Source organism: Tamandua tetradactyla, chromosome 11 (genome assembly GCF_023851605.1).
Source record: "Tamandua tetradactyla isolate mTamTet1 chromosome 11, mTamTet1.pri, whole genome shotgun sequence".
NCBI lineage: Eukaryota > Metazoa > Chordata > Mammalia > Pilosa > Myrmecophagidae > Tamandua > Tamandua tetradactyla.
The window spans coordinates 26,961,247-27,033,335 of NC_135337.1; the positions used below are offsets into that span (position 1 = coordinate 26,961,247).

At 38.1% G+C, this 72,089-nt stretch overlaps 1 long non-coding RNA gene across 1 annotated transcript; it reads right to left on the minus strand.

The window, feature by feature from the left end:
- Positions 1 to 25,207: 25,207 nt before the first annotated feature.
- On the minus strand, positions 25,208 to 35,953 carry LOC143649436 (uncharacterized). The gene is made up of 3 exons (XR_013158994.1): positions 35,814 to 35,953; positions 34,234 to 34,329; positions 25,208 to 25,387 (listed from the first exon to the last, which is right to left on the minus strand). It is a non-coding gene; the product is annotated as an uncharacterized LOC143649436 (long non-coding RNA).
- Positions 35,954 to 72,089: the final 36,136 nt, after the last annotated feature.

The following is a 72,089-nucleotide window of genomic DNA, read 5'->3' on the forward strand; positions in this document are numbered from 1 at the left end:
ATTTATTTCCCTTTTTTAATTTCTCTCAATAATGCTCTGCAATTTTCTGTCTAGAGAACTTATAACTTTTGTTAGATATAGTTCTATAAATATGGTATGTTTGATTCTGTTATTAATAGTAACATTGAAATTCTCTTTTTCTTTGCTACTGTGTAGAAATACAATTAGTGTTTATATATTGACTCTACTAATTTTACTTAATAATTCAAAGTTTATTTATAAGGGTTATTTTTGAATTTTTATGTTCAAATTATGCAATTTTTGAACAATGACAGCTTTATTACTTTTCAATTATTATCTTTTCTCTTCCTTAACTTATTTCAATGACAATTAGACAATTGTATATTTGTCTCATTCATAATCTGAAGACAAATGGCTTTCAACATTTTGTTAATAGCATTTGTTTTTATCATTTAGTTTACCTTTTGGCAGACTAGGAAAGCTCTTTCCTATATTTCTTGTTTGTTAAGGGTTATTTTTTAAAGCATGAATGGGTGTCAAATTATTCTACATTTGTTGAGATTACCATGTGATTTTTCCCTTTTTCTTTTGCATGGGCAGACATTGGGAATCAAACCCGGGTCTCCAGCATGGCAGGAGAGAACTCTGCCTGCTGAGCCACCATGGGCCACCCTCCTTTTTTGTTTTATTTTAGTAATTTAAATTAATTGACCTTTTTTTTTTATTACATGGACAGGCTCCAGGAATCGAACTCAGGACTTCAACATGGCAGGCAAGAACTCTGCCACTGAGTCACAGTTGCCCACCCTAAATTAATTGACTTTTGAGTGTTAAATCAATCTTGCATTTTTGGTATGAAACCTGCTTGGATAAGATGTGTTATAGTTCTTCTATATAGCTGGATTTGATTCGGTAATTTTCTTTTAGGATTTTCTTCCTTCTCAAACCTTTTTCCTATCATATTATTAAAGCTATGGTATTCTCATAAAACAAGTTGGAAAATTTTCCTCTTTTTCTGTTTTTTTGGAAGAGCTTTATGAGATTGGTTCTGTTTCTTTAAATATTGAGAAATATTTACCAATAAAATTATCTTGGCTTGACGATTTCCTGTGGGACAGTTTTGAAACATGAAATCAATTTCTTTAACAAAATGAGACTATTTGATTTCTGTCTTCTTATATTAGCTTTGGTAAATTGTGTTTTTCAAATAATTTATCTATTTCACATATATATTATCCAAATTGTTGGCATAAAGTTGTTCATAATATCCTCTTTCATCATTTTTATTTTTTAAAAATATTTTTATTGAGAAATCTTCACACACATAAAGTCCATCTGTAGTATACAATCAGTGGCTCACAACATCATCACATAGTTTTGTATTCATCACCATGATCATTGTTCTAGTTTGCAAGTTGCCAGAATGTGATATACCAGAAACAAAACAACTTTTAAAAGGGGGAATTTATTAAGTTACAAGTCCACAGTTTTAAGGCTGTGAGAATGTCCCAACTAAAGCAAGTCTGTAGAAATGTCTACTCTAAGGCATCCAGGGAATGATACCTTGGTTCAAGAAGTTCAGGATTTCTTTCTCAACTGGAAAGGCACATGGTGAACATGGTGCATCTACTAGCTTTCTCTCCAGGCTTCTTGTTTCATGAAGCTCTCCTGGGGAAGTTTTCCTTCTTCATCTCCAAACGTCTCTGGCTGTGAAGGCTCTCATGCTTCTCATGTCTCCAGTATGGCTCTTTCCAAGATGGTTCTCTCTTAAAGGGCTCCAGTAAGCAACCTCACTTTGAATGGGTGGAGACACAATTTCATGGAAGCCATCTAATCAAAAGTTGCCGCCTACAAATGGGTGAGTCACATTCTCCATGGGAACAATAAAAAGGCTACTAGCCAGCAACATTGAATGAGGATTAGAGGACATGGCTTTTCTGGGGTCCACCACAGATTCAAACTGGCACAGTCATTTTTTGAATACTTGCATCACTCCAGAAAAGAAATAAAAAGAAAAAATTAAAAAAAACCCTCATACATCCCATACCCCTTACCCCTCCCTCTCATTGACCACTAGTATTTCAATCTACTCAATTTTTATACCCCTTTTACCCCCTATTATTTATTTTTTATTCTTATTTTTTTTACTCATCTGTCCATACCCTGGATAAATGGAGCATCAAGACACAAGGTTTTCACAATCACATGGTCACATTCTAAAAGTTATATAGTTATACAATTGTCTTCAAGAATCAAGGCTACTGGAATACAGTTCGACAACTCCAGGTACTTTCCTTTAGCCACTCCAATACATCATAAACTAAAAAGGGATATCTATATAATGCATAAAAATAACTTCCAGGATAATCTCTTGACTGTTTGAAATTTCTCAGCCACTGAAACTGTATTTTGTCTTATTTCTCTCTTCCTCCTTTTGGTCAAGGAGGCTTTCTCAATCCCATGGTGCTGGGTCTTGGCTCATCCTGGGAGTCCTATGCCCTGTTTCTAAGGAGACTTACAACTCTGGGAGTCATGTCCCATGTTGGGAGGAGGGCAGTGAGCTCACCTGCTGAGTTGGCTTACAGAGAGAGGCCGCATCTGAGCAACAAAAGAGGTTCTCTGGGGATGTCTCTTAGGCATAATTAAAAGTAGGCTTAGCTTCTCCTTTGTAGGAATGTTTCATGGGGAAAATTCCAAGACTGAGGGCTCAGCCTCTTGAATTGGTTGTCCCCAATGCTTGTGAGAATATCAGGAGTTCCCCAGATGGAGAAGTTGAATATTTCCTCCCTTCTCCCCAATACCCTAAGGGGACTTTGCAAATACTTTTTTTTATTCTCTGCCCAAATTACTCTGGGATATGTTAAGGCACTACACTAACTTTTACAAACCAACAACATCTCACACCCTGTTCAAGATTTCATGTAAGTACAGTGTTCAAAAAAACAGACCATACAGACTAAATTAGATAATGTGCTATCCAAAATAGAAATTTTGCATCAAATAAAGATCTCTCCCTTTGGTCTCACACAGAAATTGATGTTTTAAAATATCATTTACCCTGTATTCTGATTTACCTTAGTCCTATCCAGATCAGCTTCATTCATATCTTCAGTTGAAATCTAATCACTTTTTCAACTGTTTAAACAGTTGATGTATGGTATAATTTTGACTTTCATAGCTCAGTGCTCTAACTCTGTGTCTCAGGTGTCACATAAAAACCCAAAGTTTTAGATAATGACCAGATTATACACAGATAGCTCAAAATCTCAGAATTTGGAAATAGCAGTTACAGCTCTTGAATATATGTGACTACTGTAAGAGTTTACAATCTAGGAACTTTTACAATAGGCCCCTACCTGATAACCCATGCTCTCTACTTCAATTTTCCAAGTTTGTATATTACAGTTAGTCCATATGAGTGAGACATGATCATATTTGTCATTTTGTTTTAACATCTCATTCAACATACTATCCTTAAGGTTCATTCACCTAGTTGTGTGTTTTACAATTTCATTCCTTCTTGCAGCTGCTAGTACCATTGTATGTATACATCACAGTTCAGTTGTCGTACCCTTAGGCCACCTCTATCCATTGGAACGTTGAACACTGCTGCCATAAACACCAGGGTGCAAATGTCCATTCAGGTCCCCACTCTCATTTCCTCCAGGTATATATCAAACAATGGGGTTTCAGGATCATGTGGCAACCCCACTCCTGTGGAACCACCACACTGCCCTCCAGATTGGCTGTGCCCCTAAACTTCCCAACCAACAGCGAATAGGTACATCTCTTTCTCCACATTTTTCCTAGCACTTATTTTTCTCTGTTCATTTTTAAACAGTTTTTTCAGACATCATACAATCCAATTTAAGTAAACAGCCATGGCTTCACCACCATAATCTTTATGAAGACATTTCTTTTCCTTCTGCAAAGAATCCATACCCCTTCCCCATATCCTCCACTTGTTGATATTTAGTTTTGGCACAATGCTTTTGTTACATTCAGTGGAAGCATAATAAATGTTACTTTTGACTATAGACCCTAGCTTGCATTGATTGTATTTTTTTCCTGTGTAACATCCCATTTCAATACCTTGCAATGTTGACATTCATTTGTTCTCCTTCATGCAAAAACGTTTCTATATTTGTATATTTAATCACCCTCATTGTCTACTATAGGCATTCCTAAGTTATACCGTCTCAGTCTTTATCCTCTATCTTTTCTTCTGGTGTCATATGTGTGCCCAGACCATCTCCCTTAAATTATACTCATGTTCAGCTTCATTTAGTGTACTTATATTATTATGCTACCATCAGATAGTATTGTGCTATCCATTTCTGAATTTTTACAGTCAGTTCTGTTGCAAATCTGTATTCCTTTAGCACCCAATGCCCAATCTTTACCCTCTTTTTATCTCCTGATAATATGTGTTCTTAAATTTTACTCTCAAAGTTCACTTATTAATGTTAGTTCATATTAATGACACCAAAGTATTGTCTTTTTATTTCTGGCTAATTTCACTCAGTATAATATCTGCAAGGTTCATACACATTGTTACATGCTTCATAAATTTATTCTGTCTTAGAGCTACATAATAGTCCATTGTATGTATATACCACTGCTTGTTTAGCCACACGTCCATTGATGGACATTTGGGCTGTTTCCATATCTTGGCAATTGTAAATAATGCTGCTATAAATATTGGTGTACAAATGTCTATTTTTGTCCTTGCCTTCAGTTCCTCTCAATATATACCCAGTAATGGGATTGCTGGATCATATGGCAGTTCTATACTTAGCTTCCTGAGGAACCACCAAATTGCCTTCCAGAATGGTTGCACTGTTTTACATTCCCACTAACAGTGGATGTGTGCCTCTTTCTCCACATCCTCTCCAGCACTTGCTGTTTTCTGTTTTTTTTGATAATGGCCATTTTAGTGGGTGTGAGATGATATCTCATTGTGGTTTTGATTTGCCTTCCCCTAATAGCTAGTGAAGTTGAACATCTTTTCATGTGCCTTTTAGCATTTGTATTTCCTCTTCTAAAAAGTATCCGTTCATGTTTTTTTGTCCATTTTTTTTATTGGGTTGTTGTCTTTTTCTTGTTGGGTTGAAGAATCTCTTTATATATACTGGAAATTAAACTCTTATCTGTTATTGGTTTCCAAATATTGTCTCCCATTGTGTAGGTTACCATTTTACTTTCCTGGCAAAGTTCTTTGATACGCAAAAGTGTTTAATTTTGAGGAGATCCCATTTATCTTTTTTCATTGCTAATGCTTTGGGTGTAAAGTCTAGGAAACTACCTTCTATCACAAGATTTATATTTCCCTACATTTTCTTCTAAAAGTTGTATGATCTTAACTCTAATGGTTAGGTCTTTGATCAATTTTGAGTTAATTTTTGTATGGGGTATGAGATATGGATCCTCTTTTATTCTTTTGCATATGAATATCCAGTTCTACAAACACCATTTATTGAAGAGGCTGCTCTGCCCCAGGTGGGTTGCCTTGACTGCCCTATCAAAAATCAGTTATCCACAGATGAGAGGGTCTATTTCTGGACATTTAATTTAAGTACATTAGTCAGTCTATCTATCTTTATACCAGTTCCATACCCTTTTGACCACTGTAGTTTTGTAATATGCTTAAAATCAGGTGTGTGTGACCTCCCACTTCATTTTTTCCTTCTGAAGATATTTTTAGCTATTTGGGACACTCTACTCTTCCAAATAAATTTGGTTATTGGTTTTTCTATTTCTGCAAAGCAGGTTGTTGGAATTTTAATTGGCATTGCATTGAATCTATAGGTCAATTTGGGTAGAATTGGCATTTTAACTATATTTAGTTTTCTAATTCATGAACACAGTATTCCTTTCCATTTATTTAGGTTTTCCATGATTTAAGTTAGCAATTTCTTGTAGTTTTCTGTGTATAGGTATTTTATATCCTTAGTTTAATTTATCCATAAATATTTTATTCTTTTGGATGCTATTGTACAAGGATTTTTTCCCCTTGATTTCCTCCTCAGATTGCTGATTATTAGTACATAGAAACATTACTGACTTTTAGATGTGGATCTTGTATTCTGCCACTTTGCTATACTCATTTATCAGCTCTAGTGGCTTTGCTGTAGACTTTTTGTCATTTTCCACATAGAGTATCATGTCATCTTCAAACAGTGAGAGTTTTACTTCTTCCTTTCCAATTTAGATGTGTTTTATTTCTTCATTTTGTCTAATTGCTTTGGCTTGAACCTCTAGCACAATGTTGAATAACAATGGGGGCAGTGCACACCCTTGTCTTGTTCCTGATCTTAGAGGGAAAGCTTTTCCCATCATCATCCCATTGAGGATGATGTTAGTTATGAGATTTTCATACTTTTCCTTTGTCATGTTGAGGAAGTTTCCTTCTATTTCTACCCTTTGAAGTGTTTTCATCAAGGAAGGATGTTGAATTTTGTCCAATGCCTTTTAGGCACCAATCAAGAAGATTATGTAAGTTTTTCTGTTTTGACTTATTGATATGGTGTATTACATTAACTGATTTTCTTGTGTTGAATCACCTTGCATACCAGGAATAAAACCCACTTAGTTACTGTGATGGTTAGGTTCTGGTATTAGTTTTTCTAAGTGATGATTGCCAGTTGTCTAGTCAGGCAAGCACTGGCCTGACCATTGCTGCAAGGATATTTCATGGCTTGTTGATAAACTAGAAGGCTGGTGTGTTAAATCATCAGTCAGTTGATGGCATCTGTGGCTGATTACATTTGTGATCCAGTAAGGCATGCCTCTCAAAATAAGATAATCCAATCAATTGAGGTCCTTTCAGGGAGAAGAGAGACTTTCACTGCCTTTTCAGCCAATTAGCTACTCCTGTGAAGTTTTTTCAGACCCTTTATCAGGGCAATCAGCTTCACAGTCTGCCATATGGATTTTGGACTCTTCCATTCCCGTGGTTGCATGAAACACCTTTATAAATCTCTTATATTTACAGGTCTCTCTGGATGGTTCTGTTTCTCCCGAGACCCTGTACAGAAGTGATTCTTGAGAAACAAAATCTTAAAAATGGGTTTTTACAATTGGTTTTCTTCTCTGACTAGACTCAGAAGCAGTAATGACTCTGTTTTCAATAATCAAGATGGCACTAGCAGTCCATGGGGTGATTTGGCAAAACAGATATGTGAAATATCACCATTAGGTTCTGCTAATTGTGCGCTTATATGAGGCAAGGCTCTGGGTGAGAATTTTTTGGCAACTTTACAGAGTTTTGTGGAATTAAGCAGTGTGCATGATGTTGCTTGGTTGTTGTTAGATATGTGGGATACAATGATGAGGGAAAGGGATGAGCTGAAGGCACCAATTTTGCAACTTAAGTGCCATATGAATGATATGAAAACTTCCATGTGCACCCTGAAAGAAAATCTTATTTCTTGTGGTTGCAGACTTGAGATCTCTGAAAATCAGACACAAAGCCTCATTGTATGAGTAGTACGTTTACAACATAAACTAAAATCTCAACTTTGTAGGGTGTCTGCTGTTAAAGTAAGGACTTTGATTGGAAAGAATGGGATCCTGAAATGCAGGATGGTGATATATGGCTTGATAATGATGGTGATGTGGAGACAAGATCCCTTGAATCTGCTGAACCTTTGCTACATAGACCTGTAATGGAGTGCTCTGAGAAAGGAGCTTTCCAACCTCTAGACTTCCTTGAAGAAACAGCTTCCCAGCCTCCAGTCTCCCAAGAGGAGTCTGCCATCCAACTTACACCTAACGAGATTAACCCTTCAGTGCCTGCTACCTTTTCTTCTCTGGGGAAAAAGCCCTCACTCCTCTGTCTAGAGCAACTAATCCTGTTTCACCAAATGAAAATGCAATGCAATGTTCTGAAGTAATTGGCTTTAAAGACACATCTATTTCTTTTCATAATGCACCCCACCACCCCTCTTTTCTTTAAGACTTATAACTAGACTAAATCTAGTGAGGTATGAAGTGTGGCCTATGAGGAGGTATGCTTTACTCCACATGAACTGCATGAGTTTTTCAATCTATATAGATAGAAATCAGGGAAATAAGTGTTAGAATGGATATTAAAGGTGTGGGATAATGGTGGAAGGAATATAAAGTTGGATCAAGATGAATTTATTGATATGGGCCCACTAAGCAGAGATTCTGCATTCAGTGATGTAGCTCAGGGAGTTAGAAAGGGCATTAATAGTTTGTCTGGATGGTTGTCTGAAATACGGATCCAAAGTTGGCTAACAGTACCTTAGGTTGAAATGCCAAAAGTGCCCTGGTATAATGTAGCTGAGGGGATCCAGAGGCTGAGAGATTGAAATGCTAGAGTGAATTAATCATGGATGACATGCTCACACAACCCAGAGGTGTCCAGATGATGCATCTGCAGCAGGTAGGTTTAGATGTCAACTTGGCCAAGTGGTGGCACCTAGTTCTGTTGCAGTGGACTTAAATCATTAGCATGTGAAACTCATCTATGGCTGATTACATCTGTAGTTGGCTAAGGGGTGTGAGTGCCTTTCACTATGAGTAACCTTTAATTAGCTGGAGGCTTAAAAGAGAGAGGTCAGAAGAGAGGTCAATGCAGCACAGCCTAAGCAGTTCAGCATACCTCAAATTAGCACTTGCAGCTCAGCCCAGACATTTGGAGATGTAAAAGGGAATCACTCTGGAGAAGGCCGTTGGAACCCAGAGGCCAGGAGAGGCCAGGAGACACTGCCGTGTGTCTTCCCATGTAACAGAGAACCTCAAAGTTAGCTGCCTTTCTTCTGAAGAATTCTAAATTTTTAACTTATTAAATCCCCTTTTATTAAAAGCCAATGCATCTCTGGTGTGTTGCATCCTGGCATCTCAGCAGACTAAAATAGCATCTTTCACCAGAACCTTGAGAAATAAATTTGGGAAATTAGCTCCATGATCCTTGAAGAACTCTGTAGTCATCCTTCTCTGTAAGTCAGTTATTACTGTGGAAATGCTTTCACTGAGCTGGAACCCTTAAACACAGTGGGGATGATTGGATCCCGAGTTGGCAGAAGCCATATGGCAACAGGTAATCACCATAGACAGGGTGGATGTGGCCACCATAATGGACAGCAGACTCAAAGCAGCAGTCAAAATAATCTGACTTGCACGAGACCTGTGGCATTGGCTAGTAAATCATGGGGTACTTAGAAGTAAAAAAGATGGGCAGTGTACTAAATTCTTGTTTGAGTTGTATATGCAGAAGAATTCTAGGTCAAGTGAAGAGAAGTGTAACTTGGATTATAAATCAGAGAGTCATAGCCTTTTAATCAATTCCCAGACTTATGATAGTTTACAAATGCAGAGCCCCTCGAATGAGGGGAAGGCCAGGTACCCTTGGGAAGGACCTTTTTACAATGCCCAACATTTATACTGTTAACTTTCCTCTCAGCCTTCTCCAAGGAGACTTGAAACCTTTTACTAGGGTGACTGTGTACTGGGGAAAGGGAAATGATCAGATATTTCAGGGGTTATTGGACACTGGCTTAGAACTGATACTAATTCTAGGAGACCCAAGACATCACTCCAGTCCACCAGTTGGAGTAGGGGCTTATGGAGTTCACGTGATTGATGAAGTTTTAGCTCAGCTGCATCTCACAATGGGTCTAGTGGGGCCCCAGACCTATTCCAGAATGCACAATTTCCCAAGTTCCAGAATGCATAATTGGAATTGACTCAGCAATTGGCAGAATCCTACATTGGTTCTCTGAGTCATGAAATGAGGGCTATTATGGTAGTAATGGCCAAGTGGAACCCACTAGAGCTGCCTCTACCTAGCAAAACAGTGACTCAGAAGCAATACCGGATTCCTGGAGAGATTGCAGAGATTAGTGCCAAACTTAAGGACTTGAAGGATGTAGGGGTGCTGATTCCCACCACATCACCATTCAACTCTTCTGTTTCTCGTGTGCAGAAAGCATGTGGGACTTGGAGGATGAGAGTGGATTACTGTGAAGTTAACCAGGGGGTGACACCAATTGCAGGTGCTGTTCCAGATTGATATCATTACTTTAGCAAATCAACACATCACATGGTACTTGGTATGCAACTACTGCTCTGGCAAATGAATTTTTCTCAGTAGCTGGCAGTAAGGACTACAAGAAACAGTTTGCATTCAGCTGGCATGGCCAGCAGTGTACCTTCACTGTCTAGCCTCAGGGGTTTATCAAATCTCCAACCCTAACACATAATTTTGTTCTCAGGGAACTTGAATGTTTCTCCCTCCCACAGAACACCATACTGGTCCCTTATATTGATGAAATCATGCTGATTGGACCTAGTGAGCAAGAAGTAGAAACTACTCTAGACTTACTGATAAGGCCTTTACTTATCAGGGAATGGGAGATAAATCCAACAAAAATACAGGGGTCTTCCACCTCAGTGAAATTTCTAGGTGTCTAGGGGTGTGGGGCATGTCAAGATATACCTTCTGAGGTGAAGGATAAACTGCTGCATCTGGCCCCTCTTATGACCAAAAAAGAGACAGAATACCTAGTTGTAATCTTTGGATTTTAGAGATACCATATCCCTCATTTGGATGTGCTACTCCAGCCCATTTACTGAGTGACCAGGAAACCTGCTAGTTTTGAGTGGGGACAGGAACAAGATGAGGCTCTGTGACAGTTCCAGGCTGCTGTTCAAGCTGCTCTGCTATTTGGGCCATCTGATCCAACAGATCCAATGGTGCTGGAAGTATCAGTGCCAAATAAGGATGCTGTCTGGTGCCTTTGGCTGGTCCCTGTAGGAAAATCTTAATGCAGACCCTTAGGATTTTGGAGCCAAAGCCTTACCTTTGGAGAAACACCTTTTAGCCTGTTACTGAGCCTTAGTAGAGACTAAATGCTTTAGTCTCTTAACCATAGGCCACAAAGTTACCATGAGACCTGAGTGCCTATGAGGAAATGGTTTTTTCTGACCCACCAAGCCATAAAGTTGGGTGTGCACAGCAGCACTCCATCATAAAATGGAAATAGTATATTAGCAATAGGGCTTGAGCAGGTCCTTAAGGAACAAATAAGTGACATGAGGAAGTTGCACAAATGCCCTTGACTCCCACTCCTGCCATATTACCTTCTCTTTCCCAGACCAGAGCTATGGCCTCTTGGGGAGTTCCTTACAGTCAGTGGACAGAGAAAGAGAAAACTCAGGTCTGATTTATAGATGGTTCTGCACAATATGCAGGGACTATCCAGAAATGGGCAGCTACAGAACTACAACCCCACTATGGGATGTCCTTAAAGGACAATGATAAGGGGAAGTCCTCCCAGTGGGTGGAACTTTGAGCAGGGCACCTGGTTGTTCATTTTGCTTGGAAAGATAACTGGCCAGATGTGCATTTGTATACTGGCTCAAGGGTTGTTGCTAATGCTTTTGCTGGATGATCAGGGACTTGGAAGGATCATGATTGAAAAATTGGTGACAGGGAGGTCTTGGGAAGAGGTATGTGGATAGGCCTTTCTGAGTCTATCTGTTCAGAAAGGCAAAGAACATGAAGATATTTATGTTCCATGTGAATGCTCTCCAGAGGGTGACTTCAGCAGATGAAGATTTTAACAATCAAGTGGATAAGATGATCCATTCTGTGAATACAAGTCATCCTCATTCCTCAGCCACTTCCACCATTGCCCAATGGGCACATGAGCAAAGGTGGACATAGTGGTAGGAATCGAGGTTATGTTTTGGCTCTACAACATGGACTACCACTCACCATGGCTGGCCTGGCTATGGCCACTGCTGAGTTTCCAATCTGCCAGCAGAAGACACCCACACTAAGTGCCTGATATGGCACCATTCCCCAAGGTGATCAGCCTGGTACCTGGTGGCAGGTTGGTTACACTGGACCACTTCCATCATGCATGGTGCAGGGATTTGTTCTCACTGGAATAGACACATACTCTGGATATTGATTGGCATTCCCTACACAATGATTCTACAAAAACTACCATACGTAGACTTACAGAATGTCTTATCCACTGTCATGGTATTTCACACAACATTGCTTCTGATCGAGGAAATGGGAAGATGCTCATGGAATTCTGTGGTCTTACCACGTTACCCATCATCCAGTGGCAGCTGGGTTGATAGAATGGTGGAATGGCCTTTTGAAAACCCAAATATGGTGCTAACCAGGTGGCAATACCTTGCAGGGCTGGGGCAGTGTTCTCTTGGAGACTGTATATGCTCTGAATCAGTGTCCATTCTATGGTGCTATTTCTTCCATAGCTAGGATTCACAGGTCCACGAATCAAGGGGTTGAAATGGGAATGACACCACTCACTGTCACCTCTAGTGATCCACTTGGAAAATTTTTGCTTTCTGTCCCTGAAATCTTAAGTTCTGCTGGCCTTCAGGTCTTAGTTCCAAAAGGAGAAGTACTCTTACCAGGAGACAGAACAATGATTCCATTGAACTGGAAATTAAGACTGCCACCTGGCCACCTTGGGCTTCTTATACCACTGAGTCAACAGGCATGAAAGAATTACTGTTCTTTCTGTGGTGATTTATCCTATCAAGGGGAAATATGATTGCAACTGCACAATGGAGGTAGAAGAGTTTCCTGGAATACAGGAGATCCCCTAGAGTGTCTCTTGGTACTACCATGCCCTGTGATTAAAGTCAATGGAAGAATGAAATGATCCAATCCAGGCTGGACTACCAATGGTCCAGAAACTTCAAGAATGAAGGTGTGGGTCACCCCAGCTAGCAAAGAACCACTGCCAGTGGAAATGCTTGTTTTGGGTAAAGGGAACATGGAATGGGTAGTAGAAGAAGAAGTTAGTGATAAATATGAACTACGACCACATGACCAGTTACAGAAATGAGGACTGTGATTGTATGACTGTTTCTTCCCTATTTTGTTATGACTATGTTTGCATTTATATATAAGCAAATATCTTTCTTCTTGTCCTATGACATAAGTTGTATTGTTGATGTTATAGAATTGAAGTCATAGGATATGAAGTTTAAGAGTGAAGGTTACCCAAGGACTTGTACCTTGGGTGCAAGTATAATGGAGAGATGTAGTGTGTTTCCAGTTGTACACAGGACAGTTGAATATTGTTAGACAAAACACATGTCTGTTATTGTATTCTATTTGGAAATTAAGTGTGTTTCAAGGTAATGTGTATAGCTGCCAAGTTGACAAAGGGCTGGACTATGATGGTTTGTTTCTGGTGTCACTGTGGCCAAGTGATGATGCCCAGTTGTCTGGTCAGGCAAGCACTGGCCTGACCATTGCTACAAGGATATTTTGTGGTGGTTGATAAACCAGAAGACTGGTGTATTAAATAATCAGTCAGTTGATGGCATCTGTGGCCAATTGCATCTGCAATCAACTAAGGCAATCCTCCTATGAGATAATCTAATCCATTGAAAGCTTTTCAGGAAGACGCTCTCTTCTCTTTTCAGGAAGAATCTATTCTTTCACTGCTTCTTCAGCCAGTGGGCCTCTCCTATAAAGTTCATCCAGACACTTCATTGGAGTCACCAACTTCACAGCCTAGCCTACTGATCTTGTACTGTTCCATTCCCACAGTCACATGAGACAGCTTTCTAAATCTCATATTTACATATCTCTCCTGTTGGTTCTGCTTCTCTATAGAATCCTGACTAAAACAGTCATGGTATGTAACTCTTTTAATGTGCTGCTAAATTTGATTTGTATGTATTTTTTTGAGGATTTTTTGTGTCCATATTCATCAAATAAATATGTCTGTTATTTTCTTTTCTTCTTGTATCTTTGTCTGGCTTTGGTGTTAGGGTGATGTCATAGAATGAGTAAGTGAGCTTTCCCTTCTATTCAATTTTTTTGAAGAGTTTGAGCAGGATTGGTACTAATTTTTTCCTGAATGCTTGGTAGAATTCATATGTGAAGCCATCTGGTCGTGGACTTTCTTTTTGGGGAGTTTCTTGATGACTGATTCAATCTCTTTACTGTGATTGGTTTGTTGAAGTTGTGTATTTCTTCTGGAGTCAATGTTGGTTGTTCGTGCCTTTTTAAGACTGTCCATTTCATCTACATTGTGTAGTTTATTAACAAATGGTTGCTCATAGTATTCTCTGACTACCATCTTCATTTCTGCATGGTCAGTGATTATGTTTCTGCTCCTATTTCTGATTTTATTTATTTGTATTCTTTAATTTTTTTTTGTCAGTCTTGCTAAGGGTCCATCAATTTTTTTTTTTTTAAGTTTTTTTTTTTTAACATGGGCAGGCACTGGGAATCAGACCCGGGTCCTCCGGCATGGCAGGCGAGCATTCTTGCCTGCTGAGCCACCGTGGCCCAGGTCCATCGATTTTATTGATGTTTCTTAAAGAACCAACTTCTGGTTATGTTGGTTTTCTCTATTGTTTTCATATTCTCCATTTATTTAATTTATTTCTGCTTTATTTAATTTATTTCTGCTCTAATCATTGTTTTTTATTTTCTTTTGTTTGCTTTGGGGTTTGTTTGCTGTTCTTTTTCTAGATCCTCCGGGTACACAGTTAATTCCTTGATTTTTCCTATTTCTTTTTTTAACATAGGGATTTAAGGCAATAAATTTCCTTGTTGGCACTGCCTTTTATGCACCCCATAATTTTTTTTCCTTTTTTTTTATTAATTAAAAAAAATTAACTAACACAACATTTAGAAATCATTCCATTCTACATATGCAATCAGTAATTCTTAATATCATCACATTGATGTATGATCATCATTTCTTAGTATATATGCATCAATTTAGAAACAGAAATAGCAAGACAACAGAAAAAGAAATAAAATGATAATATAGAGAAAAAATAAAAATAAAAATAAAAAATACAAAAAATATAAGAAAAAAAACAACTATAGCTCAGATGCAGCTTCATTCAGTGTTTTAACATAATTACATTACAATTAGGTAGTATTGTGCTGTCCATTTTTTTTTTTTTTTTAGAAATCATACCATTCTCATATGCAATCAGTAATTCTTAACATCATCACATAGATGCATGATCATTGTTTCTTAGTACATTTGCATCGGTTTAGAAGAACTAGCAATATAACCAAAAAAGATATAGAATGTTAATATAGAGAAAAAAAATAAAAGTAATAATAGTAAGAACAAAACAAAACAAAAACCTATAGCTCGGATGCAGCTTCATTCAGTGTTTTAACATGATTACTTTACAATTAGGTATTATTGTGCTGTCCATTTTTGAGTTTTTGTATCTAGTCCTATTGCACAGTCTGTATCCCATCAGCTCCAATTACCCATTATCTTACCCTGTTTCTAACTCCTGCTGAACTCTGTTACCAATGACATATTCCAAGTTTATTCACGAGTGTCGATTCACATCATTGGGACCATACAGTATTTGTTTTTTAATTTTTGGCTAGACTCACTCAGCATAATGTTCTCTAGGTCCATCCATGTTATTACATGCTTCATAAGTTTATCCTGCCTTAAAGCTGCATAATATTCCATCGTATGTATATACCACAGTTTGTTTAGCCACTCGTCTGTTGATGGACATTTTGGCTGTTTCCATCTCTTTGCAATTGTAAATAACGCTGCTATAAACATTGGTGTGCAAATGTCCGTTTGAGTTTTTGCCCTTAATTCCTTTGAGTAGATTCCCAGCAATGGTATTGCTGGGTCATATGGCAATTCTATATTCAGCTTTTTGAGGAACCACCAAACTGCCTTCCACAGTGGTTGCACCATTTGACATTCCCACCAACAGTGGATAAGTGTGCCTCTTTCACTGCATCCTCTCCAGCACTTGTCATTTTCTGTTTTGTTGATAATGGCTATTCTGGTGGGTGTGAGATGATATCTCATTGTGGTTTTGATTTGCATTTCTCTAATGGCCAGGGACATTGAGCATCTCTTCATGTGCCTTTTGGCCATTTGTATTTCCTCCTCTGAGAGGTGTCTATTCAAGTCTTTTTCCCATTTTGTAATTGGGTTGGCTGTCTTTTTGTTGTTGAGTTGAGTAATCTCATTATAAATTCTGGATACTAGACCTTTATCTGATATGTCGTTTCCAGATATTGATTCCCATTGTGTAGGCTGTCTTTCTACTTTCTTGATGAAGTTCTTCAATGCACAAAAGTGTTTAATTTTGAGGAGTTCCCATTTATTTATTTCCTTCTTCAGTGCTCTTGCTTTAGGTTTAAGGTCCATAAAACTGCCTCCAATTGTAAGATTCATAAGATATCTCCCTACATTTTCCTCTAACTGTTTTATGGTTTTAGACCTAATGTTTAGATCTTTGATCCATTTTGAGTTAACTTTTGTGTAGGGTGTGAGATATGGGTCTTCTTTCATTCTTTTGCATATGGATATCCAGTTCTCTAGGCACCATTTACTGAAGAGACTGTTCTGTCCCAGGTGAGTTGGCTTGACTGCCTTATCAAAGATCAAATGTCCATAGATGAGAGGGTCTATATCTGAGCACTCTATTCGATTCCATTGGTCGATATATGTATCTTTATGCCAATACCATGCTGTTTTGACCACTGTGGCTTCATAATATGCCTTAAAGTCCAGCAGCGTGAGACCTCCAGCTTCGTTTCTTTTCCTCAAGATACTTTTAGCAATTCGGGGCACCCTGCCCTTCCAGACAATTTGCTTATTGGTTTTTCTATTTCTGAAAAATAAGTTGTTGGGATTTTGATTGGTATTGCATTGAATCTGTAAATCAATTTAGGTAGGATTGACATCTTAACTATATTTAGTCTTCCAATCCATGAACACGGTATGCCCTTCCATCTATTTAGGTCTTCTGTGATTTCTTTTAGCAGTTTTTTGTAGTTTTCTTTATATAGGTTTTTTGTCTCTTTAGTTAAATTTATTCCTATGTATTTTATTCTTTTAGTTGCAATTGTAAATGGGATTCGTTTCTTGATTTCCCCCTCCGCTTGTTCATTGCTAGTGTATAGAAATGCTACAGATTTTTGAATGTTGATCTTGTAACCTGCTACTTTGCTGTACTCATTTATTAGCTCTAGTAGTTTTGTTGTTTATTAGCTCTAGTTGGGTTTTCGACATATAGTATCATATCGTCTGCAAACAGTGATAGTTTTACTTCTTTCTTTCCAATTCTGATGCCTTGTATTTCTTTTTCTTGTCTAATTGCTCTGGCTAGAACCTCCAACACAATGTTGAATAATAGTGGTGATAGTGGACATCCTTGTCTTGTTCCTGATCTTAGGAGGAAAGTTTTCAATTTTTCCCCATTGAGGATGATATTAGCTGTGGGTTTTTCATATATTCCCTCTATCATTTTAAGGAAGTTCCATTGTATTCCTATCCTTTGAAATGTTTTCAACAGGAAAGGATGTTGAATCTTGTCAAATGCCTTCCTTCCTCAATTGAGATGATCATGTGATTTTTCTGCTTTGATTTGTTGATATGGTGTATTACATTAATTGATTTTCTTATGTTGAACCATCCTTGCGTACCTGGGATGAATCCTACTTGGTCATGATGTATAATTCTTTTAATGTGTTGTTGGATACGATTTGCTAGAATTTTATTGAGGATTTTTGCATCTATATTCATTAGAGAGATTGGCCTGTAGTTTTCTTTTTTTGTAATATCTTTGCCTGGTTTTGGTATGAGGGTGGTGTTGGCTTCATAGAATGAATTAGGTAGTTTTCCCTCCGCTTCGATTTTTTTGAAGAGTTTGAGGAGAGTTGGTACTAATTCTTTCTGGAATGTTTGATAGAATTCAGATGTGAAGCCATCTGGTCCTGGACTTTTCTTTTTAGGAAGCTTTTAATGACTGGTTCAATTTCTTTACTTGTGATTGGTTTGTTGAGGTCATCTATATCTTCTTGAGTCAAAGTTGGTTGTTCATGTCTTTCCAGGAACCCGTCCCTTTCCTCTAAATTGTTGTATTTATTAGCATAAAGTTGTTTATAGTATCCTGTTATTACTTCCTTTATTTCTGTGAGGTCAGTAGTTATGTCTCCTCTTCCAGTTCTGATCTTATTTATTTGCATCCTCTCTCTTCTTCTTTTTGTCAATCTTGCTAAGGGCCCATCAATCTTATTGATTTTCTCATAGAACCAACTTCTGACCTTATTGATTTTCTGTATTGTTTTCATGTTTTCAATTTCATTTATTTCTGCTCTAATCTTTGTTATTTCTTTCCTTTTGCTTGCTTTGGGATTAGTTTGCTGTTCTTTCTCCAATTCTTCCAAATGGATAGTTAATTCCTGAATTTTTGCCTTTTCTTCTTTTCTGATATAGGCATTTAGGGCAATAAATTTCCCTCTTAGCGCTGCCTTTGCTGCGTCCCATAAGTTTTGATATGTTGTGTTTTCATTTTCATTCGCCTCGAGGTATTTGCTAATTTCTCTAGCAATTTCTTCTTTGACCCAGTCGTTGTTTAGGAGTGTGTTGTTGAGCCTCCACGTATTTGTGAATTTTCTGGCACTCCGCCTATTATTGATTTCCAACTTCATTCCTTTATGATCCGAGAAAGTGTTGTGTATGATTTCAATCTTTTTAAATTTGTTAAGACTTGCTTTGTGACCCAGCATATGGTCTATCTTTGAGAATGATCCATGAGCACTTGAGAAAAAGGTGTATCCTGCTGTTGTAGGATGTAATGTCCTATAAATGTCTGTTAAGTCTAGCTCATTTATAGTAATATTCAGATTCTCTATTTCTTTATTGATCCTCTGTCTAGATGTTCTGTCCATTGATGAGAGTGGTGAATTGAAGTCTCCAACTATTATGGTATATGAGTCTATTTCCCTTTTCAGTGTTTGCAGTGTATTCCTCACGTATTTTGGGGCATTCTGGTTCGGTGCGTAAATATTTATGATTGTTATGTCTTCTTGTTTAATTGTTCCTTTTATTAGTATATAGTGTCCTTCTTTGTCTCTTTTAACTGCTTTACATTTGAAGTCTAATTTGTTGGATATTAGTGTAGCCACTCCTGCTCTTTTCTGGTTGTTATTTGCATGAAATATCTTTTCCCAACCTTTCACTTTCAACCTATGTTTATCTTTGGGTCTAAGATGTGTTTCCTGTAGACAGCATATAGAAGGATCCTGTTTTTTAATCCATTCTGCCAATCTATGTCTTTTGATTGGGGAATTCAGTCCATTGACATTTAGTGTTATTACTGTTTGGATAATATTTTCCTCTAACATTTTGCCTTTTGTATTATATATATCATACCTGATTTTCCTTCTTTCTACACTCTTATCCATACCTCTCTCTTCTGTCTTTTTGTATCTGACTCTAGTGCTCCCTTTAGTATTTCTTGCAGAGCTGGTATCTTGGTCACAAATTCTCTCAGTGACTTTTTGTCTGAGAATGTTTTAATTTCTCCCTCATTTTTGAAGGATAATTTTGCTGGATATAGGAGTCTTGGTTGGCAGTTTTTCTCTTTTAGTAATTTAAATATATCATCCCACTGTCTTCTAGCTTCCATGGTTTCTGCTGAGAAATCTACACATAGTCTTGTTTGGTTTCCCTTGTATGTGATGGATTGTTTTTCTCTTGCTGCTTTCAAGATCCTCTCTTTCTCTTTGACCTCTGACATTCTAACCAGTAAGTGTCTTGGAGAACGCCTATTTGGGTCTAATCTCTTTGGAGTGTGCTGCACTTCTTGGATCTGTAATTTTAGGTCTTTCATAAGAGTTGTGAAATTTTCAGTGATAATTTCTTCTATTAGTTTTTCTCCTCCTTTTCCCTTCTCTTCTCCTTCTGGGACACCCACAACACGTATATTTGTGCGGTTCATATTGTCCTTGAGTTCCCTGATGCCCTGTTCAAATTTTTCCATTCTTTTCTTGATAGTTTCTGTTTCTTTTTGGAATTCAGATGTTCAATCCTCCAAATCACTTATTCTATCTTCTGTCTCTTTAAATCTATCATTGTAGGTATCCATTGTTTTTTCCATCTTTTCTACTTTATCCTTCACTTCCATAAGTTCTGTGATTTGTTTTTTCAGTTTTTCTATTTCTTCTTTATGTTCAGCCCATGTCCTCTTCATGTCCTCCCTCAATTTATCGATTTCATTTTTGAAGAGGTTTTCCATTTCTGTTCGTATATTCAGCATTAGTTGTCTCAGCTCTTGTATCTCATTTGAACTATTGGTTTGTTCCTTTGACTGGGCCATATTCTCAATCTTCTGAGCATGGACAGTTATCTTCTGCTGCTGGCATCTGGGCATTTAGTCAGATTTCCCTGGGTGTCGGACCCAACAAGGTTGTAAGATTTTTCTGTGAAATCTCTGGGTTCTGTTTTTCTTATCCTGCCCAGTAGGTGGCACTCGTGGCACATGTTTGTCTGCGGGTCCCACCAGTAAAAGGTGCTGTGGGTCCTTTAACTTTGGAAAACTCTTGCCGTCCGGGAGGTTCGCTAGCCGAAGCGGCTTGGAAGAGTGCCAGCCAGCCCGGGGTCCGAACGCGGGGAGGGTCGCTGGCTGCCACAGCCCGGGAAAGCGCCCGTCCGAATTTCCTAGTCGGCCCGGGGCGCCAGGCTTGGCGGGAGGGCACCAGCCTCAGCGGCCCGCCCGGGAGAGTGCACGTTCCCGGGGAGTCACGGGTTTGGAAGGGCCCTCCCCCGTCGCCGTTCTCCGCGGCCTGGGGATTTCCGATCCAATTCTCTCAGTTGGTCTGGGGTGCCGTGCGTGGTGTGGGTGCCAGCTGCCGCGGTTTGAGGGGACTGCCTGTCCAATTCTCCCAGCCGGCCCAGGAAGGGGGAAGGGAGTGACTCCAGCCACTTGCCGCCCCGCCCGGTGAAGCCCGCGCCCCTCGGCGATCTCACCAGAGCGGGTTCTCTCAGCCAGCCAGCCGTTCCAGGATGAGGTACGCTGTCCTTTTTTTTTATCTCTGTCGTGGCTTTGGGAGCTGTTCTGTATCGTTTCTACTCCCCTAGTAGCTGTCCTGGAGGAGAAACTTTCTTCTTAAGGAATGCCCTCCTGGTTGCAAGTGGACTCTGACGGACCCGAGAATTCTGTAGGAACTTCACTGCTGTGGCAATCAGTGGCTCTCCCACCCCATAAATTTTGATATGTTGTATTTTCATTTTCATTTGCTTTGAGATATTTACTGATTTCTCTTGTAATTTCTTCCTTGACCCACTGGTTATTTAAGAATGTGTTGTTTAGCTTCCATATATTTATGAATTTTCTGGCCCTCTGCCATTGAGTTCCAACTTTATTCCATTATGATCTGAGAAACAGTTTTTATAATTTCAATCTTTTAAAAATTTATTGAGACTTGTTTTGTGACCCATCATATGTTCTATCCTTGAGAATGATCCTTGAGCACTTGAGAAGAATATGTATCATGCTGTTGTGGGTATAATGTTCTATAAATGTTAAATCTAGTTCATTTATCATATTATTCAAAATCTCTGTTTCCTTATTGATCCTCTGTTTATCCATTGGTGTTTGTTCTGGTTTGCTAACTGCCGGAATGCAATATACCAGAAATGGAATGGCTTTTAAAAAGAGGAATTTAATGAGTTGCTAGTTTAAAGTTCTAAGACTGAGAAAATGTCCCAGTCAAAACAAGTCTATAGAAATGTGCAATCAAAGGCATCCAGGGAAAGATACCTTGGTTCAAGAAGTCGATGAAGTTCAGGGTTTCTCTCTCATCTGAGAAGGCACATGGTGAACACAGTCACGGTTTCTCCCTCAGCTGGAAGGGCACATGGTGAGCACAGCATCATCTGCTAGCTTTCTCTCCTGGCTTCCTGCTTCATGAAGCTCCCCAGGAGGCATTTTCCTTCTTCATCTCCAAAGCTCTGGCTGATGAACTCTCTGCTTTGTGGGACTGCAGCATTCTCTGCTCTCTCTAAATCTCTTTCATTCTCCAAAATGTTTCCTCTTTTATAGTACTCTGGAAACTTATCAAGATCCACCCAAATGTGTGGAGACATGTCATCACCTAATCCAGTTTAACAACCACTCTTGATTAAATCACATTTCCTGGGATATGATCTGATTACAGCTTCAAACATACAGTATTGAATAGGGATTATTCTGCCTTTAGGAAATAGGATTTTGATTAAACAATGGCTTTTCTAGGGTCCATACATCCTTTCAAACCAGCACAGTGTTCTATCCATTGATGAGAGCAGGAAATTAACATCTCCAGTTATTATGGTAGAGGTGTCTACTTCTCCCTTCAGTGTTGCTGTTTGATGATTTTTGTCTATAAAAATTATAGTTTTGTTCCCATTTCATTACTTATGTTGATAATTTTTATCTGCTCTCATTTTTCATTGGCCAGTCTTCCTAAAAGTTTATCAACTTAATTAGTCTTCTAAAAGAACTTACTTTGACTTCAATTTGGTCTAGGCCTACATGACTATTTAATTAGGTTTCTATTTTTTTTTCCTGGCCCTAATATGCTCCCACTGAAATTACATTTCTTAAAAACAAATTTAATTACATTGCTCTTTCATTACAAATGTCTTACAGGCTCCACATTGCCTATAGAAGGAAGTTCAAATCCATTCAAAGATCACATGAAGCTGTGCTAACAATTGTATAATTTGGTGACTTTTGACCTTTTAGTCATATCCCAATACCTTATCCCTCTTGAACCTTATGCTCCATTAAATATCCAGTATTTAAAAATCTTGTTTTTGTTTTTTGTATAAGAAACTGCTCACCATTCTTGTACATTCCAGATTTCTTATGCTACTCTTCTCTGACACAGCTAATCTCCTGTCTGGAAGTCTCATCCTTTACTCGATGCACCTGATGGAATGCCTCCAGGCTTGCCTTAATTGCTACTGTCTCTGTCAGGCCATTTAAGATTACTCTTACTATTCTAAAAGAAATTACTTTTCCTTTCTTTTATACCCTATACCAGTCTGTCTCCCTCACTGTTCTGTGAGATATCTGAGGGCAGGAACCTAGCCTAATAAATTGCCCCACTCACAGTAGAGGTAAAAAGAATGATGTACCTAATGGAGCTAGTTATCTTTATTTCTATTCAGTTTCTTTTTCCTTGACCTCTCTCTTTAAGAGAATATATGTGAAATATCAAGACAATTTTCACAGTCATACCCTAATATGTTGAATGGTATTACTTAATTACTCATTGAATAAATTTCCAAATTCCTTACAACTAAGAATCTTATCATTCCTGTAGTCTTTGAGGACCTAAGAGGACATGAATGAGTAGAAGTATTTGTTGTTGCACACCCAGGCTATGTCGATCTTGCTAGCCAGGATTCTTGCAAGGAATAAAGGTCACACCCAAACTATGATAATTTATGAATTTGGTTGGGTGTAGCACAGCACACGGGAGGGTGTACTACTTTGAGGAAGTATAATAGTAGTGCTTTTTTTTACCAGCCTTGGATATAGATGATAAAAGGAAAGAGTGCTTATAAGAATTCACAGTCAGAGAAGCCTATTTGGAGAGGGCTGTTTATAGGAGCTAAGACCATTGGTTTAGGGATTGGCTACAGTTTGTCCATGATAACCCTGTAGGAAAGGAGCCAAGAGAATAAATATTGAGATGTCACTCTTCTTCTTTTTATCCTCCTTTCTACCTTTTCTCCTTTTTTTCTTCCAGATCTCTGGCTCCCTATTGACAAAACTCAATGGGAAATCAGAGGATAAGGAAGCTGTTGATGTTGTCCAAACAGATCAGCTTCCCGAGCATATAGATCTCGATGAGAAAAGGCATCATTTCATTTTCCAAGAGCAAAGGAATAGTTTTTCCAACTTGACAGAAAGATGAAAGACTCCAGTGTCTGTAGCTAGACTTCAGATTGGGTCAGAGGTTAGAAACACTGTGTTCATCCTTAGGCAAAATGGAGGGTAGAAGGAAACCCTGTATTCCTGTCTTTAGATTTTGCTTTCCCAGATCTGCCTGTCTTTCAGTTACTCTCATACAAAAATCAAAGCTAGTGTTACTATTAACATTGCTCCAGTTCCACACAGAAAACAGTTCTAACCACAAGGAAATAATTACAAACAAAACCCAGTTAATTATAGAAGACATTTGTGGCTGCCCTAATTAAGGTGCAGTTGGATGCTAGTAACTGGATAGTTTTTTTTTAATTGTCAATGGATTTAGTAGGAACTCATCTGGTAAACAAATAATGAAATCGGTGACTCATAAAGAATTTGACTAAAAATTATTCACCAATCATTTGTTTTCTCCTGCTGTATAGAACTCTTTCCCCCAATGGTACCAATATAGAAGAATGTGAATTTACTCTCCAAAGAGTCTGAAACCCAGAATGCAGGAAACCAGGGGATTTTATTTCATCTGGAAGGAAGGCTATGAGGACAGATGGTGATCCCATTGACCCATTGGATGTGTTATTGTGTATTGGTGCTCTGGTGGCCTCTTTGGTTTCTTCCTTGGAGAAGTTTCTGTGTTTCACAGGCTCAGCTCCCATCTAGCCATGAAAGATATGACAATGTGAGAAGTGATGATTCCAAACCAAAATGTTTCCTTCCTTTCTCCTCTTCTTCCTTTCTTTCTTCCTCCCTACTTTCCTCTCTCCTTTACCCTTCTCTCCCTCTCCCACCCTCTTCTTGTTCTCCCTCATTCTTTCTTCATATACAACACTCACTAGGTACAGAGTAGTCAAATACCTAGTTTTCATACTATTATCTTATTTTACTTTTAAACTATATTTACTATTAGAATATATTACTATTATTTATAATATTTTGCTATTTTATACTATTATATCTGTAACTATTAAATAGCTTGGAAATCTAGGATATAATAGTATAATAGCATACTATTAAATATATTATTATATTATGAAGATAATATTAGTATAAGCCTGATGGTTTGTTTTTTTTTCTTTTGGCATGGGCAGGCACCGGGAATCTAATCCGGATCTCTGGCATGGCAGGAGAGAATTTTGCCACTGAGCCACCGTCGCACTACCTCTGATGGGTTTTGATGTTAGATGAGAGTAGATTTAAAACCTGGCAAACGAACACTTGACTACATGACTTAAGGCAAGTAGCTTAACTTCATTGAGCCTCTAAATCCTTTTCTATAAAATAGGAATTATATGCCATTATGGCACATGGTATTTCATTCATATCTCTGATTGGAGTCTGGTCTTTTTCCAAGTTTCTTGTATGGAGTAACGCTGACTTTCAGAGCTGCACTATAACTCTGAATCTTAGTTGACACACAGATTCCCAGTGTTCCGAGGAACTACCAAATTATACACAAAACACATGGCATATAAATAGGAATTATATGCCATTATGGCACAAATCATAGGGTTTATTTTATTCTATCTTGAAAATTAAATGAGACAACATGTATGTGAAGGAAATCCCCATGGTTGGGCATATAGTATATTCATAGTCATTCTTGTTTTTATTCCTCCTCAGTTATTTCCACTCTATTTGCTCATGTATTTATCTTCCAGATGTGTTCTTTGCTTAAGGTACACTGTGGAAGAGAAATAAAAGAAAGTAGAATGTTACTGTGATGAGATGTATGTAAAAAGAATGGGAATGATAATTAAAATATGTTATAATTAGATTTTTCATCATATTATGTTCTCTTACAAGAAAATTTTGGTAATTTGAATTTCCTATTTTTAAGCTGTTTTATATGTTCTGTAAGTAAACAAATGGCTTAGCTATTATGCAGAGGGTATGGTTTATGATAAATTTAAATAGTCACTAGTTAGTATTTGAGTTCCTAATGTGCAGATCCAATTTAAGGAAGATTGTGAGAAATAAGGGATGTTTTCATTTTACACACTTAATTTACCTACAAAGGCAGATATAGCCAATTTATGTCCTTTGCTATAGGCATTTCTAATAATATGCCTATCAATTATCACTCTCTCTAATCCATTCTAAATCCTATCAGTTGTACTAGTGGATATTTTTCATACCCAACCCCTTTCTTTCTATCCACATTACAGGGGTAAAATATGGCAGAATTTTTATAAGAGATCACTTCTTAATGGAGGGTAGATTTTTGGATGTGAGTTTGATGGTACTGAGTCTCTGCTCATAACAGCTAAAGTCATGGAGTACTTACTGTATACCAGATCATATTAAGATGTCTCTATATTTGATTTCCTTTACTGCTTATAACAACTCCATATAGAAAGTACTATTAGTATTTCTTATTTCATAGATGAAGATACATGAGTTAAGAGTGATTAGTTAACTCCCTCTAGAACATACAGCTAGCAATTAATTGCAGGAGTTGAGAATTGAGCAAAGGTTTGCTTGACTCCAAAGTCTGTGTGATTAACCACTATGTTTGTAATTATCTGGGTGAAAAATGAGGAGCTTAAAATAGGAATATGTTATTTGGGGTATAGAGGACAGAATGGATTCAAAAGCTATTCAGGAGATAAAATTTTCCAGATTTGTTAATGTACTAGAAATGAAAAATGAGGGAAAAAGAGAAGTCTGGTAGGATTTGTGGTACATTTTCCTGAGAGAATAATGGTACCATTTACCAAAAGAGAATGCAGGAGGGGGAGCATTTAGCATAGGGGGAGGATGGAAGAAAAATTCTGATTTCAGTTTTGGACTAATTATATCAGTGGGATGCCTAAGAAGCGATGTTCAGTGATCATTTGGATATGTTGGGCTAAATTTTAGGCAAAAGTTAAATTTGAAATCCAACAAAATCTCTTACTGCCCTGAAGGGATGGTCCGGAGGGAGTGTTTAGAAAAATGTAGGCAGTGAACTTAGGATACAGCACTGAAGAATACCAACTTTAGACATGGGTAGAGAAAAATGATTTAAAGGAAGACTATTCAGAGGGGTAGAAGGAAGATGAAGAACAGAGTGGAATTACTATAACCAGTAGCAAGTATCAAGGAAGTCGTGGTCAACAATTTAAAATTCAGCAGAGAGATTTATTAAGAGTATTCATTAGGGTAAAATAGAGTGCTGTAACAAATAACTAACTTAATAATTTAACAGTAAGTTATTAACACTAATCCTTCACTTTGGGTAACCCTGGTTATCAGACAGCTTTCCTCCATTTGGCAATTCACAGATGCATATCCTATGCATTATATGGCCCAACCATTCCCTAGCCTCTTGGAATCCTTGGCATCCATCTAGCAGATGGGGAAAGAGAGGATGATGCACATTTCCTTTTTTTTTTAAATAAATGTAAATTTTTTGGATATATTAACATGCCATACAATCCATCCAAAGTATATAGAATGAAGGTTACTCATACAGAATGAACTCCAGAATGAACTCTCAACTCTATTTGAAATCTCTTAGCCATTGAAACTTTTTTTCCATTTCTTTTCACCATTTTGATCAAGAAGGCATTCTCAATACCATGATGCCAGGGCCAGGCTCATCCCTGGGAGTCATTTCCCACATAATGGGGAGGGTAATATGTTTATATGAAGAGTTGGTTTTAAAAAGGAGGCCACATGTGCGCAACAAAAAAAGTTTCTTTGGGGTGACTCTTAGGGATAATTACCTGCAGGCCTAGGTTTGCCATTGCAGAAATAAGTTTCATAAGGGCAAGCCTCAAGATTGAGGGCTTGGCTTGTTAAATTGGGAGTCCCTGATGCCTGAGAGAATATCAGGAATTCCCCAGGTGGGGAGGTTTAATTAGTTCCACATTTTTCCCCAGTCTTTGAAGGGGACTTTGCAAATACCTTTTTGTTTTTTGCCCCAAATACTCTGGAATATATCTGGCTATTACATTAACTTGTACAGAATAATTTCTTATTCCCTATTCTAGGTTCCACGTAATTAAACTGTTTAAATAAACTGAACAGACAGGTTAAATTAGATAATGTGCTGCAGAAAATTTAAATTTTGGACCAAATAAACATCTCTTCCTTTGGTCTCACACAGAAGTAAAGTTTTAAAATCAGACAATATCATCCTTTACCCTGTATTCAGGTTTACTTTAGTTCTAATAAGGTCTATTTCATTCATATCTCTGATTGGAGTCTCATCTTTTTCCCAGTTGCATGTATGGAGTAATGCTGACTTTCAGAGCTGCACTCTAACTCTGAATCTTAGTTGACACACAGATTCCCAGTGTTCCAAGGAACTACCAGATTATACACAAAAAACACAACATTTCAGAATTTAGGAATAACAGTTAAAACTCAGGAATAGATGTGTTTACACTCTAGGAATCTTTACAATGAGTCTTATTTGAACATCTGTACTCCTTAATCATTGATTGCTTAATCTCTACCCACTTTCTATCCCATGATAACCTATGCACTCAAATTCAATTCTCAGAGCTTGCTCATTATAGTTAGTTTATATTAGTGAGCCCACATATTATCTGTCCTTTTGTTTCTGGCTTATTTCACTCAACATGACATCCTTAAGGTTGATTCACCTAGTTGCATGCCACATAACTTCATTCATTCCTGCAGCCTCTCAATATTTTGTCATAAGTATACACTATGATTCACCCTTCCACTCATTAGTTGGTGTACCATTAAGCCACCTCCATCCATTTCAAATTGTGAAAAATGCTGTCACAAATACCAGTGTGCAAATACCTATTCAAGGTCCTGCTTTCATTTCTTCCAAGTCTTCATCTAATAATGGGGTTGCAGAATGATGTGGCATTCATATACTTAGCCTTCCAGAGAGAATGCACCATTCTATTTCCCTACCAATAGTGTGTAGACATGCATATCTCTCTCTACATCTTCTCTAGCACTTGTATCCTTCTGTTTATTTTTTAAACAGTTTTATTTAATCCATCCTATGTGTACAATCAAAGGTCACCATTATAATCACATGGTTATGCATTCACCAACACAATCTATATGAGAACATCTCCATTTCTTCTACAAAGAAAGAAGAGAAAAGAGAGAGAAACAAAAAAAGAAAGAAAGAAAGAAAGAAAAACAGAAACAAGAAGAAGAAGAATCCCATACCCCTCTCTTGTATCCCTCCCTTATAGACATTTAGCTTTGGTATATTGCCTTTGTTACAACTAATGAAAGAACACTATAATGATACTGCTAATCATAGACTCTAGTTTGCATTAATTGTATTTTTCCATATACCAACCCATAATTAGCACCTTGCAATGATGACCTTCAATTGTTCTCCCTCAAGTAAACACTTTTTTATAATCGTGTGTCCAATCACCATCACTGTACATTCTAGATTTCACTGTTATACAGCCCCGGTATTTATCTTCTATCTTTCTTTCTGGTATCATACAGGCACCTAGCCTTCTTCTTCCAACCATATTCACATTCAGCCTTGTTCATTATACTTACAGTATTGTGCAACCATCACATAGTATTGTGATATCCATTTTTGGATCTTAACAAACACTCCTGTTGAATGTTCTGTATTCTTAGAATCAAGTGCCCAAACTCTACCCTCTTTCTATCACCTGATAACCTGTGTTCTCAACTTTAATTTTCAGAGTTTGCTCATTATGGTTAACTCATTTTAATGAGCTCATACAGTATTTTTCTGTTTGTTTCTGGCTAATTTCACTCAACCTATGTCGTCAAAGTTCATCCATTTTGTTTCATACATCATGACTTTATTCTGTCTTACAGCTGGATAATATTCCATTATATATATACCACAGTTTGTTTAGCCACTTATCTGGTAATAGACATCTGTGCTGTTTCCATATCTTAGCAATCATGAAAAATGCTGCTATAAACTTTCGTGTGTAAATGTCTGTTCATGTCCCTGCCTTCAGTTCCTCTGAGTGTATTCCTAGTAACGGGATTTCTGGATCTTATGGCAATCTCATATTTAGCTTCCCAAGGAACCACCAAACTGCTTTCCAAAGCAGTTGCACCATTCTACATTCCCCTCCACAGTGAATGAGTGTACCTATTTTGCCACATCCTCTCTAGCACTGGTAGTTTTCTGTTTTTTTGAAAATGGACAATCAAATAGGTGTGAGATATATCTCATTGTGATTTTGATTTGCATTTCCCTAATCACTAGTAAAGTTGAACTTCTTTTCATATGTTTTTGAGCCATTTGTATTTCCTCTTTAGAAAAGTATCTATCCATGTCTTTTGTCCATTTAATTGGATCGTTTGTCTTTTTTGTTGTTTAGTTGTGTCATCTGTTTATATATTCTGGATATTAAACCCTTATCTGATATGTGGTTTCCCAATATTGTCTCCTATTGCATAGGCTGCCTTTTTACTTTACTGGCAAAGTTTTTGATTAGGAATGTATTCAATTTTTGAGGAGATACCATTCATCCAATTCTTCTTTCATTACTCATGCCTTGGGTATAAGGCCTATGAAACCAATTCCTATCACAACATCCCCAATTCTTCTTTTATTACTCATGGTTCAGGTGTAAAGCCTGTAAAACCAATTCCTATCACCACATCCTTAAGATACTTCCCTACATTTTGAGATAGGGGTCCTATTTCATACTTTCGGATATGGATATTCAATTCTCCAAGCATCATTTAAGAGGCTGTTCTGTTTGCATTGAGTCCACTTGACTGCCTTATCAAATACTCAGTTTGATACCATTGGTCAATACATCAATCTTTATGTAAGTACCATGTTGTTTTGACCACTTTAGCTTTGTAATATGCTTTAAGGTCAAGTAGTGCTAGACCTCCCACTTCATGTTTCTTTCTCAAGATATTTTTAACTATTCAGGCCACACTGCCCTTCCAAATAAATTTGATTATTCACTTTTCTATTTCTGCAATGTAAATTGTTGGGATTTTAACTGGTATTGTATTAAATCTATAAATCAATTTGGGTGGAATTGACATGTTAACCATATTAGTCTTCCAATCCATGAACATGGTATGTACTTCCATTTATATAGGTCTTCCTTGATATCTTTTTGCAAAGTTTTGTGGTTTTCTGTGTAGAGGTCTGTAATGATTAGGTTCAGGTGACAATTTGGCCAGGTGATGATGCCCAGTTGTCTAGTCAGGAAAGACTGGCCTAACCAAGGCTGCAAAGATATTTTATGCTTGTTGATAAATCACAAGGCTGGTTTATTAAACCATCAGACAGTTGATTTGCAGCTGCGGCTGATTGCATCTATAATCAAATAAGGATGTGTCTCCCACAAATGAGATAATCCAGTCCATTGGATTTGATCCAGTCAGTTGTAAACTTTTAAGGAAGAATGAAGAATTTTCACTGCTTTTTCAGCCAGCAAGCCTCTCCTTTGGAGATCATTGAGACCCTTCATTGGAGTTTCCAACTTCACAGCCTGCCCTATGGACTTTGATCTCTTCCATTCCCATGTTTGTGTGAGACACTTTTATAAATCTCATATTTGTAGATATCTCCTGATGATTCTGTTTCTCTAGAAAACACTGACTAACACAGCTTGGTATTGGGAGTGGTTCTTGAGAAACAATCTTTAAAGTGGATTTTTACAATTGGTTTTCTACTCTGATTAGACTCAAAGGCACTAATGACTCTGTTTCCAGTTATCAAGATGGCACTGACAGTCCATGGGGGAGTAAAAGAGATACATAAAATAGTATCGCTTGATTCTGCTAATTATATGCTTGTATGAGGCAAGGATCAGGGTTGAGAGTGTTTTTGACACCTTAACAGAGTTTTTTGGAATTAAGACATATAATGAGGTTGGCTGGTTGTTGATATGGTGGATACAGTAATGAGAGAAAGGGATGAGCTGAAGGCTTCAATTTTGTAGCTTAAGTGCCATATGAAAAACGTAAAAGTTTTCGTGTGCACCCTGAAAGCAAATCTTGTTTCCTGTGGTCACAGACTTGAGATCTCTGACAACCAGACACAAAGTCTAATTATGTGAGATGCAGACTTACAATATAAACTAAAATCTCAACTTTGCAGGGTGTCTGCTGTTAAAGTAAGGGCTTTGACTGTTAAAGAATGGGATCCTAAAACTTGGGATGGGGAAATATGACTTGATTATGATGGCAATGGGGACATGGAAACCCTCAAATCTGGAGACTCTGAAGAAACCCTGGAGACTTTGATATATAGGCCTGTAATAGCCTGTCCTGAGGAAAGAGTCGCTCCACCCTAGCCTGCCTTGAGGAAACAGCCACCCAATCTCCAGCCTGCCCTGAAGAAAGAGGTTCCAAACCTCCAGCCTGCCTTGAGAAAACATCTACCTGGCCTCCAGTCTGCCCAGAAGAGTCAGCCATCCAACCTCCACCTAGAGAGATTAACCCTTTAGTGTGTGCTAAACCTATAACTACCTCCCCCAGGGGAAAAAGCCCTCAATCCTCTGTCTGAAGCAATTAATCTTTCATCAAACTGCAATGAAATACTCTGAAATAAATGGCTTGAAAATCACTTCTATTTCTTTTCACAACCTATCCTCACCACTCTTCTTTACTTCAAGACATATATAACTAGACTAAAGTTTCAGCAGTCTCTGAAGGGTGAGGTGCAAAGTGACCTATGAGGTGGTATGCTATACTCTAAATGAACTGCATGAGTTTTACAATCTATGAAGACAAAAATCAGGGGAATATGTGTAGAAATGGATATTAAGGGTGTGGGATAATGATGGAAGGAATATAAAGTTGGATCAAGCTGAATATTTTGATATGGGCCCACTAAGCAGAGATTCTGCATTCAGTGTTGTAGCTCAAAGGGTTGGAAAGGGCATTAACAGTTTGTTTGGATGGTTGGCTAAAACATGGATCAAAAGGTGACTGATAGCACCTGAGGTGAAAATGCCAAAAGTAACCTGTTATATTGTAGATGAGGGGATCCAGAGGCTTAGAGAGATTGAAATATTAGAGTGGATTTAATATGGAAGACCTATCACATCCCCAGGAATGTCCAGAAGACAAATGTTTCACCAGAACTTTGAGAAATAAATTTGTGAGACTAGCTCCATCATCCCTGAAGAGCTCTGTAGTCACCATTCTCTGCAGGTTACTGGGGGAACTGCTGTCACTGTGCTGGAATCCTTAAACACAGTGGGGATGATCAGATCTTGAGTTAGCAGAAGCCATGTGGTGACCAGTAATCACCATAGACAAGGTGGGAGTCACCACCATAAGGGACGGCAGACTCAAAGCAGCAGTCAAAATAATGTGACTTGCAGATTCTCATCTGCTAGTAAATCATGGGGTACCTAGAAATAAAACAAGTGGGAAATCTACTAAATTATTGTTTGAGCTATATAAACAAAAGAAATCTAGGTCAAGTGAACAGAAGTTTAACTTGAATTACAAAAGCATAGAATCATGGCTCCTTAATCACTTCCCAAACTTGAAACATTTTACAGACCCAGAGCCCCTTGAATGAGGGGAGAGCTGGTAACACTTGGGGAAGGACCCTGTTATACTGCCCAAAATTTACACTGTTAACTTTCCTTCCAGCCTTCCCCAAGGAGACCTATGGCCTTTTATCAGGGTGACTGTGCATTGTGAAGAGAAAATGATCAGATAATTTGGGGATTATTAGACACTGTCTCAGAAATGACACCAATTCCAAGCTACCCAAAACATCACTTTGGTCTACCAGTCAGAGTAGGGGCTTATGGAGGGCAGATGATCAATGGCATTATAGCTCAGGTCCATCTCACAGTTGATCCAGCAGGTCCCTAGTCCCATTCTGTGGGCATTTCTCCAGCTCTGGAATGTATAATTGGAATCCACATATTCAGCAACTTGCAGAATTTCTACATTGGTTGTTTGACTTGTAGAATGAGGGCTATTTGAGAGGAAAGGCCAGGTAGAAGCCACTAGAATTGATCCTACCGAGCAAAATCATGAATCAGAAGCAATACAGGATTTCTGGAGGGATTGCAGAGATTAGTGCCACACTTAAGGACTTAAAGGATGCAAGCGTGGTGATTCCCACCACATCCACATTCAACTTTCATATTTGGCATGTGTGGAATAAAGCTGTGTCTTGGAGGATGACAGTGGATTATTGTAAACTTAACCAGGTGGTGTCTTCAGTTGCACTGCTGCTCCAGATGTGGCATCATGCTTGACCAAATCAACATATTTCCTGGTATATGGTATGCAGCTATTGCTCTGGCAAGTACATTTTTTCTCATTAGCTGTCAGTAAGGACTAGCAGAAACAGTTTTCATTCAGCTGACAAGGCCAGCAGTATACCTTCGCTGTCCTACCTCAGAAATTTATCAACTCTCTAGCCCTAAGTCATAGTCTTGTCCCAGGGAATTTGATCATTTCTCCCCCCACAAGACTTCACACTGCTCCATTGTATTGATGACATTGTGTTGATTGGATCTAATGAGCAAGAAGTGGTAACTACTTTAGACTTATTGGTAAGACATTTGCTCGTCAGGAATTGGGAGATAAATCTAGCAAAAATACCTTCCAGTTCAGTGAAATTTCTAGATGTCTAGTGGTGTGGGGCTTGTTGAGATATCCCTTCTGAGGTGAAGGATAGGCTGTTGCATCTGGCCCTTCCTATGACCAAGAAAGAGAGAAAATGTCTGGTTGGAATCTTTGAATTTGGGAGACAACATATTCCTCATTTGGGTGTGTTATCTGGGCTATTTACAAAGTGACCAGAAAAAACTGCTACTTTTGAGTGGGGACTGGAACAAGAGGAGGCTCTTTGACAAATCCAGGCTGCTATGCAAGCTACTCTGACACTTGGGTTATATGATCCAGAAGATACAATGGTGCTGGAAGTGTCAGTGGCAAATAAAGATGTTGTCTTCAGCCTTTGGCAGGCACCTAAAGGAGAATCACAATGCAGACCCTTAGAAATTTGGAGTTGAGACTTACCAACTGCTGCAGATAACTACTCTTCTTTGGAGAAACAGCTTTTAGCCTGGTACTGGGCCTTAGTGGAAACTGAACTTTTAACCATGGGCCACCAAGTTACCAAGAGACTTGAGTTGTCTATTATGAGCCATTTTTTTTTCTGACCCACCAAGCCATAAAGTTGGGTGTGCACAGCAGCAATCTATCATAAAATGGAAATGGTATGTAAGTGACAGAGCCCAAGAATCTCTTGAAGGCACAAGTAAGTTATATGAGGAAGTAGCCCAGATGTGGATGGCTAATTCTGCCATATTACCTTCTTTTTCCCAGAACACAGTTATGACGTTTTGGAGAGTTCCTTACAGTTAGTGGACTGAAGAAGAGAAAACTCGGGTCTGGTTTATAGATGGTTCTGCATGATATGCAGTGACTACCAGGAAGCAGACAGCTACAGCACTACAACCTCATTGTGGGATGTCCTTAAAGGACAATAGTGAGGGAGAATCCTCCCATTGGGTGGAAATTTGAGCAGGGCACCTGGTTGTTCTCTTTGTTTAGAAGGAGAACTGACCAGAGGTGCATTTGTATACTGATTCATGGGCTGTTGCTAAAGGTTTGTCTGGATGGTCAGGTACTTGGAAAGAGCATGATTAGAAAGTTGGTGATAGGGAGGTCTGGGTATATGGATAGACCTTTTTGAGTGGGCAAAAACATGAAAATATTTGTGTCCCATGTGAATGCTCACCAGAGGGTGACTTCAGCAGAGAAAGATTTTAATAATCAAGTGGATACGATGACCCATTCTGTGAATTCAAATCATACTCTTTTCCCAGCCACTCTTGCCACTGTTCAATGGGCTTATGAAATAAGTGGGCATGGTGGTAGGGGTGGAGATTATGCCATGGCTCAGCAACATGCACTACCACTCACCAAGGCCAACGTAGCTATGGCCACTGCTGAGTGCCCAATCTGCCACCAGCAGAGACTCACACTAAGACCAAGATAAGGCACCATTCCCCTAAGTAATCAGTCTGCTCCTTGGTGGTAGATTGATTACATTGGAGAACTTCTATTATAGTAGGGTTAGTAATTTGTTCTAACTGGAATAGACACATACTTCAGATATGGTTTGCCTTCCCTGCATACAGTGTTTCCACCAAAATTACCATCTGTGGACTTACCGAATGCCTTATCCACCATCATGGTATTCCACACAGCACTGCTTCTGATCAAAGACTTTACTTCCCAGCAAGTGAATTGCATTAATGGGTACATGCTCTTGGAATTTTCTGGTCTTACCATGCTCCCTGTAATGCAGAGTCAGCTAGTTTGACAGAATGGTGGAAAGGCCTTTTGAAGACCCAATTATGATGCCAGCTAGTTGGCCATTATTGCAGGGCTGGAGCTCGAGGAGGCCATATATGCTCTGAGTCAATATCCACTGTATGGTGCTGTTTCTTCCATAGCCAGAATTCACAGATCCAGGAATGAAGATATGGAAATGGGAGTGACACCACTCACTATTGCCCATAGTGATCTACTAGAAAATTTATTGCTTCCTGTTCCTGAATCCTCATGCTCTGCTGGTCTACAGGTCTTAGTTCCAAATGGAGGAATGGTCCTACAAGGAGACACAATGATTCCACTGAACTGAAAGTTCAGGCTGCCAGCTGGCCACTTTGGGCTTCTCATGCTTCTGAGTCAATAGGCAAGAAAGGGGATTACTGTGCCATCTGGGGTGATTGATCCTGATTATCAAGGGGAAATAGGACTACAACTACACAATGGAGGTAAAGAAGAGTTTTCCTGGGATACAAGAGATCCCCTAGGGTGTCTCTTAGTACTACCATGGCCTGTGATTAAAGGCATCAACCCAATTGTTGGAAAAGTACAACAACCCAATCCAGGCAGGACTACCAAAGGCCCAGATACTACAGGAGTCAAGATTTGGTGCAAAGAACCACAGCCAGCTGAGGATAAGTAGAACATGGAGGATAAATAGAACATGGAGTGGGTAATGGGAGAAGGTAGTAATAAATATGAACTGTGACCACATAACCAGTTACAGAAATGAGGACTGTGATTGAATGAGTATTTCCTTCCTGTTTTATTTTGAGTATGTCTGTATTTGTACATAAAACAAATATCTTGTTTTCTTCTTATCAAATGACATAAGTTGTATAGGCTATAGGAAATGAAGTTTAAGAGTAAAGGCAATCTAAAGGATTCACACCTTATTCTCAAGAGATGTAGTGTGTTTCCTGTTGTACACAGGAAAGTGAATATTGTTAGATGAACTATATGCCTATTATTGTGTTCTATTTAGAAATTAAGCATGTTTCAAGTGATGTGTATAGTTGAAAGATGGCAAAGGGTGGACTGTGATGGTTAGGTTCTGATGTCAATTTGGCCAGGTGATGATGCCCAGTTATTTGGTCAGGAAAGCACTGGCCTAACTGTTGCTGCAAGGATAGTTCATTGAGACCCTTCATCAGAGTTGCCAGCTTCACAGCCTGCCCTATGGATTTGGATTCCTGCATTCCCATGGTTGTGTAAACACCTTTATAAATCTCATATTTACAGCTATCTCTTGTTCATTTTGTTTCTCTAGAGAACCCTGTCTAATACAATGTCTTTTATGTATTTGTTAAATTTATTCCTAAATATTTTATTCTTTTGTTTGCTGTTGAAAATGGATTTTTTTCTTGATTTCCTCCTCAGATTTCTCATTGCTGGTGTATAGAAATGCTGATTCTTGCATACTGATCTTGTATCCTGCCACTGTGCTGTACTTGTTTATTAGCTCTAGTAGCTTACTGTAGATTTTTCAGAATTTTATACATATAATATCATGCTGTATGTAAAAAGTAAGAGTTTTACTTCTTCCTTTCCAATTTGGATACCTGTTATTTCTTTTTCTTGCTAAATTTCTCTAGCTAAAACTTGTAGCACAATGTTGAATAACAATTGTTACAGTGCACATACTTGTCTTGTTCCTGATCTTAGAAGGAAACTTTTAAGTCTTTCTCCATTGAGTATGATGCTAGTGATGGGATTTTCATATATACACTTTATCATGTTGAGGAAGTTTCCTTCTATTCCTATCTTTTGATGTGTATTCATCAAGAAAGATGTTGAATTTTGTCAAATGCCTTTTCTGCATCGATCAAGGTTATCATGTGTTTTTTCCTCTTTGATTTATTAATGTGGTGTATTACATTAATTGATTTTCTTTTGTTGAACTACCCTTGCCTACCAGGAATAAAACACCCTTGGTTATGGTGTATAATTCTTTTAATATGCTGCTGGATTTGATTTGCAAGTATTTCGTTGAGGATTTTTGCATCTATATTCATTAAAGAGATTTTTCTGTAATTTTCTTTTTTTGTAGTATCTTTGCCCAGCTTTGGCATTAGGATGAGGTTGACTTCATAGATTCAGTCAGGTAGCTTTCCCTCCTTTTCAACTTTTTTTGAAGAGTTTGAGCAGGATTAGTATTAATTCTTTCTTGAATGCTTGGTAGAATTCACAAGTGAAGCCATCTTGTTCTGGAATTTTTTTGGGGAGGGAGTTTTTTTTTTTTATGACTGATTCAATTCCCTTACTTGTGATTGATTTGTTGAGGTCTTCTATTTTTTTTTTTTGAGTCAAATTTGTTTTTTCATGCTTTTCTAGGAAGTTGTCCATTTTGTCTAAGATATTTAGTTCATTAGCATATGGTTGTTCATAGCATCCTGTCATCATCTCCTTTATTTTTGTAAGATAATCAGTTATGTATCTCCTCCCATTTCTGACTTTTATTTATTTTCAGCCTATCTTTTCTTCTCTGCCAACCTAGATAAAGGTCCATTGGTTTTACTGAATTTCTCAAGGAGCTGACTTCTGCTCTTATTGGTTTTCTTTATTGTTTTCATTTTCTCAATTTTATTTATTTCTGCTCTATCTTCATTTTTTCTTTTCTTCTGTTTACTTTGACATTGGTTTCCTGTTCTTTCTCTAGTTCCTCCAGATATACAGTTAATTCCTCAAATTTTGCCCTTTCTTCTTTTCTAATATAGGCATTTAGGGCAATAAATTTCCCTCTCAGCACTGCCTTTGCTGCAGCTCATATGCTTTGATATATTGTGCTCTCATTTTCATTTGCCTCAAGATATTTACTGATTTCTCTTGTAATTTCTTCCTTGACCTACTGGTTGTTTAAGAGTGTGTTGTTTAGCCTCCATATATTTGTGAATTTTCCAGTCTTCTGCCTATTATTGATTTCCAACTTCATTCTATTATGATCAGAGAAAGTGCTTTGGGTAATTTTGATCTTTCTAAAATTATTAAGATTGCTTTGTGACCTAACATGTGGTCTATCCTAGAGTATGATCCTTGAGTACTTGAGAAAAATGTGTATCCTGCCATTGTTGGATGCAATGCTCTGTAAATATATGTTAAGTCTAGTTCATTTGTCATACAATTCAAAACCTCTGTCAATAAATAACTCTGTCTACATGTTATTCATTTATGACAGTGGTGTATTGAGTTCTCCAACTATTTTTGTAGAAGTGTCTACTTCTTTCAGTGTTGTGAATTTTGTTATATATATTTTAGTACACTCTGACTCAGTGTATAGATATTTATGATTATTATGTCTTCTTGATGGATTGTGCCTTTATTAATATATAGTGTCTTTCTTTTCCTCTTTTAATTGTTTTACATTTGAAGTCTAATTTGTCTTATATTAGTATAGCTACTCTGCTCACTTCTGGTTATTGTTTGCATGAAATATCTTTTGCCAACCTTTCACTTTCAACTTGTTTTTGTCCTTGTGTCTTAAAGTGATAAAGATATATCCTGTTTTTTTTTGGTTGCTGTTTTTTTTTCTCTGCATGGGCAGGCACCAGGAACTGAACCTTGGTCTCTAGCATGGTAGGCGAGAATTCTGCCTGCTGAGCCATCATGGCCTGCCCTTATCCTGTTTTTTAAATTCATTTTTCCAGTCTATATCTTTTGATGGGGAATTTAGTCCATTAATATTTAATGTTATGACTGCAAAAGCAATACTTTCTTCAACCATTTTTTTCTTTTGGATTTTTCTGTTATATATTTTCCCTGTCTTTTTACCCTATTAGTTACCCTTACTACTAATCTTTGGTACACTCTACTCTAAACCTCTCTTTCCTGTGTTTTCCAATTTGCCTACACTGCTCACTTTAGCATATCCTGTAGAGGTCTCTTGTTTATGAACTCTCTCAGTGTTTATCTGTAAATATTTTAAACTTTTCCTCATTTTTTAAGGACAATTTTGCTGGATATAGAATTCTTGTTTGGCAGTTTTTCTCTTTGAATATCTTAAATCTATCATATCTCTGCCTTCTCTCTTCCATGGTGTTGACCGAGAGATCCACGCTTGGTCTTCTCAAGCTCTCCTTACAAGTGATGAAATGCTTTTCATTTGCTGCTTTCAAAATTCTTTCTTTGTCTTTGACATTTGACAATCTGATTAGTAAATGTCTTGGAATTGGTCTCTTGGATTTCTTCTGTTCAGGGTACACTGCACTTCTTGGACCTGTAATGTTATGTCTTTCATAATAGTTGGGAAATTTTCAGTGATTATTTCTTCCATTATTCTTTTTGCTCCTTTCCTCTTCTGTTCTCCTTCTGGGACACCCTTGATCATCTGTTTGGGGTATCCTGCACTTCTTGGACCTGTAGTATTATGTCTTTCACAACAGTTGGGGAATTTTCAGTGATTATTTCTTCTATTATTCTTTCTGCCCCTTTCCCCATCTATTCTCCTTCTGGAAAACCCATGACATGTGTATTTATGTGCTTCATGTTGTCATTCAATTCCCTGAGACCCTGACTAAATTTTTCCATTCTTTTCCCTACCTGTTCTTTTGTGTGTAGGATTTTGATGGTTTGTCTTCTAGTTCACTAATCCTTTTTTCCTCCTCTTCAAATCTGTTGTTCCATGCCTCCATTATGATTTTCATCACTTGCATTGTGTCTTTCATTCTCATAAGATCTGCCATTTTTTTTCAAGCTTTCCAGTTCTTCTGTATGGACACACTATGTCTTCTTTATATCCTTCATCTCTTGTGTCTCATTTTCCTCAAATTTGTTTATTTGATTTACGAGATTTGTTTGAACATCTTTAATTAGTTACTTCAACTTTTGTATCCCAATTGAAGTGTTATTTCACTCCTTTGGTTGCACCTTATCTTTTATGCTTCCTGGTATGCATCATGTTTTTTTGCTGATGTCTAGGTATATGTTTTTCTTGCTTACTTTATTCTGGAAGTCATTTTCTTTCTTTTACTTAGGGTTTTCTTGTTGATTGGTGTTCTAGTTTGCTAACTGCTGAAATGTGATATACCAGAAATGGAATGGCTTTTAAAAGGGGAATTTATTAAATTGCAAGTTTACAGTTTTATGTGAAGATGTCCCAATTAAATCAAATCTATAAAAATGTCCAAGTTAAAGCCCCAACAGCAGGTTACCTTCACTCAAGAAAGGCCATTGAACTTCAGGGTTTCTCTCTCAATTGGAAAGGCACATGGTGAACATGGTGACGTCTGCTAGCTTTCTCTCCAGGCTTCTTGTTTCATGAAGCACCCAGGGGGCATATTCCTTCTTCATCTCCAAAGGTCTCTGGTTGTGTGGGCTCTGGCTCTTATAATTCTGAATCTTTCTCCAAAATGCTTCTTCTTTTAAAGGATTTCAGTAAACTAATCAAGACCCACCTAAAATGGGTGGAGTCACATCTCCCTCTATCAAAGGCTAGTATCCACAGTCAGATGCGTCACATCTCCAATGAGATAATCTAATCAAAAGATACAACCTACATTATTGAATAGGGACTAAAAGGAACAGTTGACTCCATGAGATGGATCAGGATTAAAACATGGCTTTTATAGGTACATAATCCTTTCAAACCAGCACAGTTGGCTTTGTTCTCTATCTGTTCATCTCTCTCACTGGCCAATTGTCAGATTGGTTCTTCCCCCCACTTTCCCTCCAAAACCAGCTGCCCATGGGGGCCTGCCTCAGGGATGGGTGTAGGTGCTAGGCAAAACAGGCTCCCCGTGATTCTCTGTTTTTCTTCTGCCTGCAAGACTTGTGTTTGTTTTAGGGCACTGCTTTAACAGTTAGAATGTCTGTTAAACAGGCTAAACAGAGGAGGGTTCCCATGTAGGAGGTCTAGATCAGCTCCCAGTGGTCCTGAGATAGAATCTGGAAAGTCTCTGAAACACCTTCAGTTCCCTTGTACTTTCCAGTCTGTCCAGTGGATGATGCCGTTTGGTAACTTAATTATCCTTAGAAGCTGTTTCTCTGATTCTCAGGTTGCATTTACCTACCAGGGTTGGAGCAGTAGGGTTCCTGTGCCTTCACTTTGCCAGGCAAAAGCTGGCTCAATGTGGGGCTGTGTTCCCCATCTTATTTGTGGCAGAGGACTCCCCCAACTGTCTCAGTTTTCAGCCATCTCCCAGGCAAGGATCAGGTCACCCACCCCACTTCTGTTTCCCTCTGGGGTTGGGGAATGGGCTTTTGGACCCAGGACTGGAAACAGAAACTGTCCACATTTTCTCAGAATCTTGTCTTTCACTGACCTGGGTCTTGAAATGTCGTCCCCTGTCTTATGTGTCTCCAAATGTGGGGATCTGTCTCACTACTGTTTGTATTCTCTGTGCCTGGCGGGAGGGATACATACTGTTGTTTTTGTGCTCTTTCTGCACTAAGACTGAGTGAGTTGGTAGGAGAGGACCAGCGAGTTCAGGATGGAAGTTTCCTATATTTTTATCTTTCTTCAATTCAACCTTTGTAGGGTCCTTCTACAGTCTATATCTTCCTCCAGTGTTCTGAACAATTCAGAATTGTCCTTTTCATTTGTTCAATCTTTGGGGAGAGATTTTTAGTCGCTGTTTACATTGCCACATTGATGACATCACCTCTCCACACTTGCTTTTAACCAAATTGACCCAAAATCATCATACATCATTTCCACTCAAATTCTGTAGGAAAGGACCTATCATATGGGTCCAGCTACATACAATGGTGGCTGAGTAGTCCATGGCTGGGTAGCCATTTCTCAACAACAATTTTAATCTGTGGAAAAGAGGGCACACATTTTTAGTGGACCATTAGCTTTATCTTCTAGAGTAAGAGTAAAGCTAGTATACATTTAAATTAGAAATGTGGAGGCTATTGACCTATGCCAAGTGTTGGGAGTGGGAGCCTCTTCTATGGGTAGACATAATCCTTCAATAATTCTAGACTGACTCTAACTTCAGACTGCCTAGATGTGAAGTCCAGTTTTTTGTTGTCCAACTAACCCAGTATGATGGACAAAACTCAGGTGTTCAACTTAGATGCAACATCTCCAACTCCAGGGCCTACTTTTGTATTTTTTTTATACTGTATGGGAGGGTCACATTTCCTTAATTTTCCTTGTGAGCATCCCATTACTACAGCACCATCTTGTTGAATTTTTATTTGTTTGGTTTATTTTTTTTGGGGGGGGGGTACATGGACCGGGAATCCAACCCAGGTCTCCAGCATGGCAGGTGAGAATTCTACCACTGACCTACCCTTGCACCCCCTTCCCCCCCACTCCAGGCCTAGTTTTAATACTGATATTCAGTGTCTGAGTGCACAAACATGTTGACATTACGTGATTGGTGATGTAAAACTCTCTTTTGGTTTGTTTGTTTAAAAGAAATAGTGGGATCGATTGCACCATATACAGACAGTTGTCTTTTGAGGTCTTATATTAACCTTTCTAAAAAGCTGAGTAGCCATTTTAGAAAGAGAAAAATGAACTTAATTCTTTGTAAAAGTATTATGAAGACAGTAGTCATGCTGCTGTTGTTGGAGTCTACATAGGCAACTATGAGTGCTCTGTGCTAGCAATAAATTTTCTTACAAATATACTGTTGCAGTTTTAATTTATTGGTGCTCAATTGTTTACAATTTATAGTTAGGAAAGGCTATGACATATATTTTTAAACTTAAGGCCATAAACACATTTTAATTAACAGATAAAAATAGTAAGAGGAGAAGGAAGAAGAAAGGATGAAGAAAAATTTTAATTCAGTTCAACAGGTATTTATCAATACAATGTACAAGGTATTGTTGTGGGGATGGGTGGTAGGTAGAGGAGAAAAAAGAATAAGATGGTTTCCTGACATACAAAGTCATCATGCTTTCAGCAATACAAGATACAGTCACATAAAATAAAGGCTATTGCTATTAAGCAGTACCTGATCCTATACAGAAATATCATGTGTAGATACAAAATTCTACTGAAGCACAAGGAAGGGAAAGACCCTGTGAAATGGAGGCATTGAAAAGGTTTTTGGATAAGAAGGAAATAGCATGCAAGTGCCTACTTTGTGCCATAAATTGTTAGGTTTTTTTTATTGTTGTCACATTAACCTTTTTAGGTTATACTATTACATCCAATTTAGAAAATTAAAGCTCAGAGAGACTAAATATTCTATATTTAGTAAATGCCAGAGTCAGGATTTAAAACCACATCTTCTGGCACCCAATCCAGTGAGCTTTTGGTTGCACTGTGCTGCATTCTTTGAGGGAACTTATCTACCCGTTTTCTATAGCTTTTCAGACCCAACTGGAACATTTGGTCTCTTTGTCTAAATTATCATTATCCTTGAAGAACATAATATATTTGATGACTCAATTGGAGCAAAATAGGAATTTTGGAAAGCATTCTTTATAAAAACATTCAAATTGAATATTAGAAACTTCCCCACTCTACCACCTTTTCTAAACTTTGTTGCATTTGAGTATCAAAAGGTGGGAAATCAGATTTGGCAGGGAAATCAGATTTACAAGGATTTTCTTATTTTCAATATCACATAGCTGTTCTGTGAAGCTGAAGGTCTAGACAGATTCAACCCCCATACATTTAATTACTGAGTTTCTCATACTTGCTTGGAGGCTAAGGAGGTCATAGACTCTGATAACTAACAGTTTGACCAAGAATATAGAAGAATCAGAGTTACTGAAATATGCTCACCAAGTTTGTGACATTGAAAGATAAATTATAAGACAGCAGTTATAAACATCAAATTTGAAAAAAAATATGCTCACTATTGAGAACTAGTGTCTTTGTTATATACTCTATCACAGTCCATAGAAAAGTTATCTTGTGAATTAATTAGGTCCATTAGCATAAAGTATTGTAACAATATTTCATAGTCATAAAACAGTTAAGTTTGAAATGTTAAAATAAAAGAATAGACTTAAAACAATTAAGACAAAACAGAGAGAAACTAATCAAACTCTAAATTGAGCTGAGGCCTGTCTTAAGTAGGATTTCACTTGAAATTCAAGAAGAATGACCAAGATCAAACCCAAAGTATTTGTTGTTTGAATGAGCTAAGGAAATGTATTTCTGAAGATAGTTTTCTTGAGATATTCCAGGTTTAAACAAATGGGATCTTGGCAAGAAACATACATAAACATTTATACACAATGTGGCAAACACAGCTAAATAATTTGAGGTTGGGATAGTAGGTTTCGTAGTAAAGGATGTTAAATAATTTACCTTTCCACCCTTTATTTTTGTAGAGCGTAGAAATAACATTAGGCTTAAAGAAAACCTAGTTATGAGTGCTGGGGTCACCCCTTCATATTCAAGAAATTATTTTGTTAAGCACTCAACCAAAAGAATTTATTACTCCACTGACCAGGACTATTAAATCCAGCTGGGAATGGAATGCTTACACCTCTGAGTGGCTAATCTAGCCACTAATTCAAAGAGTCCTAGGCTGTCACCAAACAGCATTAAAATTTTGATTATTTTATAGCTTGTCCAAATGCCCAATCCCCCAAGAAATTGTTGTAATTTACACAAAAAAAGAAAAAGCTTGGAGAAAAGAATATCCATCTTTTAACACTATCCACAAGGGTCTGGTTCTGACCGCACACATAAAACAAAATAAAAGTACCTAGCTCAGGCAATTAAAATGTTCTTGTTTTCTATTAAAATAAAATATGTTCATTTGTGAATGACTCTAAAAGAAAGGTTTGGGAGCAATTGTCATTGTTTGCTTTGATAAGAGCTGTAGATTTTTTTTTAGTAATTATATTAAAATGACTCCAATAAGAAATCTACAATTTTCTTCCTTCTATTTCCATTAACTATCAGATATTTAGGAAATGTAAATAGTAAAAATGTGGCAATACCAGCAGGTAAAATTTGCAATTTATTTTGTTGACAGGTAAAATAGAACCACACATACTAACAGAAATAATAGAACTTGGAAGGACCTCAGAGACCCTAATTTTACAGAAGAGGTCCAAAGAGGTTAAGGAATATTGGTTATGTTACATTGCTAATTACAAGCAGAACAAAATGGATATCCAGAACTTCTGATTTTCTGTCCACTGCTCTTTTCCCTACACTGAGCAGCTTTAGCATGAATAAGTTTATAGCCAGATCTTGTCAGCTTTGACGTTAGGTGCCGCTGATAGCTTCAGCCGGGCCGCGCGACCGGTACACTGGGTGGGTTTGGGGCGAGCTCGCAGGAATTAACCTGGGTAAGCTGGAGCCGGCGCTTTCCCCAGCCGGCGGTCGCGAGAAGTCGTCACTCAGGCCAGATGCGGGTTTTAAGCTTTTATTGTTACACTCCGGGATGGGCCACCCGGGAACCGAGGGGTGAGACGTCTGGGGTCCGAAGACCCCGGGGCTCGGACGACCCAGAGCGGGGTAAGCGTGGGGCTTAAGTACTCTCGGGGAGGGGTGGAGTCTTGGGCGCACACGTCAGGAAGGGACAGCCAATCACACAAGGCAGGAGGCAGTTGCTAGGCTGAGGGCTTAGGTTAGGTATAGAGGAGTGAAGAGAATAACAGGAAGGCTTGCGGTTTAGTGGTGAGCTACGGAAATGGGCGGTCTACAACAAGATGGGGAAGGGGGGAACAGAGAGGGGGGTTACAGGTACGGAGGGCAGAGAGTGAATGTAGAGAGGGAGAGAAGGATTAAAAAATTTTAAGCATGGCTAGGCTCCAGTCCCTGAGAAATATGCCACAGTTAGGAAGGAACAGGGAAGATAGGGTGGTGTCCTTTCTGTCCTACCCTTAGCCCTACTAGGTGAGAAAAGAGATAAAACAAAGTTACTATGGCTAAGATATTTAAAATGGGGTCAGTAGGCCATTCCGGAAGTTGCTCTTCTGTGTGTCTCAGCCAGATGTCCCAGAACTCGAAGACTTCTTAATGCCATCTTAATGCCATGAACCAATCACAAGATGGAGAGCTCAGTAAATTTCCCAACTGGAAGCATATTTAGAAAGCCCAAAATATCTACTCATCATAATTCTTTACAAACAACTTTTTCTTTAAAAACCCTAGCTTGGAAGTCCCAGGATGGACACAACTTGGTTACTTCCTGAATCTGTGCTCCCCGAATTACATTTCTAAGACCTCAAATAAATGCTTTTGCTGCTTTGCAGCTCAGACTATAATTTTTCAGTTGGCATGGGAAAAAAGGAATAAGTTGATGATGTCAAGGTGATTGTCTCAATAATTGGATTCTGTACCTTGGTTAAAAGTCCACAGTCTGAATATTCCAGGTATATTTTCTCAACAAATTTGAAGCCTGAGACTCATACCTAAATCTTAACCCACATTTTTCACCATAATTAATAAATCAGTGAGAAAATTCAATGGGTTCCTGGGTCCTACCAAAAATCTCTTAGATGCTAAAGTAAAGCTTTGTTGTGTGTTCCCTTCACCTACTCTGTACCCTTTGAGATTCCAAACTCTTTGCCCTGTCTCCTTGTTTGCATTGTTTTACTTGCTCACTAGTTTCAGAACCTTATGTGAATCCCAGCATAAGAGTTTTCACAATCCATTTTACCTCTATGAACTCCTGTTGAGCAAGTCTTGTATCTCCTGAGGTGGGCAACAAATCCTGTTGCTGACCTAGTTCAGTGTCATGTTCTCATAATGATCATTATCAACATTAACAGCTTGAAGGAACATCTGCCATGGAAGTAGCATTAAAAAGGGCAAGGTATTTTTGGAAGACTCATTCTTGTTCCTTTTTTCAAAAATAAAACAACAGCTAAAAATAACTCATTGTTTCTGTTTCTAACAACTTTGAACTTACCGAGGGAGGACTTAAATTTTAGTAATTTTAATGTCCAGCACTGAATGAGATATCAAATTGCTCCTAAGAATTACTTTTTTTCAACAAATATTTTGGAGATGTGAGTAGCAATAATATGCAATCACACGGAATCCTGAATGATGGGAAATCACCGGGATGCTTGAGTATAAATCTTACTTTCTTTTCCCAGCAGATTTTTGGCATCTAACTGTGCCTATTTGAAACTGTTATGTACTCCAGAAAAAAAACATGTTCTTTTAATCTTAATCCAACCTTGTGGGGGCAACCATATTATTTTAATCCTGATCCAATATTATAGGGTGAGGCCTCTTGATTAGGTTGCTGCAGTAGAGATGTGACACACCCAATTGTGAGTATGACCTTTTGGTTGATGGAGATGTGAATCCGTCCATTTAAGACTGGTCTTAATTAGGTCACTGGAATTCTTTAAAAGGGGAAATATTTTGGAAAAAGCTCAGATGCAGACATTTGGAGATGCAGAAGAAAATGCTAGAAGGACTCAGGATATGCGAGAGCTGTTTGAAACTAGAAGCTGGGAAGAGTTCAGCAGACATTGCCGTGTGCTTTCCCATGAAATGCTAAACAAGCCAGAACTCAAAGTTTTGCCCTGGAGATGCTTAAGTGAGGGTCCGCAGACACTTAGAGAGGAAGCCACTGGAAGCAGAAGCTGGAAGCCACAAAACCGGGAACAAGGACCAGCAGACAACAACCACATGCCTTCCCATGTGACAGAGGCCTTTCTTCAGAGTCAAGGTGTCTTTCTCTAGATATCTTAGTTTGGATATTTTTAAAGCCTTAGAACTGAAAACTTGTAACTTAATAAATATCCTTTATAAAAGCTGATCCGTTTTTGGTATATTGCCTCCAGTAGCTTTAGCAAAACAAAACACTGTCTTAACAGCCTTAGTGGCAAGCCTACACATCTGCAGAAGAACCTGGCCATCAAAGGGAATTTTTGAGAATTTCTTACTGGGTGAAAAACTACACTTACTTTAACTTGTTCTTTGCTATTTAAAGGGGTATCAAGATTTTTTTCCTTTTATTTAAATTGCATTAATTCTTTACACAATCATAAATTATTTGACTAAATGTGATCACGAATCTGGTGACTGATTGCAGAATTTAGGAAAGTGTTCTTATTTTTTTTAATTACCCAACATGCAGTAAGGTACATGCTGAACTATTGGATCATAATCAGTCATATGTGTAATTTTTAAACGTGAAGTCGGAGAAATATGAAAAGTGAAAAATAATCCTTATACTCTATCAAAATTTGATCTATTTCATCTATCTTGACCTAAAGTACTGAAGTATTCTGTTTCTAACTGTGAAAATATGAAAAAGCAAGACTACTTTTTTCATAATTTAAATTTTACCATGTATTTGTTTGTATACAACAATGATGTTAATGTAACACTAGCTAATGAATTGCATTAACAGATAGTATTACAGTAGCAATGATCAGGTTCTGGAGATGTGAAGAGACTGGATATTAATGAGAGAGAACGATGGGAAGGGAGAAATTTTTATATATTGAAAACAATTGAACTTAACACATTTGGTTGGCATGTAAGATGCAGGTAAGCAGTGCCCTTTTCACTTGTATCTATTTGTGTTAAAGAATTTATATAGTAATGAATAGTCCCTTAGGATAAAAAGGATAGGTGTTTATCCCTTTCTTTCCCTGTAAGGTTATGTCTGCCAGACTAATTAATGTTAGAGACAGGAAGGGATAATGGAGAGTTCTGAGAGGGCTCTCATCAGAAGGGACAGGATGGGTTGTGCGCTCAACTGTTAGATCATAAGTCTTTGGAAAGGAGCATGGCAGATACTGGGACCCTCTACTGGCCAAGTAGAATTCTGTAAATTGTATTGAAAGAGCCTCATTTTTAAGGAATGATAATAGCTAATTATCTTTCACCAAGTGTGATTCTGAGGGAGGGAGCATTCACTCTCATGTTTGGAGAAACCACTAAGACCTAGGTCAATAATTTGAGGTTAGGAGCAGTTGTGGCAAGAGCAGATAAGAACAGAACCAGCAAAAGAAGGTGGCCCAGATAGAGGGGAGCCTGATTATACAAATCAATGGTGGTCAGATCAGATATAAATATAAAACTCTGATCCACAACCAGCCCATGAAGCCAAACCACTCTCTGCAGAATCCAGTCTAGGAAGCTCAACCACAGTTTGCAGCAAATAGTCCAGGAAGCCAAATTACTATTTGCAACAAGTAGTACAGGAAGCAAAATTACAGTCCCTGTAACAATCAGCCCCAAATGGCCAGGACTTGATTAACTACTGAGAGCATCCCTAATTATTGCCCTTCCTTCCAATTTAAGACCAACTGGAGAAAGCTGAACATATTCTTCTAACCAATCATGTAGGATGCCCCTCTTCAAGTTAGTATACCTCCAACTTCTCCATGTCAACAGCTTCCAATCAGGGCTTCCACCAGGGCATACTGTAAATCTTTCCCTTTCCCACTGTAAAACTTGCCCGTTCCTCTGTCTGTCTTTGAGTCTCTACTAAATGCAAACGATGACAGCCAAGTCCCTTGCTATAGCAAGGTCTGAATAAATGGCCTATGCTTGTTCTCATTTAGTTTGTTTTTATTTATTTCTACAAAGATCCCATTTTTGCATAGCACTGGTATTTCTGCATTCCTATCAGATACTAATGATCATCACCAGCATGGAAGTAGCAATACTGGAGATAATGGTCACTAATTATAATCAATGTTCAGGGTTATAATCTGGGTACAAAAGAAACTGTGACCTTATTTTGTAGTGTTAACACAGAACAAATTGTGTCCACACAATTCTTGGGTCACTCTTGCCCTGCCACAGTGACTGAGGAAGCCATGTATATTTCAGATGGAGCAATCAAAGATGAGGCTCCATCAGCTTGAGTTTCCATGTGACTATGTTCGACAGAGTCACTTGCTGACCTGTGATGTATATGTAATTTGATTTAGAAATAAACAATTGTGTTAAGCCAATGGGATTTTCAGGTTAATGTGTTGCTGCAGAATAATTGAACCTATTCTGACAATAATAGAAATGCAAGTTCAGAACAGAATATGCTTTTTGATTTGCTTCTTTGCATTTTCCAAAATATTGTGAACATTGTCTACCCTTGAAGCTTTTGACATGAATTATGCTTAGATCCAGCAGCCACAGAGTGGGTTAGCATAGCATGGTAGAAAAAATGATGGACAAATGTGGGGTAGTTGAGTTATTACACGTGTATTTACTTATATTTTTGTTTTTGTTGTATTTGAATCACCATCAACTGTGGTAAACCAATCTATTTCAAGAACATTGGCTTACAAAAAATTGAATTTTGTAACATGTAAGAAAATACAGTGTGTAATAAAATGCATTGAGTTCTATTTAATCTTGGGGTGATTGTTAGTATTATTTAAAATAAAAATACCTAGTTTTTTTTTTTTTTTGCTTGGGCAGGCACCGGGAATCAAACCCGGGTCTCTGGCATGGCAGGCGAGAACTCTGTCTGCTGAGCCACTGTGGCCCACCCTACATAGCTTTTTGATTCAGCAAATCCGAATGGCACAAAAATGATCAAGGGAAAATATTTTAAAATGTCCAAACCAGTTTTGAACAGCAGAAATATTGGAGACCACTTAAATGCCTTTCAACAGAAGAATGGTTTTGTAAATTGTGTACATCAATTTAGCAACCAAAAAAGAACATTATTTGTATGACTATACTGAAATGGAAGAATATTCATGACATATTTTGTATGAATAAAGCAAGTTATAGAACAATTTATATAGTATAATCTCATTTTTTCAAAAAGAATTGTAAATAGTATTTAGATGTACGAAAATTGTGTGAAGGATACACATTAACCTTAGAGTGCTTTTACTTGGAAGAGTGAATGAAGCGTTAAGAGGGTGACTGACATTTTACTGCGTATACTTCTATGGTATTTGATTTTCTTTTTTTACAATGAGCACATATTCTTTATGTAAGACAACAAACAGCTAAAGCAATTAAAATAAAGACTGAATAAAACCTTAATGGATGGCTGAAATTAAATACTCTTTAGTATAACATATACCAAACTAGACACAATAGTCATAATTCTGAGAGGAAAAGTAGGCTATTCTTTAAAATATTGGTTAATATTATCTGAAATTCATTAAGAATTTCAAGGGAGTCACAGAAGTTAAAGTTATGTGTCTTCAACTAGTCACCAAAGGGTGGTGGAAATGGCAAAGTTTATATGATATGATAATGGCCAGTGTTCTCTGTCTTCTAAGTTCTTTCAAGGCATTCTCTTTCCTAAGATTTAAGGCAAGCACAGCAAGTGAGAGACAGGAATTGAGGACTCGTAGCAAAGGTTTGCCTATGATTGCTTCTTCAAACTTAACCAAATATACAAATGACAATCTTTGTTGGTAAAGTAACTATTTGGAAAACAAAGGGTAATCATAGGTAAACTGAGTTGAGAACTATAGCTTCCAATGAAATAATGTTTTGGGAAGCGTTTCCATAAATCTGACTTTTTCATAACATTGTAATGTGAAATAGAATTCTGAAAATGGCCACAATCTTTGGTATCAACAGATAACAACAATAACAAAAAATTCTGCTGATCTAGACATCTTAAAATCCTCTAGTAAGTATACAGCTCCTTGATTAGAGTAGTCAAGGCAGCATTTTTGCCTATGTAATTTACTTGTGGCCATGAATGGAAATTGCACTACTCTGCAAAATTAAGATTTTCACAGATATCTTGTTTGTTATAATTTCAGGGAGCAGATAATGTTCTACAAAGCTCTTAAAAAATTTTACTTAGGAAACACAAAAAATGGTATCACAAAGTATGTGTCTTCTGTAAATTTTCATTTTGGATTTTCTGGCCACCGTATTATAGGAAGTGGTGGTTAAGTACCTAAAATAGAAGACTTGCTTAAACCAACACCTAATCAGAAGAGAAAGCCTCCTGGTACTTAGTTGCAGACTGAATATACTGCAGTCTTTCTCTAAGAGTGTATCTCACATTCAGAGTGGTTTCTCTATGCCTGTCAAGTGAACTGAACTCCCTGATTGTCTCTGCCTAGGACAGCGATCCATTTCTAATGTATGAGGCTACAGTTTCTTGAACTCATAAACTGTAAACTGTATTAAATAAACTGCCTTCTGATTGATGAGAGCTGCTCTCATAGGCTAATTTCTCATCTAAACAGTGATATGAAAATTCTTGCTAAAGGGTTGGTGACAGGACTAAATGGGGGTAATAGCAGACTTAATCAAGAAAGACAAATGGGATTCATTAACAACTGGCACTCAGCAGACAATCTTCAGAGAGTTCTCAGCACAATCTTATTGGTCCGATCGAAAATAATTGTGTGCTGCTTTTATCACTGAATACAGAACAAGCCCAATGAAGAATTCTATGGGTGATATTAAGTAGAATTCAAATTTAGATTGAATTTTGTGCCAGAGAGCCTCATCTTTGGTGAGAGGAAGGGGGGATAAAATCCTGGATATCATGCTGGGATTTGTTTTCTGGTTAATCAGTTTATTCACATTGTTCTTTCTACCCTGGTACTATAATTGACTGGGTCATGCTCTGGCTGGCAGGAATGACTATACCAGAGGCATCTGGTTTCTGTCTGCTTTGGAATTACATGTAGAGCATTTTATCCAAGCTCATTAGGCTGCATTTCCAGTAACTTCCTTATTTTACTGAGTTGTTTTGATTTGGCTAGTGTGATAAAGATGACTAGCTCTCTAACAAAGGTTCATATTCCTCTTCCATAGAATAGAGATTTTGCTGGGAAGTTTCTTCCAAATCAGGAGCTATATTACTAATCGTCCTGCTTTAAGTGGAGGAAATGTGCCTTGCTTCTTGACAATGGTTTGTGGGCCAAAAATAAAGCATGCCATTTCCAGGCCTTTTGTATAAAACTCTCCCATTCTATCTTTCGTCCTGATCTGTCAGCCATTCAGAGGATCCAGCAGATCCAAGGTACTCATAAATGATGGAGCCAAAAAGACAGAAGCAATATGAATCATGCTGAGAAGAGAAAAATTATTCTCCCTTGCATTAAGCCACTGAGAGTTGGGGGTATATTTGTTATAGCATCTAGCTTAATGTTGCTGATACAGCTAGTTTTATTACTGCCCTCTTACCTATTAGCTTTAGCAAACTTCTTAACTGACCTCCTTAGATTTGATTTTGGATATAGCCAAACTTTAAGACAAGTACCCTTATTGCTTAGTTTGTGAGCTCGAAGCCCCAGTTTTGGATAAGGACTTCCCACTGACCTGCTCCTGTCCTCTCTGCTCATCCCATTCTTAAATACCCAGATATAATATGTGGCCCTCCCACCCAGTCTGCCAGTGAGAGAAATGATATCAGATACAGTCTTAGCCAACTGATTCTTATGTTTGGGTTTTCCCACCCTTAGCATAAAAAGAGGAATTTTATGATGATAGCTCTTGTCTCAAACTATCAAACAGGCCAGATGAAGGGAAATTAGAAATGATGGCCCAGAAGTTTGAATGTTGCTTAATCTTCTTTCCTCTGGGCTGCACTTGTGAGAATGTTGGGCTGACAAACAGCTGGATGACTTTCAGAACCTGACTATAGCAGATGTTGTTATGGCCCCACCCATATTCCTTCAGCTAGCCCACTTTCATTACGTACTATCAATAGGCACAGTATTCGCGATCATAGGAGGGTTCGTTCACTGATTCCCACTATTCTCAGGCTACACATTAGATGACACCTGAGCAAAAGTACACTTTGCAATCATATTTGTAGGAGTAAACTTGACATTTTTCCCTCAACATTTTCTAGGTTTATCCGGTATGCCACGACGTTACTCTGACTACCCAGATGCATATACCATATGAAACACAGTATCATCAATAGGATCATTCATCTCACTAACAGCCGTAATCATTATAATCTTCATAATCTGAGAAGCCTTCGCCTCAAAACGCGAAGTCTCAACAGTAGAACTAACAACAACTAACGCTGAATGACTACACGGCTGCCCTCCTCCATATCATACATTCGAAGAGCCTGCCTTCGTAAAAAACTAACCAAGAAAGGAAGGAATCGAACCCCCTAAAGTAAGTTTCAAGCCAACTTCACATCCAATGTGGCTTTCTTTATACGAGGAGTTAATAAAAACATTATATAACTTCATCAAAGTTAAATTATAGGCTCAAACCCTTTACTCCTCTATGGCCTACCCTCTACAACTAGGATTCCAAGACGCCACATCCCCAATCATAGAAGAACTACTCCATTTCCATGATCACACACTAATGATCGTATTCCTAATCAGCACACTAGTTCTATATATTATTACACTGATATTAACAACTAAACTTACTCATACAAGCACCATAGACGCTCAAGAAGTAGAGACAGTGTGAACCATCTTACCAGCCATTATTCTTATCCTAATTGCACTGCCCTCACTACGAATCCTATACATAATAGATGAAATTGACAACCCACTATTAACTGTAAAAACAATAGGACACCAGTGGTACTGAAGCTATGAATATACCGACTACGAAGATCTTGGATTCGACTCATACATAATCCCAACAACAGATCTAAAGCCAGGTGAACTACGACTACTAGAAGTTGACAACCGAGTTGTCCTACCAATAGAACTCACAATCCGCATATTAATCTCATCAGAAGACGTACTACGCTCATGAGCAGTACCCTCTCTGGGCCTAAAAACTGACGCCATCCCGGGACGCCTAAACCAAGCCACACTAATAGCAACACGACCTGGACTCTACTACGGACAATGCTCAGAAATTTGTGGATCTAATCACAGCTTTATACCCATTGTCCTTGAACTAGTACCACTAGTACCACATCAACATGACTAATCACAATTACATCCATAATCCTAACACTATTTATCCTAATACAGCTAAAATTCACAAAACACTACATCACTTCAATACATGTCACTGGTGCCAACTTCAAGCTTTTGCTACTCTCCTATATTGGTTTGCTAATGCTGCTGTACAGCAACATACCAGAAACGGAATAGCTCCTTTAAAGGGAATTTTTTACATTACAGTTCCAAGGCCATAGAAATGTCCAAAATAAGGTGTCCAGAGAAGGTTACCTTAGCTCCAAATAAAGGCTAATGTCTGTCACATGGGAAGGTACATGGCTAGCATCTGTTGGTACTTGTTCCCAGTCCCATGGCTTCCAGCTTCTGATGCCAGTGATTTCCTCTCTAATGATCTATGGGCCTTCACTTAGCATCTCCAGAACATATCTCTGGGTTCTGTCTTGCTTAGCATCACATCAGAAGGCACATGGTGACATCTTTTGGGCTCCAAACATCCCTGTTTAGGCATATGTTTTCTCTGTCAGCACTATAAGCATCTCCAAACATTTGTGTCTCTGTTAGCTCTGAAGCAATTGTTCTCCAAGCATCTGCATCTGAGGTTTCTCCAAAACTTTCCCCCTTTTAAAGTACACTGGTAAACTAATCAAGACCCCCCTTGAATAGGTAGAGTCACATCTCCTTCTAGTCAAAAAGTGACACCCATGACTGGGCATGTCACATCTCTATAAATGTAATCTAAGCAGAAGGCCACACCCACAGCAGGCTATGTCATATCACCATGGAAACAATCCAATCAAAGTTTCCATCCTAAATAATAGGTCTGGCCTTACAAGGTGGGATTAGGAAAGAAAACATGTTTTTTTCTGAAATATTGTTCTAGTTTGTTAGCTGCTGGAATGCAGTATAACAGAAACAGAACAGCTTTTAAAAAGGGAATTTAATAAGTTGCTAGTTTACAGTTCTAAGGCCCAGAAAATGTCCCAATTAAAACAAGTCTATAGAAATGTCCAATCTTAGGCATCCAGGGAAAGATACCTTGGTTCAAGAAGGCACATGGCAAACACACTCAGAGTTTCTCTCTCATCTGGAAGGGCACATGGTGAACACAGCTGCTAGCTTTCTTTCTTGGCTTCTCTTTATGAAGCTCCCTGGGAGTCATTTTCCTTCTTCATCTCCAAAGGCCACTGGCTGGTAGATTCTGCTTCTCGTGGCTGTGTTGTTCTACTCTCTCAGAATTGCTTTCATTCTCCAAAAATATTTCCTCTTTTATAGGACTTCAGAAACTAATCAAGACCCACTCAAATGGGTGGAGACATGGCATCACCTAATCCGGTTTAACAACCACTCTTGATTAAATCACATCTCCAGGGACAAGATCTGATTACAGTGTCAAATATACAGTATTGAATAGGGATTATTCTGCCTTTATGAGATGTGATTTTGATTAAAACATGGCTTTTCAAGGGGACATACATTCTTTCAAACCAGTATATTCCACCCTCTGGACCCTAAAAAGGACATGTTTTTCCCATATACAAAATACATTCATTCCATAACAATATCAGAGAACCTTAAACCATTTCAGTAGCAATATACATGAAATACAAAGTTAGAAACGTACAAACTCCTATCAAAGTTAGTTACAGGCACGGTCTGTTCTAAGACAAAATTATCCTCTGGGTTTGGACTTTTGAAAACTCATAATAAGTTATTTGCTGCCAGTATACAGAGGAACAGTCATAGGATACATATACACGTTTCTATAGGGAGGAAAGAACACAGGGATCACCGGATCCAAGCAGTTTCAAAAACCCACAGGGCAAAGTCCATTAGATTTCAAAGTCTGAGAGTCCTTTATCTTCAGGACTTCTGAAAGCAGCAGTTCTACTCTTTCCAAGGGCCTATGCAGAGGCCTGCTTCTCTCCAAACGCAACCTTGGGGGACATTGGGTCTCAACCCTACCATGTGGTGGCAGCAGGCTCTCCCCAAACCCCAAAGAATGTGCTTCACCCTGCCCAAGGCCTGAGGTGGCATGACTTTTCCACTGCAATGAGGTGGAAGGCCCATCCTCTGCCTTCGGGACAAACTCACCCTCTCCACAGGCTTGGGTGGGTCTGCTCTCCTGGCCCAAGGCTTCTTGACTTCAGACCTCAGCCTCCATGATTTTGCCTCTGAAGTTATTTTTCCTCCAATGTGTCCCTTCTCTGAAACCCCCAGTCCAGACTGGCAGCGGCTCTGTTTATACAGGTCCCACAGCACTCTCACTGGCTTTCTATGGAGTAGCTTTGGATCATGCCCATCAGACATAAGGAGTTTACACAAATCCCTCCTGGATAACTCCATGTCCAATCCTGGCTTTCTCTGAAATAACTGACTGGTTCCACATTTGGTCAAGTTCTCATGTGGCACACTGTTCTCTGGGGTTTCCCTTCCAGGAAGCCCAGAATTCTCCAGAGTTTCAACTTCTGGTTTCTTTGTACCCAGCAGTTCAGTTCTCAGCTCATCTCATTCCTGTTCCATTTCACTATAAGCTGTGAGGAGAAACCAGGCTGCACTCTCCACATCTAACTTGGAGATCTCTTCTGCTAAGTATCCAAGTTCATGGCTTTTAAAATCTGCGTTGCACCCAAAGCCACTAGTTACTTTTGCCAGATTATCTGCCATTTTAAAACAAGGCTCACTTTCCTTCAAGTCTGCAATAACACATGCCTCATCTCTGTCTAGAACCTGGTCAGAGGTATCTTTAGAGTCCACATTTCTACCAACAAAGCATTCTAGGCCTTCTCTATCAAGCTTCTCACAACTCCTCCAGAATCTTCCCCTTATCCATTTAAAAAGCCAGTTCTCACTTTTTATGTCTGAATAATATACCATTGTGTATAAATACCACATTTGTTTATCCATTCATCAGTTGATGGACACTTGGGTGCTTTCATTTTTTGACAATTGTGAGTAATGCCACTATGAGTGTCAGTGTGCAAAACTCTGAGCCTCCACTTTCAATTCTTTGGGGGTATACACCTAGAAGTGGGTTTTGCTGAATCACACAGTAATTCTATACTTAACTATCCAAGGAACTGCTAAATTGTCTACCACAGTGTCTGCACCTTTCGACCAACAATGAATGAGTGCTCCTATTTCTCCTATTTTGTCCTCTCCAGTGATTGTAGTTTTCTTTTAAATAGTAGCTATTCTATTGTGAACTGTTATCTCACTGTGGTTTTGACTTATAGTTCCCTAATGGCTAATGATATTGAGCATCTTCTCATGTGCTTTTTGGACATTTGTATATCTTCTTGGAGGAAATGACTATTGAATTCTTTTGTCCATTTTTTAACTGGCTGTCTTTTGACTGTTTCACTCAAGAAATATATACTTCTAAGGCCATGGAAATGTCCAAATTAGGTCACCAACAACCTTCACTCAAGATTGGTCCAGAACACCTCTGTCAGCTGGAAAGTCACATGGTGATGTCTGCTAGTTTTCTCTCCTGGCTTCTCATTGCATAAGGACTCCCCAGGGGTGTTCTCTTTCTGCATCGCCAAAGATCTCTGGCTGTGTGGCTCTCTCAGCTTTGTTGGTTCTTTCCAAAATAGTTGCTTCTTAAAGGGTTCCAGTAAGCAACCCTACCTTGAATGGGTGGGGACACATCTTCATGGAAACCATCTAATCAAAGTTACCACCCATAACTGGGTGGGTCACATATCCATGGAAACAAAAAGAAATCCCACCCAGCAATATTGAGTGAGAATTAAAGGATACAGCTTTTCTGAGGTATATAATAGCTTCAAACTGGCACACCTGGATATTAAATTTTTACTTGATATGTGGTTTCCAAATAGTTACTCCCATTTTGTAGGCTGTCATTATAATTTCCTGATAAAACTTTTTGATGCACAAAGGTTTTGAATGTATGAGGTTCCATTTATCTCTTTTTTCTTTTGTTGCTTGTGCTTTGGATGTAAAGTCTAAAAATACATGGTTAACACAAGGTCTTGAAACACAAGGAAATAAGGTTTCCTATATTTTTTCCCCAGAGTTTTATATTTCTGGTTCATATATTAGGTTTTTGATCCATTATGAGTTTATTTTTTTATATGGTATGAGGTAGGGGGTCTACCTTCATTCTTTTGCAAATGGAAATCCAGTTTTCCCAGCACCATTTGTTGAAGAGACTATTCTTTCCCAATTGAGTGGTCTTCACTCCCTTCTCAAAAGCCATTTGCCAATAATATGAAGGGTTTCTGGACTATCAATTAGATTCAATTAGTCTATATGTCTGTCCTGGTGCTGACACCATGTTCTTTTAATTTATATGGCTTTGTAATAAATTTTAAGATTGGAAAATGTGAGTCCTCCAAATTAATTCTTATTTTTCAAGATAGTTTTGGCTATTCAGGGCCCCTCACCCTTCCATTTGAATTTGATGATTCTTTCCATTTCTGCAAAGAAGCTATGGGAATTTTGACTGGAATTGCATTGAATCTGTAAATTGCTTCAGGTAGAATTGATATCTTATCAAAATTTAGTCTTTTAATCCATGAGCACAGAATGTCCCCCCACTTCTTTAGGTCTTCCTTTATTTCTTTTGGGAATGTTTGGTAGTTAAGGTATACAAGTCCTTTATATCCCTGGTTAGATTTATTCCTAGATATTTCATTCTTTTAGTTGTTATTGTAAATGGAATTTTTTTCTTGAGCGCTTCTTCAAATTATCTTTTACTAGTGTATAGAAACACTACTGCTTTTGGGGTGTTCATCTTGTACTCCATTAACTGTCAAATTCATTTTTTAGTTTTAGGAGATTTGTTGTGTATTTTTCAGAGTTTTATGTGTAGAGGATCATGTAATCTGCAACTAAGGATGTTTTTACTTCATGTATACTTTCCTTTATTCTATTAATGTGGTGCATTACATTAATTGATTTTACTTGTTGACCCACCTTTGCATGGGATAAATCCCTCTTGTTCATGGTGCATAATTCTTTTAAGGTGTTGCTGGATTCAGTTTGCTAGGATTTTGTTGAGGACTTTTGCATCTATAATTATAAGTGATACTGGTCTGTAATATTATTTTCTTATGGTATTTTTACCTGCATTTGGTATGAGAGTGATGTTGGCTGTGTGGAATGAATTGTGGAGTTTCCCCTCCTCTTCAGTTTTTTGGAAGAGTTTGAGCAGGATTGGCCTCAATTCTTCTTGGAATTTTTGGTGAATTTCTCGGGTTATGTCAGCTGGTCCTGGGCTTTTCTTTGTTGGGAGATTCTTGATTACTTATTCAATCTTATTACTAGCTATTGGTTTGTTAAGATTTTCTTGGGTCAGTGTAGGTAATTTTTGTGTTTTAAGAATTTGTCCATTTCATCTAGTTCATCTAATTTGTTGGTGTACATTTTCCATAATATGCTCTTATAGTCCTTCTTATTTGTTTGGGGTTGGTAGTAATGCCTTTTTTCTCATTTCTTATTTTAGTTATTTATGTCCTCTTTCTTTTTTTCTTTGTCAGTCTAGCTAAAGGTTTTTCAATTTTATTGATCTTTTTGAAGAATCAATTTTTGGTTTTGTTGAGTCACTCTATTGTTTTGTTTTGTTTTTTAAATTCTCTATTTCATTTATCTCCACTATAATCTTTGTTATTTGCTTCCTTCTGCTTGCTATAAGTTTAGTTTGCTGCTTATTTTCAAATTCTTCCAATTTTGAGATTAGGTCTCTGATTTGAAACCTTTCTTTAGTTTTAATGTAATAATTTAGAGCTATAAATTTCTCTCTTTGCACTACCCTTTCTGCAGCCACTAGGTTTTGGATGTCGTGTCTTCATTTTATTTGCCTCTAGATATTTCCTAGTTTCTCTTGCAAGTTCTCCTTTAACGCACTGGCAATTTAAGAATACTTTGTTTATATTCCATATATTTGTGAATTTCCATTTCTCCCTCTGTTACTGATTTCTAGCTTCATTCCATTGTGGTCAGAGAAGAGACATTTTATGTTCTTAATGTTTTTGAATTTTCTGAGACTTTTTTTGTGACCTAAAATGTGGCCTATCCCATAGAATATCTGCATGCACTTGAGAAGAATGTGCGCTCTGATGCCGCACATGCAGTGTTCTATGCATTCTGTTAGACCTAGTTGGTTTTCTATGTTGTTCAAGTTTTATTTCATTTTTTGATCTTCTTTCTAGGTGTTCTATTCATTATCGAATGTGGTATATTAAAATATCCTACTATTAATGTAGAATGTCTATTTCTCCCATCAGTTTTATTGATATTTGCTTCATATATTTTGGGGTTATTTTGTTAGGTGCACATATTCTTAAAATTGTTATGCCTTCTTGTTGAATTGTATCAATATATAATGATATTCTTTGTCCCTCATCAGTTTTTTACTTAAAATTTATTTTATCTGATGTTAGCTTTGTTATCCTGGCTCTCCTTTGATTACTACATGCATGATTTATATGTTTCCATCCTTTTGTTTTCAGCCTACTTGTGTCTTTTAATTTAAAGTGAATCTATTGTAAACAGCAAACAGTTGAGTCTTGCTTTTTGATATGTCCTGCCACTTTCTCCCATTTTACTGGTGAGTTTAATCCATTTACATTCAGAGTAACTACTGATAATGTAGGATTTCTTTCTACCATTTTGATATTTTGTCTTTATAAGTCTTACACCCTTTTTGTCCCTCAATTCTTCCATCAATGACTACTTTCATATTTATTTGATTTTTTTGTATTGTACCCTATTAAGTCCCTTATCATTTATTTCTGATTATATTTTTCTTATATTTTCTTTGTGGTTACCATGAGGATAAATTTCACATTTGTGTTGGTTTGAAAGTGTTGTGTACCCCAGAAAAGCCATGTTCTTTAATCCTGATTCAATATTGTAAGGCAGGAGCCTTTGATTAGGATTGTTTCCATGGAGATTAACCCATTCAACAGTGGGTGTGACATTTTGATTAGATGGAAATGTGACTCCACTGATTCAAGGTGGGTCTTAATTAGTTTACTGGAGTCCTTTAAAAGAGAAAACATTTTGGAGAAAGCTCAGAGTCAACAGAGATGCAGACACTCAGAGATTCTTGGAGTGCTGACAGAGAGAGAACAGAGGCCTAAACACAGACTTTGGAGATGCAGTGTCCAGCAAATGTTGCCATGTGCCTTCCCATGAGATGCTAAGCTAGAACCTAGAGTTGTGTCCTGGAGGAGCTAAGTGAAGGCCCACAGATGCTTAGAGAGGAAACCACTGACATCAGATGCTTGAAGATGTTTGGAGTGTCAACAGAGAGACCAGATTCCTAGACAGGGATGTTTGGAGCTCAGTGAATGTCACCATGTGCCTTCCCATGAGATGCTAAGCAAGCCAGAACTCAGAGTTGTGTTCCAGAGAAGCTACATGAGGGCCCACAGACAGAGAGGAAATCACTGGCATCAGAAGCTGGAAACAATGGAACTGGAAGCAAGGACCAGCAGATTGCAGCCATGTTCCTTCCCATCGGCCCTTCTTGAGTCAAGGTATCTTTACCTGTATGCCTTAGTTTGGACATTTTTATGGCCTTAGAACTGTAAACTTGTAACTTAAATTCCATTTTTAAAACCATTCCATTTCTGGTATATTACATTCCAGCAGCATTTAAAAAACTAAAACAACATTCTAAGTATATACCAATCATTTTATTAGATACCTACTTAAACTTCTATTGCATACACAATCACTGCTCTTATACTTCTCTGTCCTCCACCTTTTTTTAATTGTTACAAATTTTATCTTCCTATATTATGTGTCCAGAAACTAGATTAGTTATTATGTTTTATGTATTTGCATTTTAGCACCTGTAAAAGGTAAGACGTAGAGTTAAGTACTAAAAAACACAATGCAATAGTGATGGTATTTATAATTTCCCTATGACTACCTTTACTGGTGGTCTTTATTTCTTTATGCCATTTGAACCACTGCCTAAAGTCCTTTCCTTTTAGTCCAAATAACTACCTTTAGCATTGCTTTTGGGGGCGATTTAGTGTTAATTAACTTCCTAAGCTTCTTTAAAAATCTTGGAATGTTAATATTGCCCTCATTTGTGGAAGAAATCCTTGCTAGATAACATTCTTGTTTGGCAGTTGTTTTCACTCAGTATTTTAAATATTTCAACCCTCTGTCTTCTTGCCTTCATGGTTTCTGATGAGAAACTGGAATTTAATCTAATTGGTGCTCCTTTGTACACTACAAGTTGCTTTTTCCTTTTGGCTTTCAGAAGTCTCTCCTTGGCTTTCACCAGTTTGATCGGCATGTGGCAGGGCATACTGATTTTCAAGTTCACCCTGTTTGGCGTTCTCTGGGCTTCCTGTATGTTCATATTCATAGCTTCTGCTAAGTTTAAGAAATTTTTTGTCATCTTTTTTTTTGTGCATTCTTTCTGTAAACCCACAACTTCTCTAATTATAAAAAAAAAGTGCTCAAGGAAATGAAGGAAAACAAAGAGAAAGAAATAAAGGCTATCAGGAAAACAATGAATGAACAATATGAGAATCTCAAAAGCTGCCACCCACAATTAGGTGGGTCATATCTCCATGGAAACAATATAAAGGATTCCACCCAGCAATATTGAATGAGGATTAAAGCACAGGGCTTTTCTGGGGTACAAATAATAACTTCAAACCAGTACATTCTACCCTTTGGACCCCCAAAGACATGTTCTTTCCAAATGCAAAATACATTCATTCCATAACAATGTCAGAAAGCCTTGAACCATTTCAGTAGTAATACAAATACAATACAAAGTCAGAAACAAAATCTCATCAAAGTCTGTTACAGGTATGGTCTGTCCCAAAGGCAAAATTCTTCTCTGCCTCAGGACCTGTATAACTCAGAACAAGTTATTTGCTACCAGTGTACAAAGGAGGAACAGTCATAGTATATGTAGTACCATTTCCATAGGGAGAAACTATAAGAAACACAGGGGTCACTGGACCCAAGCAGTTTCAAAACCTGCAGGGCAAACTCTATTAGATTTCTAAGCCTGAGAGTCATTTATCTTCAGGATTTTAGAAGGGGCAATCTCACCCTTTCCAAGGGCCTATGCAGCGGCCCTCCTTTCTCTGAATGCAACTTTGGGGGACATTGGGGGATGACCTTTTTCTCAACTCCATCCTCTTCAAGCGTTGGGGCTGCACCTGGGCTCTCTGCCATCTCTGGGGCACATGCTCAACCCTTCCATAGCAGTGTGGTGACAGCTAGGCTCTCCCCAATCCCCAAGAAATGTTCTCCACCCTTTCCAAGGCCTGAGGTGGCACAACTCTTCCACTGCAGTGAGGTGGAAGGTCTACCCTCTGCCTTAAGAGCAAACTCATTCTCTCCAAGTACATGGGTAAGTCCACTGTTCTGGCCTGTGGTTTCTAGACTTCAGACCTTAGCTTCCATGGTTCTGGCTCTGAAGACATTTTACCTTCAGTTTGTCCCTTTTCTGAGCCTTTTAGTACAGACTGGTGGTGTTTCCATTTATTCAGATCCCATAACACTCTTGTTGGATTTCTATGTAGTAGGCAAGGATCATGGCCATTAGACAAAATAAATTTCCACAAATCCATCCTGGATAACTCCATCTCCAATCCTGGCTTTCTCTGAAATGGCTGACTGGTTACACATTTGGTTAAATCCTCATGTGGAGCACTATTCTCTGGAGTCTCCTTTCCTGGAAGCCCAGAATTTTCCAGAACATCAATTTCTGGTTTCTTTGTACCCATGAATTCAGTTCTCAACGTATCTCTTTCCTGTCACATTTTGCTATATGCTATAAGGAGAAACCAGGCTGCACTTTCCACATTTAATTTGGAAATCTCTTCTGCTAAATACACAAGTTCATGGCTTTTAAAATCTGCCTCCCAGCCAAAACCACTAGTCAATTTTGCCAGATTATCTGCCATTTTAAAACAAGTATTACTTTCCTTCCAGTTTGCAATAACACATGCTCATTTCTGTTTAGAACCTCGTCAGAGGTAGCTTTAGAGTCCACATTTTTACCAGAAGTCTTTTCAAGGCATTCTAGGCCTTCTCTGTCAAATTCCTCACAACTCTTCCAGAATCTTTCCCTTATCCATTTAAAAAGCCATTCCAACATGTCTGGTATTTGCAAACCACAGCAGCGTACTCTCAGCACCAAAATCTGTTTTAGTTTGTAAGCTGCCAGAATGCAATACACCATAAACAGAATGGCTTTTAAAAAGGGAAATTTATTTAGTTGCAAGTTTATTAAGGCTGTGAAAATATCCAAATTAAGGCAAGTGTATGAAAATGTCCAATCTGAGGCATCCAGGGAAAGATACTTTGGTCAAGAAGGCCTACAATGTTCAGGGTTTCTCTCTCAGCTGGAAAGGCATTTGAAGAGATCTGCTAGCTTTCTCTTCAACAGCTTCTGGAGATCTATCCATTCACCTGGCTCTGTTGATTCTGGTGGCTCTCATGGTTCGCATGGCTCTAAAGCTTTCCTTAAAATGGTTCCTTCTTAAAGGACTCCAGTAAGCAACCCCACCTTGAATGGGTGGAGACACATCTCCACAGAAGCCATCTAATCAAAAGTTCCCACCCTCAATTGGGTGGTGTTCTAGTTTGCTAGCTGCTGGAATGCAATATACCAGAAACGGAATGGCTTTTAAAAGGGGAATTTAATGAGTTGCTGGTTTACAGTTCTAAGGCTGAGAAAATGTCCCAATTAAAACAAGTCTATAGAAGTGTCCAATCAAAGGCATCATCCAGGGTAAGATACCTTGGTTCAAGAAGGATGATAAAGGTCAGAGTTTCTCTCTCAAGTGAGACAGCACATGGCGAACACAGTCAGGGCTTCTCTCTCGGCTGGAAGGGCACATGGCGACCACGGCGTCATCTGCTAGCTTTCTCTCCTGGCTTCCATTTCATGAAGCTCCCCGGGAGGCATTTTCCTTCTTCATCTCCAAGGGTCACTGGCAGGTAGACTCTCTGCTTTGTAGTGTTGCTCTCTCTGAATCTCTTATTCTCCAAAATGTTTCCTCTTTTATAGGACTTCAGAAACTAATCAAGACCCACTCAAATGGGTGGAGACATGTCATCACCTAATCCAGCTTAACAACCACTCTTGACTAAATCACATCAACCAGGGAGACGATCTCATTACAGTTTCAAATATACAGTACCGAATAGGGATTATTCTACCTTTATGAAATGGGATTTGTATTAAAACATGGCTTTTCTTAGGGGACATGCTTCCTTTCAAACCAGTACAGGTGGGTCATATCTCCATGGAAGCAATAAAAAGATTCCACCCATCAGTATTGAATGAGGATTAAAGGACATGGCCTTTCTGGGGCACATAGTAGTTTCAAACCATCACAAGTAAGCATCAACTGATCTCTGATGTAGTGAACTACATTCTGCTATATGGGAGAAGTCAAAAGAACTTTTCAACATATAATCAATTTGATGTGTGAATGTCAGTTAAATGTGATAATTCTATATAAAAATAACCTTTTGGAATATTTGGACACTCCAAGAGCCATAATTCCAGATATATCACATCCAGTTGACGCATCCTCAGAAATTGTGGTGAGCTCATCCTTTCCCTCTGTTCTATTCCTTTTTATCAGGATCCAATTATATATTCTAGATATGCCACTACAAGGGCATTGTGGCCACTCTATAATTGGGGATGAAAATTTCCCTTCAAAGAACAAGTTGCATGCACCTGGTAGGTGCAGTATTTTGGCAGCTAACTCAGAAGCTGCTGCTCTTGCTTCCAACTCTGCTTTTATATATTCCTAAGTGTATGTTTGTGCAAACCCCACTGCCCAATGGAATTACCAGAGTGGCAGGGTTTTTTTCCTTTCTACAATCCCTATCAGCTGCCTCATCACCCCCAAATAAACAATTTCAATAAAAATTGTGTACTTGCTAGTACAGACTATCTCCACACCATTCAACATAACCATAAAACTAAATAAAACATTAGACTAAACACTGATCCACTTCTCCATCCACTTCTTACCAAATTGCTTCCACAAAACCTTTTCTACCAAGAAATTCTGGAACTGATCTAGGTCCAGCTATAAATAGAGCAACAGCATGAGTGATTATCAAGAACTTACATAATCATCCCTCCTTTCCCTTATTTCATGCCTTCTACAAGATCTCTATCTTTGCTTTCATCTGCCCCTTTGCCCTCATTGCCACCTCCTTCTGAGGCTTTATGTAAGCCACATTTCCCATGCCTGTCCAGATTGCCAGACAATTGTCAGAATGAAGAATTGTCCCTATATCCTTCTAGCCAGGAGAAGATAACACAATCCTTTAAACTTTGAGCAAAAACAGGTGATAGAATGCATATGTCTGCCCCTTCAGATACTTAAGGTAATACTAGTCCTCACCTCTCAACTTTCTTTCTCCAGGACCCATAATAATGAGTAAGTTGAGTGAAGATCATAACCTTGAGGGTAAACTGCCAAACATCTGTCAACACCTACTGATGCCTGTGTTATTATCCTGAAGTATTTTTCAGGTTTTGAATAGCGATGTGAGAGAGCCCTCCTGCACTGACCTAGGCCTCTAAGTTGTTGGAAGGGACACTTGACAGCATGGCATGCATTACATTCCCTGTAGCTAAGGCTTAGCAGATCTGTTCTGATGAAAGCCAGTGAGCAAAGGCTTGAAAATTCACCTAAAGCTAGAGAAACAAAGGGCAGGTGCTAATTGAAGCAGGAAAACCTTGCTTCTAGCAAAATTCTTAGAATTAAGAAAAACAACTCGGAATGTGATCAGAGAAATCTCCCTACCAGCCATGGGAGAAATAGTATATAAATATGTAAAACACATATTATACATATTTATATGCTTTTATTTGTATAAATGGTGGTAAACTATACAAATTTATGAATATTATTTATTCATTTAACACAAATTATTGGGGAATTTTTTTGTAGAGAAGACTTATTTTATATAAGATGTTTATAAATATTGTTTTTAATGTTATAAAAAAAGATAACAGTACTGGATTTGAGCTCTGCAATATAGTCATTATTCTTGCAGTTCATCATAATTTAGCTTTAAGCCAACCTAATAGCATTCATACATTTTTTCTAAATCACCCCAAAGCTTAATTAAATATAAAAATTTTTATGATCAGAATGTAATGTTGAGTCTGAAATACAGTGTTTCTTGTAAAAAGAGACATTTAGAACTCAATTACCATAACATTAATAATAGGTTTAAAAATTTAGAATTGGTCTTTAGTAAGCAATCGCAATATAATAATAGTTTTAAAATATTTTGAATTGGTCTTTAGTAAGAAATTAGAAATAATTAAAGTGAGTTAAGATGATTAAATGGAATGCTTTGTAATTTGTTAATAGGGCTTTGTGTTTGCTCAATGTGACTAAGTTTACATTAGGTATTTGATATTATTTAATTGAAAAGACAAATGTGAACTACAATGTTGAGTTTGAATTACTTTTCCCCCAATCTTTCTCTCTTCCTACTATATCTTTTTTTTTTTTTTTTGCATGGGCAGGCACCGGGAATCAAACCCAGATCTCTGGCATGGCAAGTGAGAACTCTGCCTGCTGAGCTACCATGGCCTGCCCTACCTAATATACCTTGCTATTGTAAAATAACAACTAATACAAGTTTTGGAGAGTGTGGGACGTGTAAATTTTTAAATATTTTCATGTGTAAATTAATATTTTATCATGAAGCAACCTCCAAAAGATGATTTCTTTTAATATGTGTGGATATTAATTTTTTTCCTGGTGGATCCTCTGCTGATGTGAGCTGAAGCAGTGTGTCTCTTCTTCTGTGGATTAAGTCCAGCATTAAGCACTATGTCTTTACATATCAGAGACACAGAAAAACTGACATGGTTGAATTGAACCATGTTCAACTTGATATTAAAAATCATTCCTTATTCATTTTCTCCATCTAGCCTTGTTAACAAGCAAAAGAAAAATATTCAATGAAGTTTCTCGGTTTGGGAACACAATACATGTTAGTGATAGGAACTGAGTAAAATATGGTACAAAAATAAAAACTAATAATGATCACCAAATAGAGGTAAAATTCAACCTTTTTACACTATTTCTAGGCATTACCTAATGCTTTTGGAAAACTGCAACCTTATTAAGAAATTTGATCTTTCCAGCATGTTAGAAATTCCTTGGAAAATAGGGAGTTTATCTATATCACTATATCCTAGTGATAGCCATGGCACTAGTAAAATATAAGGAGAGTTTACAGGAGTGGGGAATCAGGAATGCAAAGTCAGGGGTGGTAGCTGGGAATGCACAGGGATAAGCATAGACCTACATGGAAAACATTCTCCATCGTTTTTAACAGAAAAGCTGAGCTTTGAGAAAGAATAGCTCGGGCTGTGGAAACAAATGAGACTTATGTTTGAGCCCTGATTCCCTGGTTTACTTGCTGTCTGACCTTGGAAAAATTATTTAGCCTTTCAATTTCTTTATGTATAAGTTGGGGACAATTATAGTATCAATTTAATTGTAAGGATTAAAAGATAATTGAATGAACGATGCAGTTTCAGCATATAGTAAGTGCTCATCAATGATAGATATATTGTTACCTATTCAATAAATTGAATTTTATAGTGGGGAATGGGGATTGTTTTTTTTGAATATATTCTGGTGCCAAGCTGCAGAACAGCCTTTTTCTAACCAGCATTTCTACCATAGATAGTGATGGTGGTTGCCCAAACACAAGCCTTGGGGCAGAGAAAGATGAACAATTGCATTTCTGAAGAAAAATTGTATCTTCCTCCAGTTGAAGCACAATAAATAATGCCAACAGGGTCTCTGATGCTGCCAGTGAAAACAAGAAGTATATAATGACAAGTTCAAGATGAGTAATTTTAAAGCACCATGAAAAAGAGTCATCAGGACTTCTAAAAATGAATCCTGAGGCTTCACAGGGAACCATGCTGACCTACTCTGGGAGATCTAGTTTAAAAAGCAGACAACACCTGTTCTACCCTTGTAGAATAGCAATAAACAACAACATAAAAGTGATAACAGTGAAATCTGCAACTGTTAACTGAATCTGTTAACTAAATCTGTTAACTCATTTCATTCTCTATTCATGTTAATATAGTTTGATAATAATTGGGTCATGTTATGCCCAAAGGGATGTTTATCAGAATAGAGGTTCCAGAAATATAGATGGAGGGGAAGGGTTAGCAAGAAAGGTATCTGGCAATGAGCATAGATATAGAGTGAGATCACAAATACTGATACTCTGACACCTGACTGGGAAAAACCCAGGTTTTAAAAGGGCTGTGCCAAATTGGGCAGGGATGGACTAACTGCCAGAAATTTCTCAGTAATGTCCCCAAATCTTGAATACTTTGCAAGAGAGTTAGAAGACAGATGGGTACACCCCCTCCCCAGAGATTCTGCTAGAATTTGCCCCCACACTGAGCACTTACTCCTTTAGACACTTGGTAAATGAATGACAGGTAATGCACCCTTTCAGCTTCGCCTGGGCTGATATCTGGCATGTATCATTTCCTTCTTCCCTCAATTTTCCATTGTCAAATGATCCATTAAATTGGATTGAGCCTGCCTAAGCCAGCCTGTCTTGGAGCGCTCAGGGGAGATTACTTTGAACAGAACAAGACCTTGGCTGTCAGGCAGGTTAGCACAACTCGGTACTGCTCAGCTTCTCACCTCACAGAAGTCCTGTTACATCGCAGAATGCCCCAGCAATCTGGCGTGGTCCTCCTTCTCAGCACTCCTCTGTCCTTGGCTTAAAAACTGTTATTACCCTCTCTTCTAGCCTCAAGACTTAAAAAAAAAAATTATAGGAGAGGTCTGTAGGATAGAGAGTAGGGGTGAGAGCAGGAAATGTGAGCTGTCTTTAAACATTTTTTGTTCAAGCCTCACTGTGTAAACTTCCGAGATAATTTTCCAATAAGTGTTAGATATTTAAGGAACGAATTTTAACAGTGGAGCCTCAACTAGCATTCCTGTCTAAAATCATCTATTTAAAAATTAGAAAGGGCAAGTCACACAAAAGCAAGCTGAATTAACTCCTTGTTTTAGAGACAACTGAAACACACATTTATTATTTTCTTTTGTACAGATTACTTTCCAGAGGAAGTTGTCTTTTCATCCGGGGCATCATGACAGCGTTGTTGTCACTAATCCTGAAAAATAGACCAACTCAGTGAAAGGAGAAGCTGGCAGCTTTCAAGATCTCTCCTGGATCACACTTTTGTGGGTTACAGAGCTATAGATCTTCAAAAAAGGACCTGAAAGGTGGAAGAAACTGTTAGGAAAGATCATTTAAAATATGTATACCCCTGTAATCTAGTCCTGGGTCAAGGAAAAACTTGTTGCTTATGAATTCATCTATAAAGGAATCTTTTTTTTTCCACATTGGCTTTGCAGCTCTATAGAGACTGGAAGCAGTGATAGTTAGTTTAT